General features: G+C 37.9%; 9 protein-coding genes across 9 annotated transcripts; 6 read left to right on the top strand and 3 right to left on the bottom strand.

The window, feature by feature from the left end:
* Positions 1 to 2,330: 2,330 nt before the first annotated feature.
* Positions 2,331 to 6,386, top strand: LOC104443730 (methylsterol monooxygenase 1-1). Its single transcript, XM_010057243.3, is given in 6 exon segments — positions 2,331 to 2,479; positions 2,482 to 2,768; positions 3,332 to 3,654; positions 5,399 to 5,546; positions 5,632 to 5,664; positions 5,924 to 6,386. Coding segments are annotated over 6 exon segments (915 nt in total). The 5' UTR covers positions 2,331 to 2,439; the 3' UTR covers positions 6,008 to 6,386.
* Positions 6,387 to 24,170: 17,784 nt separating this feature from the next.
* Positions 24,171 to 24,587, top strand: LOC104445977 (antifungal protein ginkbilobin-like protein). The gene has a single exon (XM_010059898.2). The coding sequence runs from the start codon at positions 24,171 to 24,173 to the stop codon at positions 24,585 to 24,587; it is 417 nt and encodes a 138-aa protein (XP_010058200.2).
* A 1,090-nt stretch (positions 24,588 to 25,677) lies between these two features.
* On the top strand, positions 25,678 to 26,052 carry LOC120293564 (antifungal protein ginkbilobin-like protein). The gene has a single exon (XM_039313241.1). The coding sequence runs from the start codon at positions 25,678 to 25,680 to the stop codon at positions 26,050 to 26,052; it is 375 nt and encodes a 124-aa protein (XP_039169175.1).
* Positions 26,053 to 28,223: 2,171 nt separating this feature from the next.
* On the top strand, positions 28,224 to 31,744 carry LOC104443729. The gene is made up of 7 exons (XM_010057242.3): positions 28,224 to 28,398; positions 29,659 to 30,087; positions 30,160 to 30,332; positions 30,413 to 30,493; positions 30,602 to 30,677; positions 30,758 to 30,850; positions 31,326 to 31,744. Exons 2-7 carry the CDS (start codon positions 29,676 to 29,678, stop codon positions 31,514 to 31,516), a joined length of 1,026 nt encoding a protein of 341 aa, XP_010055544.1. The 5' UTR covers positions 28,224 to 28,398; positions 29,659 to 29,675; the 3' UTR covers positions 31,517 to 31,744.
* An 882-nt stretch (positions 31,745 to 32,626) lies between these two features.
* On the top strand, positions 32,627 to 36,093 carry LOC104443727 (peptidyl-tRNA hydrolase ICT1, mitochondrial). The gene is made up of 7 exons (XM_010057240.3): positions 32,627 to 33,055; positions 34,388 to 34,447; positions 34,585 to 34,667; positions 35,040 to 35,104; positions 35,189 to 35,222; positions 35,447 to 35,517; positions 35,598 to 36,093. The coding sequence occupies exons 1-7, from the start codon at positions 32,779 to 32,781 to the stop codon at positions 35,686 to 35,688; spliced, it is 681 nt and encodes a 226-aa protein (XP_010055542.2). The 5' UTR covers positions 32,627 to 32,778; the 3' UTR covers positions 35,689 to 36,093.
* Positions 36,094 to 36,099: 6 nt separating this feature from the next.
* On the bottom strand, positions 36,100 to 37,158 carry LOC104443728. Its single transcript, XM_010057241.3, has 2 exons — positions 36,963 to 37,158; positions 36,100 to 36,877 (listed from the first exon to the last, which is right to left on the bottom strand). Exons 1-2 carry the CDS (start codon positions 37,020 to 37,022, stop codon positions 36,284 to 36,286), a joined length of 654 nt encoding a protein of 217 aa, XP_010055543.1. The 5' UTR covers positions 37,023 to 37,158; the 3' UTR covers positions 36,100 to 36,283.
* A 9,098-nt stretch (positions 37,159 to 46,256) lies between these two features.
* Positions 46,257 to 49,737, bottom strand: LOC104443726 (leucine-rich repeat receptor-like serine/threonine-protein kinase At1g17230). The gene is made up of 4 exons (XM_010057239.3): positions 48,918 to 49,737; positions 48,524 to 48,781; positions 47,584 to 48,393; positions 46,257 to 46,989 (listed from the first exon to the last, which is right to left on the bottom strand). The coding sequence occupies exons 1-4, from the start codon at positions 49,345 to 49,347 to the stop codon at positions 46,505 to 46,507; spliced, it is 1,983 nt and encodes a 660-aa protein (XP_010055541.2). The 5' UTR covers positions 49,348 to 49,737; the 3' UTR covers positions 46,257 to 46,504.
* Positions 49,738 to 56,947: 7,210 nt separating this feature from the next.
* On the top strand, positions 56,948 to 59,546 carry LOC104443725. The gene is made up of 2 exons (XM_010057237.3): positions 56,948 to 58,823; positions 59,238 to 59,546. Exon 1 carries the CDS (start codon positions 57,508 to 57,510, stop codon positions 58,654 to 58,656), a length of 1,149 nt encoding a protein of 382 aa, XP_010055539.2. The 5' UTR covers positions 56,948 to 57,507; the 3' UTR covers positions 58,657 to 58,823; positions 59,238 to 59,546.
* A 1,835-nt stretch (positions 59,547 to 61,381) lies between these two features.
* On the bottom strand, positions 61,382 to 63,620 carry LOC104443724 (UDP-glucuronate 4-epimerase 3). Its single transcript, XM_010057235.3, has one exon. It carries the CDS (start codon positions 63,117 to 63,119, stop codon positions 61,809 to 61,811), a length of 1,311 nt encoding a protein of 436 aa, XP_010055537.2. The 5' UTR covers positions 63,120 to 63,620; the 3' UTR covers positions 61,382 to 61,808.
* Between the last annotated feature and the right edge of the window lie 1,274 nt (positions 63,621 to 64,894).

The following is a 64,894-nucleotide window of genomic DNA, read 5'->3' as shown; positions in this document are numbered from 1 at the left end:
CATAGATTTATTTAAATAAAGTTGATTCTATTTTTTTGTTAGTCAATAGTTTTGTTCATAATTTTTGTTAAAATTAAAAACATGTTCCCAAATATGAGTACACATTAATTAGGAATATATCTTTTAAATTTTATATGAATAGTTTTATTAATATTATTAGTGTAAATTCATTGTAAACTCTTTTTATTTATTTATTTATGAATCAATCAAATTAATTAAAAATAAAAATATTTATTAATAATAACGTGTCTCAATGTGTCCGAATTCTCTATTTTTTAGAAATGACGTGTCGGCGTGTCGTGTCGTGTCGCATGTATGTGCTACTTAGGTTAGGAGTGGACCTAATGATGGGATTTTTAATTGGAAAAATAAATAAATGAAATTAAAAATTAATTTCAAAAAATAAAAATAATGAATGTTGAATGGTGATAAATTTTGGTCATTATAGAAGATCATGGATTTATTTAAATAAGTTGATTCTAATTTATTAGTTTCATTAATAACTTTTGTCAATTTATTAATATTATTAGTGTAAATTCATTGTAGGCTCTTTTTTTAATTAATTAATTATTTAGAAATTTGAATCAAATTAATTAAAAATAAAAATATTCATTTAATGAAACTAGGTTAATAGTGGTCCTATTGCTGATCAAGTCGAACTTCATTCACTGACACTCACATCTTAAGGCTCAATAGTTTCACTTTGTTTTGTTGTTGACATTTATTAGCCGCTTTGTCAACCGTCTATATTTGTCGATTAAGGGTCTGTTTGCTAACTTGCTCAATAGTGAATGATTCTATTTTTTTTGTTTTCTATAATAAAAAAAGAATAGAAGTCTATTTTGTAAAATTTTTGTTCCTGGAAATAAATTTGGATTAGAATCAAGAAGTAAAAAAATGTTTTTTTTTTTTTTTAAATTTTTGGGAACAATTCCAAAATCAAACCCAATCTATTATTCTTTTTTCTCTTTCCTTTTCTTATTTTCTCATTCTCTCTTCTTCTTCCTCCTAGCCGATCACTGACCATGGCCGACTACCGTTGGCAGTCACCAATGATTGACCAGGCAAGGTCTAGCGAGCTTGTCAAAAGCTCCCCAAGCTAGAGCGAGATCTAGTGAGCTTGATGGAGACTCACTTGGCCACCATAAACCTTCACCTTGCCTAGGCGTCTCGAGGTCAAGCCTTGCTACTTGAGCCTTGTTGGTGGCCTGGCGAGGCAAGGCCTGGCCTGGCCTAGATTTGGCAAGGTTGAGGCTCGTGGTGGCTAGGCGAGCCTCAGATAGCGAGCTCATCGAACCTCACCCAGTTGGTCGTCAACCACCGTTGTGGCTGGCAACCACCATAAAGAAGGAGGAACAAGAACATAAAAAGGAAAAAAAAAAGGAAAAATATACTAAAAGTATTACAAAAATTATAGAGATAAACAGTGGCAGGCCATAAAGAAGGAGAAAGAAGGAGAGAAAAGGAAAAGAAAAATGAGAAAAATATAATAAAAGCATAAAAAAATTAAAAGAAACAATAAAATATAAAAGTTTTACCAAACGCATTTTCATTCTAAGAATAAAAATTTTGGATAGCTATTAAATACCTTCAAATGCTCAGAAATTGTTCTTGAGAACAAAATAAGAAAAAGTCATTTTTAAGCTGAAATTATTATCGGAAATAAAATGATTACCAAACACATCCTAAGAGCTCTCGACACATAGTGAATTTTAATTCTATCATGACTTCTAATTTGAGTTGAGAACTCGAACAATTTTTTGGTGTCAACACCGTCATAGGAAAATGGATGCCAAAAAACCCTACAATTCATTGAGATTCTTATAATGAGGGTCCGTAATAACCAAAAATTAAAAAAAAAAAAAAATTGGAGATATTAATAATTGGATTAATATCACAAAAAACCAAACTATATCCACTGTGACACAAATACTCCGAGTTTTTTTTTTTTTTTTTTTGTGTCATAAGAAATTTTAAACTTGCTCACTATGACACAAATATTCTAATTTTTTTTGTGTCATAAAAAATCACAAATTTATATCTGTGCACAAATATAACTATGATGGAATTTAAATCGAGATATATATATATATATATATATATATATATATATCACACATGTATAAATTTAAGTGTATTTACATCGCGATGAATAAGTCTATGATTTTTGACGGCACAAAAAAAGGTTCCGGATATTTGTAACAAAATGACATAATTTGAAATTTATTGGGTGGTATTTGCCTTTAATAATTTATCAATGGATTTCAGTTCCATTGCGGGAAATACGAACCAGAGTCTATAAAAATCTGGAGGACCTGTCATCCTCTCTCTGCCTATTCGATTCGTCTGCAAGCTCTGCAGTTTTCTGACTCCATTTCGTCACTGCATACCTCCCCAATTCCCCGCCGCCCGCCGCCCACCGCCCGCCGCCGGCGACCAATGCTGCCGTACGCGACGATCGAGGAGGCGGAGGCCGCCGTGGGCGGGGCCTGACGCTGGCGGAGACGCTGTGGTTCCGGTACTCGGCGTCCAAGTCGGACTACTTCCTCTACTGCCACAACGTCCTCTTCCTCTTCCTCGTCTTCAACCTCGTCCCCATCCCGCTGGCCTTCGCGGAGCTCACGCGCTCCCTCGGCCTCGACCAGTACAAGATCCAGCCCAAGGTCCGCCTCTCGCTCGCCGAGATGCGGAAGTGCTACAAGGACGTCAACCGCGTGTTCTTCCTCGTCGTCGGGCCCCTGCAGCTCGTCTCCTATCCGTCCATCAAGGTAGGGACTTTGTGGGTTCCTTTGAAGTTTCTGCCGTTGTGGAGAAGTGGGTTCTGCTGTTTTGGTTGATCGGAGCGGCGGTTCGTGTCGTGTTGGATTTAGCATTTTTAGTTCTTTTGAATGATGAAATACCGAGCGATGCTACAGGAATTTTGACAGAACATGTCAAAATATGTTGAATTTCCTCTGTTTCTGATTTGTCTTGCTCTGAGAAATTTGTCTAATTTTTTGTGCATATGTTTGGACTGTGCCATTCTCGGTTAGATGGTGCCATTCGTGGTCTCTTCTCTATTGCTTGTTTTGTAGATACTCTGAGAACTTTGTCTAATTATTTGGGCATATGTTTGGACTGTGCCATTCATGGTTAGATGGTGACATTCGTGATCTCTTCTCTTCAGCTTGTTTTGTAGATACTCTGAATGATGATGCATTGCTCTGTTTCTTTTTGAGATGAAAAGGATGATGTTTTGCACTGTTATCTCGTGCCTTTCGGCGACGTGAATCTTCTTTTCTGAAACCAACTTGGAGTTATATAATTTAAGGGCTCTTCTTCCTATTTACAGATAATTGGTATTCGGACAGGATTGCCATTGCCCTCCAGATGGGAGATCCTGTCACAGTTGGTGGTGTATTTCCTCGTGGAGGATTACACCAACTACTGGATCCACAGGTTCCTGCACAGCAAGTGGGGATACGAGAAGATCCACTCCGTCCACCACGAGTTCACGGCGCCGGTCGGCTACACTGCGCCGTATGCTCACTGGGCGGAGGTTCTGATCCTGGGGATCCCGTCTTTTCTCGGACCGGCTTTGGCTCCTGGGCACATGGTCACTTTTTGGCTGTGGATAGCTTTACGGCAGATAGAGGCCATTGAGACTCACAGCGGGTACGCATGCGCTCAATAATCTACTATTCTTGCTTTAATCTTCATGCTTTTCACCTTTAGTCTGCTTGCTTTTCTTTTTTAATCATCTGTCTTGGCTGAGCACTTACTTTTTATAAGTTGGTAGTGACGAGATGATGCTATCGTGTTGGCATATTTACTTTTGTTTATGGCTGATCTCGGAACCCATTACATGTAAAGTACAGATTTTGTTAGGAACTTTGCACTTAATAATACTTTTTCTCCCCGTTCGTGGATGCAAACGACCATAAAGACCGGGTTTCCTTGTTTTTATGTGAGTGTATTATGAAACCTGTGTACAAGCATTTAACCTATATGAGCATGCATAGGTATGCATACGTGTTTCTCTTTGTTAAAAGGGGAAGATTCCTTGACACCTGGCGTGATCGAGTAGTTTTTCCTCGGGCTGGTGTTGGATTATTGCTGTTTTCATTAGTTTATTGCCTTCTAAAATCATGGCAATTGTTCATTTCTCTATGACTTCGTAGCTTCTCAGATTCTTGCCAACCATGATTTGCTGAATTATGTATTGTATCTTTCATGACTTTGTCTTGAGGGTCGAATCTCTCAGAAATGTTGTTGGCTTACTTATTTTAAAAGTTGATTACAAATTGCATGAATTGTTGGTGAAAAAAGAAAAGAAGCAGAACCAAGACAGGCTTTACACTCTTTCGGCTTTGAGGAGTATTTGCTGCTATTCATTCGTTTGGAGTTTTTCTGGCACACGTACAAATAGTCTAAGGGGCCACTATTAGTTGGGGAAAGGGGATAATAGTGAGGATGCTGAAGTTGGATTCACAGAATGACTAACTTGAAGGAGCTTTGATAGATTGTAAGAACAGCTTTTTGAAGTTTCAAATTTTAAGCACGTGATATAAATATGTGATTCTCAAAGTATTTGCTGCCTCATGCCTCATCACCTGGAAAGAATAGCAGATATTTCAATTCCTCACATAAACCCAATTTTAGGTTGTTCTTGTTGCCTTGTGCTCATCCCCAGACTTCATGTTTGGGCTGGAATATGCGAGAACCAACATTAGACATTTTACCCTGAAGCAAGTGAACGAAAAGCCACTTCATAGTTGCGGTTCTGTTCTGGAGTTTAGGGATTTCAACTATCAAATTGATCCTTAATGTTTCTTTTGGGGAAATCATTAAGAATCCTGCAGTTCTTGTCACTGTACTCTTCTTTCCCCTAAAAAATTTGTAGGCCCAGTCAGACTGAAACTGTGCATAACTTCCAGATACTCTTGTCTGCTGATGCTATCCAAATTTCTCTATTGATTTGAAACCTGCCAAAATCTGCATCAAGATAAGGACACATCTCTAAAAGATCAAATCTTTATTTTCAGCTTTTCATTTTGTTGGGTACGTGGAAAATAGAATACAATTATGTCTGAAAGGTCATGCCGAGCAACTTCACTGATGACCAGAATTGGCCCCATCGGTGCAGTTGCAAATCTCAGGAAGATCTGAAAGCAGCTTCTTGTATGACATTATTTAAATTTGTTGTACAGCAAAGCTGTCACCACTTTTGGATGCTCTTTGCATGCCGCGCGTGTAAATTTGCCATCTTTCCCTTGTATGCCAATGCTCTGCTTGTTTCTAGGAGACGCCAAGTGAAATTATCTCTTTATAGGGTAATGCTTTCTAGATGCACGACCTTGATCAAACCTCTTATGTTTTAGTGAGTGATCCTCGTGGCGTAATTTGCCTCTCCGTGCAGGTATGACTTACCATGGAGTCCAACCAAGTACATTCCATTCTATGGAGGTGCAGAGTACCATGATTACCATCATTATGTTGGAGGACAAAGCCAGAGCAACTTTGCATCTGTCTTTACTTATTGCGACTTCATCTATGGAACTGACAAGGTGAGCACACCTTTTGTCAGTGCTCTACAACTTTTGAGGTTTTATTGGTTTGAACATCACAAACTAATTTTTCTCTTTTTGCCAGGGCTATCAGTACCACAAGAAGGTTCTTGGTAAGGTAAGGTTTTAGCATCTCGGTTTGTTTGGCACCCTAGATTCTTAAACCAAAAGGAAGACCTAAGGCATCAACAAATTTTATAGCTAGAACCCACTTGACATTTTTGAAGTCCAGGAAGGCATATTCATGTTTTGAGTAGTGTTGATTTTTTTCACAACCTTTTGCCATTCCTTTCTGTGACAAGTTGAGGGTTTTTTATGATTATCTTCCCATTTTCTTTGTTCTTACGTCTATCTATCTGGTCCTTTTCAATCTTCAGTTGAAAGGCATGAACGGAGGCACTGGCACTGGGCTAAACAGAGGAAAATACGATTGCCCTAGCGACGAAGTGAAGAGTGATTAGCCGTGGCTGTGCACGGGGACTTCTCCAGATAGTTGTAGCATTACTAGCGACATCTCTCGGAAGCCTTTTTGACTCTAAGTTGACCATCGCCGCTCTAGTGTGGTAGCAGTGCTAGTAAATTATAGATGAAGGCTAGGAGATGGGGCTGGAGAGGGTTTCGAGTTGTGGCATTAGATTGTGGTAATTGTCGATGTAGAGTGTTGTTCTTTTGACGTTTGTTTCAGGGAGTCTGTTCGCTGCTGAAACTAGAACGCTCCTAAATACCATTCGCCTCGACAAACCATTTGTACAACCATTCAGTTCACGCGTCTGATTCTGTACCGTGGAATTTGCTGCGTCTCCCCTATAAAATGTTCAGCGGTTGACAGTTTGAAGCTTCCTTGTTTGAGCGGCTCTTTATATCGCCCTCTTTCCGTCGTCCGGGAACCCCGATATGCTCGTCCCTGAGCCGATTGCCGGACACTGCATGAACCGGAAACAACCATCCGAATCCATCTTGAATCAGGCAGCAGGTATGCTCGCGTACAGGAACTTGTGTATCTGTAAACGCCCCCACGTTAATTAGAAGACGTAACCGGGAAAATAAATTATAACAACACTAAATTTTTACCTCCCGCCATGTTTAGAATCACTGGGGAGATATATACTACTAGGAGAAAACCAACCGACGGCAGACGGTTCGTCACCATCGATTACTACAAAGCATAAAAAATGCCTGGGAAGAACATCCGATTATGTCAACGAGTACAAGGAGAATCAAGACACAGAGAGCTCAAGATATACTCCTTCAACGGCAAGAACAGCTTCAAGAAAGTTCAAGAATCGCCATTAACTTGTCGTTCCCTTTGTTCATTCTGTTCGCTAACCCTGCTCATTACATGCGTAGACATGTTCGTGCAAAAGCATATACAAAGACAAATGGAGCCAGCGAGAATTGCCTTCTCAATCCAGTAAGAGAGCTAAGCTGCAAAAACACACCGTAAGATCTCCGATTCTCCATAGTTAGGACCAAGAACACATATAATCAAGTACATAGATTTGCACACTTAACTTAGACTATCGTTTTTGACGAGGAATAGCAACAATCCGAACTTCATGGCTTCTCCTCTATTGCTCATAGGCTCAATGAAACTGAGCCTTACCCTGGTGTTAAGTAAACGCTTGTGTGTACTTAAGCATTATTTATAAAGTTTTTGACTGGACTCTCTCATTACTGATTGGGTTAAACACGACTCACATTAATTAATTCCGCATTAGATTAATTAAATTAGATTAATTAAGAAATTTTACATCTAATCTTATTAGATCAATCCGGATAAAATATGATAGCAATTAATGTAGTTAACATCAGAAAAATTCTTACAAGCTTCCCCTTCCTATATAAATCATATAAGTTTCTAAAAGATGATGCTTGCTTATAAGCTTATGTTCTTCATCGTGTCGGCTCTCCTCGCCGTTGTTTCCGTTGGGTTCTTCAGTGGAGACTTGATCGTGACAAATCTGCAATGTGACGGCCAGAGGCATGCCCGGGGAGCATCGTTCGGTGTCGCGTTCCTGAGGATATAGGAGTGAACACTTTGGTTAATAGTTATGATGATTACGCTCGGTGGACTCTCTACGATCAAACATGTTACGGGCATGTGCATGCAACGGGCTAGGCAGTAGGCACGGAGGATGGAGGATGGATGTGATGATTGCCTCGACTACGCTCAGCCGGTACTTACAGAATCGATGTACGAGATGCTATGGGGCTCAGGTCCAGCTTCAGGAATGTAGAATTAGATACGAACTATTATATCCATTTACCAAACGGGTTTCTAATGATTTTTGAGTTACTATGAGAATCACAACTTGTTATAAGTTATGAATTCTGAAATAAGTGAACCCACAAATCATTTGAAATTATTTATTATTTGATTTTTTATGGTTCAGAATAAATTGTTCTTCTCACAATAGATTAAAAACTGTCACTTAATCATTTCTTTTATTGAATAAGTGATCGGCTAGTGTGCGAAGATGTTGGATCTCCTCTTCCGAGCATAGTCGAGTCGAATAAAATGAATTGTTATGTCAATAAATGGTCAATGGCTAAAAAAAAGGGAGAGTTAACTTTCCGCCTGTTAGCCATATGCAACTTGTTTCATTTTGTTAGTACCTATTCATATATGAATCTAGAAAGAATTATACGTGGGTACTACTATTTACAATCCCTAATTACATTAAAAAATCTCAAGCTCATATGTTTATCTCTACGACGCATTTATCTCGAAACTAATTTTCGCCTTATAAAAAATCTCAAATTGGTAGGCTATGATCCATATATCCAAAAATAATTTTTGTTTTGCAAAAAATTCCAAACTGATATCCCTAAATCAAATCTACCCTCCATTAAAATGCATACGTGTCAGCACATGTGGATTTTCCATGTCGAATCTGTTATTCTCCACACATCAAATTAGTTTTGCGATTGTCTCTCGCATGTATTGACATGTACATGCGTTAGCCATGGTTTGGGATTTTTTGTTAATTAACAATTAGTTTGGAGTAAATGTGTTAAATAAAAATTAGTTCAAAATACATCTGTTATGGAGTACCGATTTGAGTTTTTAACAGTGGAATCCAACCTATTTGTGATTAATAACTTCTCCACGTTGACATTGGCTCTTTTATATATATATATATAACTTGGCTAGTAACTCTGTAAGTTTCACACAAGTGCAATAATTAAAGTTAATGGGTTGGACCGGTGGAGTAATTTCACTTTCTATCTGGATCATCTCTAAGATATCAAAGGTGAAAAACTCCAACATTTTGCCAATGAAGTGGTCTCTTACAGGGTATCAAACGATAAGTCTAGTTGTCAGATAGAATTAATGTACACTGATAATTTTTTTAAAAAGAAATGGAATTCTTTTCCATGCTAATAAATTTCAATTTCTTTTACCTGGAAGACCCAAAAAAATGTTCAGTTTGTTTTGGTTAATGACAAAAAGATATCGGCGGAATTTTTTTAATTAACTTAATAGTAAGTTACAAACACTTACGATTTTATCTTTTAGGAATATACCGGCACCAAAAAGAAAAAAACGTCTTCTTTAACAGAACAAAGAATCATTCTTTGGATTAATGGTCTGTTTAGGGATCATATAGTTCGATATAAATAATAACTTTTCCTAATGCGTGTGTGAGAGAGATATTATTCAACATTCACAATAAAAGATAAAATTAGGTGGGAAACAAGCGATAAATCTAGCTGAGAAGTCCATAAATGGATCCTCCCATAAAATTAAAATTTTACTTATCCTAACCTTCCAAATTCGTATCCATCTTCCATGTTAAAAATCACCCAAATCTGTCTTGAATTTGGGATGCGTTGTTCTTGTATACATGAACAATAAATTTTACCCCCATTGTATTAAAGTCATTGGTGGGATATCTACTATTAATAGAAAACGAACAACAGACAAGAAAACCACCGGCCGCGGTGGCTCCGCTGGATAAGGCCCTGCTAATCCTCAGCCCAGAGATGAAGGGTTCAAAACCCAGGGAAGGCGCTAGGTGTATTAAGTGTGACTCAGAGGTGGTGGGTCATCCTGCTTAAGTGTCACCTAGGGTTTACGGCGCGGCTGTCGCCTGCAAGCCGGCTCCTCCAGCACCAAAAAAAAAAAAAAAGACAAGAAACTATATAGAGATAATTACCAAAGAAAGTCTTGAACCTATTATACTTATACCAATTTAGTCCTGAACCGTTTAATTTGGCTAATTTAGTTTTAAATCTTTTGATAATTTGTCAATATAATCAATTCAACCAATTTTGGTAGGAAATCACCAATGGAGATAACCTTTTGAAATCACCAAATCTGTCTTGAATCTGGGATGCACTGTTCTTGTATACAGGAACAAGAAATTTTACCCCCACTATATTAAAGTCATTGGTGGGATATCTACTATTAATAGAAAACGAACAACAAACAAGAAACTATATAGAGATAGTTACCAAAGAAAGTCTTGAAAACTATTATACTTATACCAATTTAGTCCTGAACCTTTTAATTTGGCTAATTTAGTTTTAAATCTTTTGATAATTTGTCAATATAATCAATTCAACCAATTTTGATAGGAAATCGCCAATGGAGATAACTTTTTGAATTTCATATAATATAAGAATTTTTAATTAATTTTCTTTTCTTCCCCCCCCTTTTCATATAATATAAGAATTTTGAATTGATAATTTGTCAATATAATCAATTCAACCAATTTTGGTAGGAAATCACCAATGGAGATAACTTTTGAAATCACCAAATCCGTCTTGAATGGGATGCGCTGTTCTTATATACAAGAACAAGAAATTTTACCCCACCGTATTAAAGTCATTGGTGGGATATCTACTATTAATAGAAAACGAACAACAAAAAGAAACTATATAGATATAGTTACCAAAGAAACTCTTGAAAACTATTATACTTATACCAATTTAGTCCCGAACCTTTTAATTTGGCTAATTTAGTTTTAAATCTTTTGATAATTTGTCAATATAATCAATTCAACCAATTTTGATAGGAAATCGCCAATGGAGATAACTTTTTGAATTTCATATAATATAAGAATTTTTAATTAATTTTCTTTTCTTCCCCCCTTTTCATATAATATAAGAATTTTGAATTGATAATTTGTCAATATAATCAATTCAACCAGGTTTTGGTAGGAAATCACCAATGGAGATAACTTTTGAAATCACCAAATCCGTCTTGAATCTGGGATGCGCTGTTCTTGTATACGGGAACAAGAAATTTTACCCCACCGTATTAAAGTCATTGGTGGGATATCTACTATTAATAGAAAACGAACAACAAAAAAGAAACTATATAGATATAGTTACCAAAGAAAGTCTTGAAAACTATTATACTTATACCAATTTAGTCCTGAACCTTTTAATTTGGCTAATTTAGTTTTAAATCTTTGGATAATTTGTCAATATAACCAATTCAACCAATTTTGATAGGAAATCGCCAATGGAGGTAACTTTTTGAATTTCATATAATATAAGAATTTTTAATTAATTTTCTTTTCTTCCCCCCTTTCATATAATATAAGAATTTTGAATTGATAATTTGTCAATATAATCAATTCAACCGTTTTGGTAGGAAATCACCAATGGAGATAACTTTTGAAATCACCAAATCCGTCTTGAATGCTGGGATGCGCTTTGTTCTTGTATACAGGAACAAGAAATTTTACCCCACTATATTAAAGTCATTGGTGGGATATCTACTATTAATAGAAAACGAACAACAAAAAAGAAACTATATAGATATAGTTACCAAAGAAAGTCTTGAAAACTATTATACTTATACCAATTTAGTCCTGAACCTTTTAATTTGGCTAATTTAGTTTTAAATCTTTTGATAATTTGTCAATATAACCAATTCAACCAATTTTGATAGGAAATCGCCAATGGAGATAACTTTTTGAATTTCATATAATATAAGAATTTTTAATTAATTTTCTTTTCTTCCCCCCTTTCATATAATATAAGAATTTTGAATTGATAATTTGTCAATATAATCAATTCAACCAGTTTTGGTAGGAAATCACCAATGGAGATAACTTTTTGAAATCACCAAATCCGTCTTAAATGGGATGCGCCGTTCTTGTATACGGGAACAAGAAATTTTACCCCCACCGTATTAAAGTCATTGGTGGGATATCTACTATTAATAGAAAACGAACAAAAAACAAGAAACTATATAGATATAGTTACCAAAGAAAGTCTTGAAAACTATTATACTTATACCAATTTAGTCCCGAACCTTTTAATTTGGCTAATTTAGTTTTAAATCTTTTGATAATTTGTCAATATAATCAATTCAACCAATTTTGATAGGAAATCGCCAATGGAGATAACTTTTTGAATTTCATATAATATAAGAAATTTTAATTAATTTTCTTTTCTCCCCCCCCCCTTTTCATATAATATAAGAATTTTGAATTGATAATTTGTCAATATAATCAATTCAACCAATTTTGGTAGGAAATCACCAATGGAGATAACTTTTGAAATCACCAAATCCGTCTTGAATCGGGATGCGCTTGTTCTTGTATACGGAACAAGAAATTTTACCCCACCGTATTAAAGTCATTGGTGGGATATCTACTATTAATAGAAAACGAACAAAAAACAAGAAACTATATAGATATAGTTACCAAAGAAAGTCTTGAAAACTATTATACTTATACCAATTTAGTCCTGAACCTTTTAATTTGGCTAATTTAGTTTTAAATCTTTTGATAATTTGTCAATATAATCAATTCAACCAATTTTGATAGGAAATCGCCAATGGAGATAACTTTTTGAATTTCATATAATATAAGAAATTTTAATTAATTTTCTTTTCTCCCCCCTTTTCATATAATATAAGAATTTTGAATTGATAATTTGTCAATATAATCAATTCAACCAATTTTGGTAGGAAATCACCAATGGAGATAACTTTTTGAAATCACCAAATCCGTCTTGAATCTTGGATGCGCTTGTTCTTGTATACAGGAACAAGAAATTTTACCCCCACTGTATTAAAGTCATTGGTGGGATATCTATTATTAATAGAAAACGAACAACAAACAAGAAACTATATAGATATAGTTACCAAAGAAAGTTTTGAAAACTATTATACTTATACCAATTTAGTCCCGAACCTTTTAATTTGGCTAATTTAGTTTTAAATCTTTTGATAATTTGTCAATATAATCAATTCAACCAATTTTGATAGGAAATCGCCAATGGAGATAAATTTTTGAATTTCATATAATATAAGAATTTTTAATTAATTTTCTTTTCTCCCCCCTTTTCATATAATATAAGAATTTTGAATTGATAATTTGTCAATATAATCAATTCAACCAGTTTTGGTAGGAAATCACCAATGGAGATAACTTTTGAAATCACCAAATCCGTCTTGAATGCGGGATGCGCTTTGTTCTTGTATACGGAACAAGAAATTTTACCCCACTATATTAAAGTCATTGGTGGGATATCTACTATTAATAGAAAACGAACAACAAACAAGAAACTATATAGATATAGTTACCAAAGAAAGTCTTGAAAACTATTATACTTATACCAATTTAGTCCCGAACCTTTTAATTTGGCTAATTTAGTTTTAAATCTTTTGATAATTTGTCAATATAATCAATTCAACCAATTTTGATAGGAAATCACCAATGGAGATAACTTTTTGAATTTCATATAATATAAGAATTTTTAATTAATCTTCTTTTCTTCCCCCTTTCACATAATATAAGAATTTTGAATTGATAATTTGTCAATATAATCAATTCAACCAATTTTGGTAGGAAATCACCAATGGAGATAACTTTTTGAAATCACCAAATCCGTCTTGAATGCGGGATGCGCCGTTCTTGTATACGGGAACAAGAAATTTTACCCCACCGTATTAAAGTCATTGGTGGGATATCTACTATTAATAGAAAACGAACAACAAAAAAGAAACTATATAGATATAGTTACCAAAGAAAGTCTTGAAAACTATTATACTTATACCAATTTAGTCCTGAACCTTTTAATTTGGCTAATTTAGTTTTAAATCTTTTGATAATTTGTCAATATAATCAATTCAACCAATTTTGATAGGAAATCACCAATGGAGATAACTTTTTGAATTTCATATAATATAAGAATTTTTAATTAATTTTCTTTTCTCCCCCCTTTTTCACATAATATAAGAATTTTGAATTGATAATTTGTCAATATAATCAATTCAACCAGCTTTTGGTAGGAAATCACCAATGGAGATAACTTTTTGAAATCACCAAATCCGTCTTGAATGCAGGGATGCGCTTTTTGTTCTTGTATACGGGAACAAGAAATTTTACCCCACCGTATTAAAGTCATTGGTGGGATATCTACTATTAATAGAAAACGAACAACAAACAAGAAACTATATAGATATAGTTACCAAAGAAAGTCTTGAAAACTATTATACTTATACCAATTTAGTCTTGAACCTTTTAATTTGGCTAATTTAGTTTTAAATCTTTTGATAATTTGTCAATATAATTAACTCAACCAATTTTGATAGGAAATCACCAATGGAGATAACTTTTTGAATTTCATATAATATAAGAATTTTTAATTAATTTTCTTTTCTTCCCCCCCTTTTCATATAATATAAAATTTTGAATTGATAATTTGTCAATATAATCAATTCAACCAATTTTGGTAGGAAATCACCAATGGAGATAACTTTTGAAATCACCAAATCCGTCTTGAATCTTGGATGCGCTTGTTCTTGTATACGGGAACAAGAAATTTTACCCCACCGTATTAAAGTCATTGGTGGGATATCTATTATTAATAGAAAACGAACAACAAACAAGAAACTATATAGATATAGTTACCAAAGAAAGTTTTGAAAACTATTATACTTATACCAATTTAGTCCCGAACCTTTTAATTTGGCTAATTTAGTTTTAAATCTTTTGATAATTTGTCAATATAATCAATTCAACCAATTTTGATAGGAAATCGCCAATGGAGATAAATTTTTGAATTTCATATAATATAAGAATTTTTAATTAATTTTCTTTTCTTCCCCCCCTTTTCATATAATATAAGAATTTTGAATTGATAATTTGTCAATATAATCAATTCAACCCGGTTTTGGTAGGAAATCACCAATGGAGATAACTTTTGAAATCACCAAATCCGTCTTGAATGCAGGGATGCGCTTGTTCTTGTATACGGGAACAAGAAATTTTACCCCACCGTATTAAAGTCATTGGTGGGATATCTACTATTAATAGAAAACGAACAACAAACAAGAAACTATATAGATATAGTTACCAAAGAAAGTCTTGAAAACTATTATACTTATACCAATTTAGTCTTGAACCTTTTAATTTGGCTAATTTAGTTTTAAATCTTTTGATAATTTGTCAATATAATTAACTCAACCAATTTTGATAGGAAATCGCCAATGGAGATAACTTTTTGAATTTCATATAATATAAGAAATTTTAATTAATTTTCTTTTCTCCCCCCCTTTTCATATAATATAAGAATTTTGAATTGATAATTTGTCAATATAATCAATTCAACCAATTTTGGTAGGAAATCACCAATGGAGATAACTTTTTGAAATCACCAAATCCGTCTTGAATCTTGGATGCGCTGTTCTTGTATACAGGAACAAGAAATTTTACCCCACCGTATTAAAGTCATTGGTGGGATATCTATTATTAATAGAAAACGAACAACAAACAAGAAACTATATAGATATAGTTACCAAAGAAAGTTTTGAAAACTATTATACTTATACCAATTTAGTCCGAACCTTTTAATTTGGCTAATTTAGTTTTAAATCTTTTGATAATTTGTCAATATAATCAATTCAACCAATTTTGATAGGAAATCGCCAATGGAGATAAATTTTTGAATTTCATATAATATAAGAATTTTTAATTAATTGTCTTTTCTTCCCCCCCTTTTCATATAATATAAGAATTTTGAATTGATAATTTGTCAATATAATCAATTCAACCGGTTTTGGTAGGAAATCACCAATGGAGATAACTTTTGAAATCACCAAATCCGTCTTGAATGCAGGATGCGCCTGTTCACGTATACGGAACAAGAAATTTTACCCCCACCATATTAAAGTCATTGGTGGGATATCTACTATTAATAGAAAACGAACAACAAACAAGAAACTATATAGATATAGTTACCAAAGAAAGTCTTGAAAACTATTATACTTATACCAATTTAGTCCCGAACCTTTTAATTTGGCTAATTTAGTTTTAAATCTTTTGATAATTTGTCAATATAATCAATTCAACCAATTTTGATAGGAAATCACCAATGGAGATAACTTTTTGAATTTCATATAATATAAGAATTTTTAATTAATTTTCTTTTCTCCCCCTTTTTCACATAATATAAGAATTTTGAATTGATAATTTGTCAATATAATCAATTCAACCAGTTTTGGTAGGAAATCACCAATGGAGATAACTTTTTGAAATCACCAAATCCGTCTTGAATCTGGGATGCGCTGTTCTTGTATACAGGAACAAGAAATTTTACCCCCACTGTATTAAAGTCATTGGTGGGATATCTACTATTAATAGAAAACGAACAACAAACAAGAAACTATATAGATATAGTTACCAAAGAAAGTCTTGAAAACTATTATACTTATACCAATTTAGTCTTGAACCTTTTAATTTGGCTAATTTAGTTTTAAATCTTTTGATAATTTGTCAATATAATTAACTCAACCAATTTTGATAGGAAATCGCCAATGGAGATAACTTTTTGAATTTCATATAATATAAGAAATTTTAATTAATTTTCTTTTCTCCCCCCCTTTTCATATAATATAAGAATTTTGAATTGATAATTTGTCAATATAATCAATTCAACCAATTTTGGTAGGAAATCACCAATGGAGATAACTTTTTGAAATCACCAAATCCGTCTTGAATCTTGGATGCGCTTTGTTCTTGTATACGGGAACAAGAAATTTTACCCCCCACTTTGTATTAAAGTCATTGGTGGGATATCTATTATTAATAGAAAACGAACAACAAACAAGAAACTATATAGATATAGTTACCAAAGAAAGTTTTGAAAACTATTATACTTATACCAATTTAGTCTGAACCTTTTAATTTGGCTAATTTAGTTTTAAATCTTTTGATAATTTGTCAATATAATCAATTCAACCAATTTTGATAGGAAATCGCCAATGGAGATAAATTTTTGAATTTCATATAATATAAGAATTTTTAATTAATTTTCTTTTCTTCCCCCCCTTTTCATATAATATAAGAATTTTGAATTGATAATTTGTCAATATAATCAATTCAACCAGTTTTGGTAGGAAATCACCAATGGAGATAACTTTTGAAATCACCAAATCCGTCTTGAATGGGATGCGCTGTTCTTGTATACAGGAACAAGAAATTTTACCCCCACTGTATTAAAGTCATTGGTGGGATATCTACTATTAATAGAAAACGAACAACAAACAAGAAACTATATAGATATAGTTACCAAAGAAAGTCTTGAAAACTATTATACTTATACCAATTTAGTCTTGAACCTTTTAATTTGGCTAATTTAGTTTTAAATCTTTTGATAATTTGTCAATATAATTAACTCAACCAATTTTGATAGGAAATCGCCAATGGAGATAACTTTTTGAATTTCATATAATATAAGAAATTTTAATTAATTTTCTTTTCTCCCCCTTTTCATATAATATAAGAATTTTGAATTGATAATTTGTCAATATAATCAATTCAACCAATTTTGGTAGGAAATCACCAATGGAGATAACTTTTGAAATCACCAAATCCGTCTTGAATCTTGGATGCGCTTTTTGTTCTTGTATACGGGAACAAGAAATTTTACCCCACACGTATTAAAGTCATTGGTGGGATATCTATTATTAATAGAAAACGAACAACAAACAAGAAACTATATAGATATAGTTACCAAAGAAAGTTTTGAAAACTATTATACTTATACCAATTTAGTCCTGAACCTTTTAATTTGGCTAATTTAGTTTTAAATCTTTTGATAATTTGTCAATATAATCAATTCAACCAATTTTGATAGGAAATCGCCAATGGAGATAAATTTTTGAATTTCATATAATATAAGAATTTTTAATTAATTTTCTTTTCTTCCCCCTTTTCATATAATATAAGAATTTTGAATTGATAATTTGTCAATATAATCAATTCAACCAGTTTTGGTAGAAATCACCAATGGAGATAACTTTTGAAATCACCAAATCCGTTTGAATGGGATGCGCCTGTTCTGTATACGGAACAAGAAATTTACCCCACCGTATTAAAGTCATTGGTGGGATATCTACTATTAATAGAAAACGAACAACAAACAAGAAACTATATAGATATAGTTACCAAAGAAAGTCTTGAAAACTATTATACTTATACCAATTTAGTCCCGAACCTTTTAATTTGGCTAATTTAGTTTTAAATCTTTTGATAATTTGTCAATATAATCAATTCAACCAATTTTGATAGGAAATCACCAATGGAGATAACTTTTTGAATTTCATATAATATAAGAATTTTTAATTAATTTTCTTTTCTCCCCCTTTTTCACATAATATAAGAATTTTGAATTGATAATTTGTCAATATAATCAATTCAACCAGTTTTGGTAGGAAATCACCAATGGAGATAACTTTTTGAAATCACCAAATCCGTCTTGAATGGGATGCGCTGTTCTTGTATACGGGAACAAGAAATTTTACCCCACTGTATTAAAGTCATTGGTGGGATATCTACTATTAATAGAAAACGAACAACAAACAAGAAACTATATAGATATAGTTACCAAAGAAAGTCTTGAAAACTATTATACTTATACCAATTTAGTCTTGAACCTTTTAATTTGGCTAATTTAGTTTTAAATCTTTTGATAATTTGTCAATATAATTAACTCAACCAATTTTGATAGGAAATCACCAATGGAGATAACTTTTTGAATTTCATATAATATAAGAATTTTTAATTAATTTTCTTTTCTTCCCCCTTTTCATATAATATAAGAATTTTGAATTGATAATTTGTCAATATAATCAATTCAACCAATTTTGGTAGGAAATCACCAATGGAGATAACTTTTGAAATCACCAAATCCGTCTTGAATCTTGGATGCGCTGTTCTTGTATACGGGAACAAGAAATTTTACCCCACTTTGTATTAAAGTCATTGGTGGGATATCTATTATTAATAGAAAACGAACAACAAACAAGAAACTATATAGATATAGTTACCAAAGAAAGTTTTGAAAACTATTATACTTATACCAATTTAGTCTGAACCTTTTAATTTGGCTAATTTAGTTTTAAATCTTTTGATAATTTGTCAATATAATCAATTCAACCAATTTTGATAGGAAATCGCCAATGGAGATAAATTTTTGAATTTCATATAATATAAGAATTTTTAATTAATTTTCTTTTCTTCCCCCTTTTCATATAATATAAGAATTTTGAATTGATAATTTGTCAATATAATCAATTCAACCAGTTTTGGTAGGAAATCACCAATGGAGATAACTTTTTGAAATCACCAAATCCGTCTTGAATGGGATGCGCCGTTCTTGTATACGGGAACAAGAAATTTTACCCCCACCGTATTAAAGTCATTGGTGGGATATCTACTATTAATAGAAAACGAACAACAAACAAGAAACTATATAGATATAGTTACCAAAGAAAGTCTTGAAAACTATTATACTTATACCAATTTAGTCTTGAACCTTTTAATTTGGCTAATTTAGTTTTAAATCTTTTGATAATTTGTCAATATAATTAACTCAACCAATTTTGATAGGAAATCGCCAATGGAGATAACTTTTTGAATTTCATATAATATAAGAAATTTTAATTAATTTTCTTTTCTCCCCCTTTTCATATAATATAAGAATTTTGAATTGATAATTTGTCAATATAATCAATTCAACCAATTTTGGTAGGAAATCACCAATGGAGATAACTTTTGAAATCACCAAATCCGTCTTGAATCTTGGATGCGCTGTTCTTGTATACGGGAACAAGAAATTTTACCCCCCACCGTATTAAAGTCATTGGTGGGATATCTATTATTAATAGAAAACGAACAACAAACAAGAAACTATATAGATATAGTTACCAAAGAAAGTTTTGAAAACTATTATACTTATACCAATTTAGTCCCGAACCTTTTAATTTGGCTAATTTAGTTTTAAATCTTTTGATAATTTGTCAATATAATCAATTCAACCAATTTTGATAGGAAATCGCCAATGGAGATAAATTTTTGAATTTCATATAATATAAGAATTTTTAATTAATTTTCTTTTCTTCCCCCCTTTTCATATAATATAAGAATTTTGAATTGATAATTTGTCAATATAATCAATTCAACCAGTTTTGGTAGGAAATCACCAATGGAGATAACTTTTTGAAATCACCAAATCCGTCTTGAATGCTGGGATGCGCCGTTCGTATACGGAACAAGAAATTTTACCCCCACGTATTAAAGTCATTGGTGGGATATCTACTATTAATAGAAAACGAACAACAAACAAGAAACTATATAGATATAGTTACCAAAGAAAGTCTTGAAAACTATTATACTTATACCAATTTAGTCCGAACCTTTTAATTTGGCTAATTTAGTTTTAAATCTTTTGATAATTTGTCAATATAATCAATTCAACCAATTTTGATAGGAAATCACCAATGGAGATAACTTTTTGAATTTCATATAATATAAGAATTTTTAATTAATTTTCTTTTCTTCCCCCTTTTCATATAATATAAGAATTTTGAATTGATAATTTGTCAATATAATCAATTCAACCAGTTTTGGTAGGAAATCACCAATGGAGATAACTTTTTGAAATCACCAAATCCGTCTTGAATCGGGATGCGCTTTGTTCTTGTATACGGGAACAAGAAATTTTACCCCCACCGTATTAAAGTCATTGGTGGGATATCTACTATTAATAGAAAACGAACAAGAAACAAGAAACTATATAGATATAGTTACCAAAGAAAGTCTTGAAAACTATTATACTTATACCAATTTAGTCTTGAACCTTTTAATTTGGCTAATTTAGTTTTAAATCTTTTGATAATTTGTCAATATAATTAACTCAACCAATTTTGATAGGAAATCGCCAATGGAGATAACTTTTTGAATTTCATATAATATAAGAAATTTTAATTAATTTTCTTTTCTCCCCCTTTTCATATAATATAAGAATTTTGAATTGATAATTTGTCAATATAATCAATTCAACCAATTTTGGTAGGAAATCACCAATGGAGATAACTTTTTGAAATCACCAAATCCGTCTTGAATCTTGGATGCGCTGTTCTTGTATACAGGAACAAGAAATTTTACCCCCACTGTATTAAAGTCATTGGTGGGATATCTATTATTAATAGAAAACGAACAACAAACAAGAAACTATATAGATATAGTTACCAAAGAAAGTTTTGAAAACTATTATACTTATACCAATTTAGTCCTGAACCTTTTAATTTGGCTAATTTAGTTTTAAATCTTTTGATAATTTGTCAATATAATCAATTCAACCAATTTTGATAGGAAATCGCCAATGGAGATAAATTTTTGAATTTCATATAATATAAGAATTTTTAATTAATTTTCTTTTCTTCCCCCCCTTTTCATATAATATAAGAATTTTGAATTGATAATTTGTCAATATAATCAATTCAACCAGGTTTTTGGTAGGAAATCACCAATGGAGATAACTTTTTGAAATCACCAAATCCGTCTTGAATGCAGGATGCGCCGGTTCTCGTATACGGGAACAAGAAATTTTACCCCCACCGTATTAAAGTCATTGGTGGGATATCTACTATTAATAGAAAACGAACAACAAACAAGAAACTATATAGATATAGTTACCAAAGAAAGTCTTGAAAACTATTATACTTATACCAATTTAGTCCTGAACCTTTTAATTTGGCTAATTTAGTTTTAAATCTTTTGATAATTTGTCAATATAATCAATTCAACCAATTTTGATAGGAAATCACCAATGGAGATAACTTTTTGAATTTCATATAATATAAGAATTTTTAATTAATCTTCTTTTCTTCCCCCCTTTCACATAATATAAGAATTTTGAATTGATAATTTGTCAATATAATCAATTCAACCAATTTTGGTAGGAAATCACCAATGGAGATAACTTTTTGAAATCACCAAATCCGTCTTGAATGCAGGATGCGCCTGTTCTGTATACGGGGAACAAGAAATTTTACCCCCACCGTATTAAAGTCATTGGTGGGATATCTACTATTAATAGAAAACGAACAACAAAAAAGAAACTATATAGATATAGTTACCAAAGAAAGTCTTGAAAACTATTATACTTATACCAATTTAGTCCTGAACCTTTTAATTTGGCTAATTTAGTTTTAAATCTTTTGATAATTTGTCAATATAATCAATTCAACCAATTTTGATAGGAAATCACCAATGGAGATAACTTTTTGAATTTCATATAATATAAGAATTTTTAATTAATTTTCTTTTCTCCCCCCCTTTTTCACATAATATAAGAATTTTGAATTGATAATTTGTCAATATAATCAATTCAACCAGTTTTGGTAGGAAATCACCAATGGAGATAACTTTTTGAAATCACCAAATCCGTCTTGAATGGGATGCGCTGTTCTTGTATACAGGAACAAGAAATTTTACCCCCACTGTATTAAAGTCATTGGTGGGATATCTACTATTAATAGAAAACGAACAACAAACAAGAAACTATATAGATATAGTTACCAAAGAAAGTCTTGAAAACTATTATACTTATACCAATTTAGTCTTGAACCTTTTAATTTGGCTAATTTAGTTTTAAATCTTTTGATAATTTGTCAATATAATTAACTCAACCAATTTTGATAGGAAATCACCAATGGAGATAACTTTTTGAATTTCATATAATATAAGAATTTTTAATTAATTTTCTTTTCTTCCCCCCCTTCCTTTTTTTTTTTTAGAGTGGCGGCTAGCCAAAGCTTGCCATCCATTAGGCAAGGGCCATGAAGGGTGCATTTGGGAAGACTTTTGGGGAAAGTCCTTGAGAAAATGTAAAGGCCTTTGAGTCAAGGGTGTTTTTCAAAATGCAAAGTGTGTTTGGTAAATTTATTTGTGAAAGTCCATTGTGAAGTATACTTGCGCAAAATAGTGTTTGGGTAAATTAAATTTGTAAAATACTTTTATTATTAAAAAGAAGGAAAGTTGGCCGGCCAAAGCTTTGCCGGTGATTGCTAGCCAAGGCTTCGCCGGTTACCGCCGGCGAAGGGTAGGCGATTCGGTGAGGGTTGCGGTGACCCTTGCCGCACCGTCGCGCAACCCACCGCGCCGCGAAGGTCACCACGAGGTCGCGGAGGATTTGGGTCGCGGCGAGGTCCTGGGTCGCCTGGGTCGCCGCGACCTCTGACGACCTTCGTGACCCAGATTTGGGTCGCCTGGGTCGCCGCGACCTTCGGCGACCTCCGCGACCCGCATTTGGGTTGCGGCGAGGTCATGGGTCGTGGAGGTCGCCGGAGGTCGCGGCAACCGACCTCGCCGTGACCTAGGCAACCGACGCGACCCGGGATTTGGGTTGTGCGGCGGTCGGCGATGGTCGCCGGGGTGCGGCGACGGTTGCCGGCCTCTCTCCAACCCGTCGCCGACCCATCGCCACCTCGCCGGCCGAGTCGCCACCTTGGGTGTTGACATCCGAGAATTCCACGAAGAGGAAGATGAACAGCGCATCGGGCCTTCTGAAAATGTCAAAAGCCCAAGGCAGCCTAGGACCTGCCTTGGGCTTTCAGCCTTTGGAAGGCCGGCATTTCTTCAAGGCAGGTCTAAAATTTTTTCCCAAACACCCAATATTTGGGCAAATGGGCTTTGGGTACCCAAAGGTACTTGGCAAAGCTGGTGCCAAACGCACCCGAAGCCATCACCGGCATTGGTTTATTCTCGCCCAAATCTGGACAAGGTCATCAATTTTTGGCTATGATACCTAGAATAGATGGCATTTATGTCAATGATTTTTGACTAAAATGAGAGGATAGACTACATTGGCAAATTCTCAGAAGGTTCAAGACTAAATTGATCAAATTAAAAAATTTATGATTGAATTGATCTAAATACAATAGATTTAAGATTTTTTTTTTTTGGAAAATTTTTGCCAACTATGTATATCACTATCAATTCATATAAAGCAGCAAAATCACTTATGAAGAGAATTCGATTTACATCATTGGTGAGCTCAAACATGATTATCGATCGAAACATCGCATTCATCGTACTTGTCCTCTGCTTCTATGGTGAGCTCAAACGTGATTATTGATCTAAACATCGCGTTCATCGTACTTGTCCGCTGCTCTATCGATCTCGTTCATGTCCCAGCTTCCAATCGCGGTCGGCCCTTGACCCGTTTTCCTTGGAGCATCGACAAATATGAAGCGGCAGCATCTTAAAACATTTAGTGCCGGCAAAAATCGCGTAAACCTAACTTCATAAGAGCGCTTTCCCGTTATATACATCGCCAGAGCTTGAGCAAGAAGCCTTTAAAGATCTGAAGATGATACTTGCTTACAAGCTTATATTTCTGACCGTGTCGTCTCTCTCCGCCATCGTTTCTGTCGCAGCCGACGACACCGGCTTCGCTGTATTGAGTTATCAGTGCAGCAGTGATGCGTACAGCATGGGGGCGTTGTATGGAGACGCGGTGTCTGCTGTCATCAGGGCTTTAGTCGATTCCACGGCGGATTTCGGTTATGATTGCTCTGCCCAGTCGAGGCCGTCTGACCCTGGCGATCCAGTGTGTTTCAGTCATGTGACGTGCCACGTGGGGATCGTCGAATCGGAATGCGCGACCTGCATCCAGTACGCCGCCAACTTCTTGGGGAACAGGTGTCCGATGAGTTACGGGGCTCGGACTCAGGTTCAAAGTTGTAGAGTTAGATACGAGCGGTACCCGTTCACCGAGAGTAAGTGAGCGGCTGTCATGTCACGATAATCGGATCGCCTCTTCCGAGCATAGTCGTCATGCGGACGATGGACGGCATGAATTTCGTTGCTATGTAGGGACATTCCCAATCAATATTCTTGTAATCATCTTGCTGGGAATGCATTTGGTGATTGCTAGCGTGCTCATGATCGTAAAATTGTGTCTTCTACTGGGAATACACTGGAGCAGCAACTTTTTCACAATGAACAAAAAATTGTAATGTATCTACAACTTGATGCGCGGTTACAATTAGAAGATAACGAACGTGTTTGATGGAAATCGTTTGATAAGAGGTTGCAAGCGTCCGTAAAGTGCTGAAGATTCAGGCATATGGACTTGCTGGGTTTGTGAATCAGAGGCTAAAGGAAGTGTGTTTTGAATGAAAGAAAGGTTAAGATGGACGAAACGGAAATGTTTGCTGCCGAACGATAGGTAGCTTGGGGGTAGATCGAATCGAGATGTAAGGGCTAATGAAGTATGCTGAAAAGAAAAATGAATTTCGGAATAGATGAGTTCAAGATCAAGGCATAAAGGGGTATGGGATATACTAACAAGTATGCCAATGTTTGCAAATGGAGAGCTAAGATTGGATAGCAAACGATCTTTGCCAACCCAATTTGCACACGTACATCGGGACAACGAATTTCCTTGGCTGAAAAATTAAAGCAAATGCAAATTGGGGAGGAACCCTGAAAATATCGGTCCCTTAAATTACCATGGAAGGAGTTGTTTCTGCTTCAGCTAGGGTGAACTTGCCGTCGCTAGCTGCCCTCCTCCTTGTCGCCAGAAGCCTTTTCAGCATCTTATACAACGTTTCTGCTACAGCATGGAGACAAACCCCCAGTTTTCCCTGCTGAAGATTCAAGTCAACTTTAAGTTAATGAAAACTGCAATAATTGACAATACCAAGAAAAAATTTATGATAACCAAACGACAAATAGGACGAGTCAACTTCAGTTCTTACAACAATCAGTTAATTAAGGCAGAGAGCACAACCGGATCATCCAGCTATATTAGTATCGTAAATGAGTGGAAATGCATCGGCGTTCTGGGGAAATCCAACATGAAACTCGCTCCGATGGTCGTCTTTGGTCTTCTCTGCATTTGCAACCATGCGTCCGGCAAGCCGGACCTGGACGTGGTGAGCTTTATTTGCAGCGACACGCTCTTTTTGGGCACCGACGTGTATCGAGCGTCCGTGCTCGAAGTCGTTCTCCAGTTGCAGGTGGGTACGCCGGCTTGCGGCAACAATTACCACTTCCAGTCCACGTCGAACGGCGACACCTGCTACGGCCGTGGGGCGTGCGACGGGGCATTCGCGCCTTGGGACTGCGAGATGTGCCTGAACTTCGCCGGCAATTATTTGGGAGTCCGATGTCCGCAGAGCGTCGAGGTTACGCTTCAGCTTCAGGATTGCAGGATCCGATTCGAGAGCTACTCGTTTGTCGAGTGAACAGGCGATTATACATGCGAAGTCGAAACTACATCCAAAGAATGTCAAATGCAAGCTTGTGCATGAGCGAGTTGTTCAGTTCAACAATGAAAAAGGTCGCTAGTTACATGGTGATACGGACTATCTAATATAGAATCTCAATAATAATGTCATTTAGTGTTATAGTTAGTGACTTCGTGATTATTTTTGCAACGTGAGAAGTTACCAGTCTTGTGAAGAAATTACTTATAAGTGATAAATTGGGAATTGCATTTAGTATATAAAAAAGAGTTATAGAAGTAAAATTTTTAATTTATTAAGATTCTGTCTGATTCACGAAAAATGTGACATCTCTAAGAAATATTTTCCAGAAAGTCATTTTCTAGGAAAATGATAATAATTGCTAGTATTTAGCTGAAATTTGAAAATGAACTAAAATACATTTGTCATTGTTGGTATGTAAAATCTAATTTGATTTTTTCTGAAGAAAGTTACCAATATATTCGATTTTTTTAAATTTTCCTTCTTCCTTAGTCGGGCGCAAAGTGAGAGAACTAAAGCCGGCGAGGCTCCACCTCTCCATTTCTGACAAGTTGAAGCTTGCCAGAGGTCGATGAGGCTTAAGCCTTGCTAGAATCAGCTCGAATGTCACCAGAGGTCGATGAGATAAGCCTTGGTTGGGAAGTTAAAGAGTCTTATATTTAAGATCTCGAGGCCACTTGTTCGAATTACATTAGTTATGTATCAAGGCTAATTATGAGTCTCATGCCCATTTTCTTGGATTATGAAAAAAGAGAAATCCCGTCAAAATAGACGGATCCAACGTGCAATTCTAAACTGCAAAAAATTTAGAAATTTTGAAACTTGATCACACATAGCACAACAAAAAAAGATTTATAATTAAATTGATTTATGGTGCCTGCATAAGGGAAAAGACTGGGGCTGGGCATCTCGATTGTCTTCATTACACCCGACCCGAGTCCACAAGGACAAAGTCGATGTCCACCGTGGATCACTTGGGTCCAACACCGGTCTCACCTGCGCGGTCTATGCTATTGCTAGTGAAGACGGACCTAGTCCAACCCACTTGACCTGGGTCCGAGCGAGAGATCCCCCTTGCCACAGGCCCTACGCTGCACCAAGAGTGTCAAGCGCAAAGAAATATGTGTACTAAAAGTCCTCTAATTGGTCACGAAAGTGCAATTGAGTTATAAAACTTATAAAAAGTATAATCGAATTCTAAAAGTACAATTGAGTTATTCCATTAATTCCGTCTAGTTATATAGACGGAAAATGCTTATGCGGTTCTTTTAATATTTTCCATCTTTTACGTGATGATAAAGTGACTTAAATTCTAATTTATTTAACCAACGTATTAATTAAATAAATTTTAAAAATTTAAAAATACACAAAATGGAAAAAAATTAAGCTATAGGCAAGGGTGGCCAACCTTTGTCGCCGAAAGGGCCAGCGGTGGTCGGTCAGGGCCCACAACCCTCCACCTAGATATGGGTGAGGGTCGCGCGGGCCCTCGCTTGCCATCAACGAGGGTTGTCGGCCCAAGCGACCCCACCAATCATTGCCGAGCCCCCGCCCTTTCGACGACGGGTGGTTGGCGACAAGGGTCTCCGCTCTTGCCTTGGCTCTTTTTGTGTTTTTTAAAATATTTAATTAAGCTTCTGGTTAAAAAATTAGAATTAATTCCAAAACAATTTTATTTTAGTCTAGTGTTCCATATTTTAGCCACATCATTGCCACGTAAGTAGAGAAAATATTATAAAAAGCCACAAATCACATTTGATTGTGTTAATTTTAATATTTGGTTGCATCAACTTGGGGAGTTTTAGAATTTTATTACACTTTTTTTTTGTAAGTTTTAGGATTCAATTGCACTTTTTTGTAAGTTTTATGATTCAATTGCCCTTTTATTATAAGTTTTAAAACTTCGAGTGAATATACCAAGAAATCTATATTAATGATTAAAAAAAAGAACAAAAAGAAAGGGTAGTCGAAAGCTTGACAACTTGATTCCCGGGGACCGACCCGGAAAACCACAAAAATAAGGGGGACGAAAATTGCAACTTCCCACGAAAAGAGGAGAGTGAGGAGCAGCGAATCAACACCCCGTGGCGAAACGACACGTGTCCTCGCTTCCTACGAGTCCTATAAGTATTCCTCGGCCAAGCGTCTCGATTTTTCTTTTAACTCCGCGTACCTTCTCTTTCCCGTGAAAGCTCGAGCGGTGATTTCACGCGGTAAGCTTCCGATCAATCTGCAATAGCTGCGAAATCTCTCTCTCGCCATCAGAAGCGGCGCTGTTAGGGTTTCCAGTCTGCTGCGCAACTCCTCCGTCCCGAGGCAGTAAAGGTAAAAATCTCTCTCCTCCTCCGCGCCGGCGGCGGTTTAGGATTTCGCCGGCCGGCGATCGCTGTGAATTTCTAGGTCTTTCGTGCGATCGCTCGGGCTGATAGTGTGGCGGGCTTATCGGTCGGCGTTTGTCCGTTTCGTTGGGCGATCCTTCGGTGTGCCTCTTCACGCGGAGTGTTCTTGCTGGGACGATTTCTCGTCTGCGTGCGCGCGCGCGTGTTGATTTGAGGTTGAATGCGTTTGCGCTTCGTTTATGGATTGGATTGCGGAGTGCGGTGCTGCTGCCTTGGCGGTTTTGGATTGACATTACTTGCAAGCCATGGTTTGTGTCTTACTTGTAGGAGGGAGGGAGGTAGGGAGGGAGGGAGATTTTTTTGGTTATTCTGCTAGTTATATGTATCTTTCAAGTGCCAGAGATCGTTCTGATGTTGTTGATATTGAGATCGTGTTGTCACTACGACTATTGCGGCTCCTTTTCTGTTGATCGTTGTGTTGATTTCAGTTCTGCCTGTTTGAACATGTCGGCAACCGTTTCCATTTCAAAATTGCTTCCGTAACTTCCGTTACGGGCTTATGCGCCAATGATACTCACTGATCACCATAACTCACTTGCCTTTAAATGGTTGCCAGGCAAGTCGGCGAGGGTTTCGGCAAGTTATTGGAGAGAGCGACACGTGTTCTTGTCACTGTTAGCTATGTTTAAGCTTTGATATGAGTCTCGTGTATTTGAAAAGGCTTGTCTGGGTATTTCCTTGCAGAATGTTTCCCCTGATTGGCTTAACCTTCCTTTTCCTTTGATATGATAGTTGCTTCCCTCATGGCTTCATTCCTGTGGGGGATCTATATTTGTGGTTATACTTGTACCCTATTATTGGTACCCATGGGTAGTTGCTTCCCTCGTGGCTTCATTCCCGTGGGGAATCTATATTTGTGGTTATACTTGTACCCTATTATTGGTGCCCATGGGTAGTATTTGGAAGAATAACTGCACCTTTTTGTGTTGCAGAGAGTTTAGTATGAGCTGTTTGCTATTCTCCTTCATCATAACACTTTAATAATATAGTATCAAATTCACTGGTCCAGGAATTTGTCCTGACTAATGAGTGGTTCTGTTTTCTCTGTTTCTTTTGTTATCTTTTACTTTCTTTTTTTTTGGTTTTGCAAGAGCTCGTTTTAGTTAGGTGGCGTATGTGTTTCGTCATTATAGGATTTTGTTCTTGAAATGCTTGCCAAATTCTGGATTCTACTTGTTCGTTGCAGGGTCTAGCGCTTGCAAGATGCAGGGTAACGGAGGTGGTAGAAATCCTTTCTTCGGATTTGGTGACCCTTTTGCTGGTTTTGGAGGCTTCGGTGGTCAGAGAAGTTTAGCTTCTAGCTTCTTTGGAGGAAGAAACCCATTTGATGACCCTTTCTTTACACAACCATTTGGGGGCCTCTTTGACTCGAGCATCTTTCGTCCAACTGCAAGTCCTTTCATGAATATGGATCCTTTCATGAATATGCATCCTCCACCTACTATGATAGAGCATCGTCCTCCAGAACCGATAATGTCTAGAGGACCCATTATTGAAGAATTGAACTCTGATGATGAGAAGGAAGAAGCGGACAACGTGAAGAAGGACAACCCAAGAAAGCATGGGAGGTCAAGTGAGATGCCACATGTTGAGGGCCCTGATGATGAAGTCGAAGGTATGTCCATCTCTAAATTGCATGTTTGAAGTTTTTTGTGGCTCTAACTGATTACCCTGTTTGTTATGGCAGAGAGGAGAAGGAAGCAGCTACATTATTGGAATGGCTCCATAGAGAGGCCATCTGAGAGACAGGTGCAGCCACAGAATCACAGTTTCACCTTTCAGAGCTCTACTGTCAGTTATGGTGGTGCAAATGGTCCATATTATTCATCATCCACAACAAGAAGGACGGGCAGTGATGGGGTATGTATTTGTGCCTGTTATAGCTGCAAACTGAACTTATGGAATGGTCTAATTCTGTGGGTTGCCTTGTTACGAAACAGTTGACATTCGAGGAAAGGAAAGAAGCTGATAGTGCAACTATGAAAGCCACTCATAGAGTTTCTAGGGGACTCCATAATAAGGTATCACCGAATGCCTTAGTGTTGGTCTCGTTACCTTGTGTGCCATAAGCTAAGATGTCACATAATAAGATTTTAATTGAATGTCTTAATATTATGATTTTACTGCAGGGCCATTCTGTTATGAGGCAGCTTAATTCTGATGGTAAGGTGGATACCATGCAGACTCTGCACAACCTAAACGAAGGTATTTGAACATTTTCTTGTTTGTTGGATGCCGGATTCCTAATTCACATAACTCATATATGTAATGTCATGACTATCTAGATGAGCTGCCTCAATTTGAACAAGCCTGGAAAGGAAATGCTAGAAAGCATTTGCCTGGTTGGAGCGAGCATTCTGATGGTCATGGTAGACGAGGTGAGTGTTACTGTGAGATATTTTTTCGGCTGCATCTTTTGTGTTAATGACAATCTAAGAATCAATGTTTTAATTTCTTACTACTTATAAAAGGTGGACTATGGTTAAATGATTATTTTTACCTATTGTCATTTTTCTTTGGTTGGTGAGTTGCTTGATTGCTAATGGGGTATTTGCGCATAAATTATCTTACTGAACATTACAATAAGCTCTTTTAAGGAGGTTATCTTTGTTCTACAAGCACTGGAAATGAGTATGTGGCAGGTTTTAATGCACAATTCAAGTTATTAATGTTCATTTTTGTGCATGATGGTGCAGTTGCTTATGATTGCCATAGGTTTTACTGTTGTTTTTCGTGATACTTAGGCACTTGATGATGCTTTGTGACCGTGTATGTCTTGACTCTTGATTCATACCTTGCGTTCTCGCCAATACGGTCTTAAGTTGTTTATTGAAAAAACCAAATGTATTTTAGGAGTTGGTCAGATTGGACACCCAAGTCATGGAGGATGGGCGCTTCCGTCCACTCAGCAATCATTGCCTGCGCAGAGGGTCACATCTGATATGAGGGAACGAGCAGAGTCTTCTCAGAGGCAAAATGCTGGAAGAAGGAAAGCAAATGCTAGCGGAAAGGCCGGCCCCTCCCATGGTGAAGCGAGTGCATAAGGAAACTGAGTTGATTGTGGCCCTCATGTACCCTTTGCCCCGTAGATTCGCATATTCTGGACTAGGCCAGATAGAAATTCACATAATACAGAGATATATCTACCTTTTTTCTCATAATGTCTAATGGTAATACATGTGTGATGCAATATGCACAGTTGTAATGCCCAATGTTGTGGATGCTCTTTTTGGGATGTTAAAAGTTAAATCGATCGCCTTTCCTTCTATTAAGATTGGATGTTTGCCCGCAGAAACGGGCTGTGAGTGATGGATGACTTTCTTGGACTAGGATTAATTGGATAGCAGCTGGGCGAAATGGCTTTTGGTCTTTGTCTCTGGCTCTGACTCGGTCGGGCCCGTGGTCCATCGTGTATGAATGTGCGGGTATGGATGCTTTTTGTGGTTTGACGGATGCATGCAGTGCATCAGCCTTAGTCATTGTTGACGGATTTGTAATTGGAGCGATAGGTTAATTTGTTGTGACGAGAGCTGCAACTCTTCCTGTCTGAAGAGATGGCGCTTCCGAATGTTATCGAGAAAAAGAGGTCACATCTGGTTTTGGGTGATATACACTTACATTAGGCGGGAGATGAATTCGTCTGTTTCAGCATTAGCACTAATCTCTTTTCAATTAATTAAACATCACTTGAAATAGCTTCTTAATTTCTCAGACCAATCTCTTCTCCTTATCTTTAATTGTAAGGGCACGACATGACGCCTCTCAGATCCGTTTATCTTCGTGTGGTCGGAGGTTTTGAGCTCGCTATTTTTGCCGTCGATGAAGATTCGAACTGAAATTGAATGGAATCACGGATGAGAACAGTGGAAAGATGGTGTTGCACACAAAGTGATGAACTTCACTCAAGCGAGACGCCCTTTCTAAACGATATAAACACCGCCCGATATTGCGTCGGCAGAAGCGCAAGATACATTGTATGACTCGGGTCGGGTTGCTGGTGTAGAGTTTTGGACTACGTAAACGAGTTCAAGTTAACCTTATGAAGGCGTGATTTTTATTTTACAATAAGGATGGGTCAAAGTGGGCAATTACATTTTATAATTTTGCGGTCCTTGGGCTTGAGTCCTATTGAAAGTTCCAATTTTTCCTGACCACGAAGAACCGTAGCCGCGCCCAGCCATACCGAGCGACGCGTCTCCTTCTTCCCTCCCAGCGACACCGAAAACTCGGAAATCGCATTAACCCGGAGACACCGCCCGGCGCTTGCTCGTGCTCTGATCAGGGGGCCCCTCCGTCGGAGCCGGAGATGGCGGCCGTCAGGACGACGACGGCCATGGTCCTCCGGGAAATGTTCGCCCCGTTGCCGGCCATCTGGAGGATTCGCCCTCCCCTGCCGCGCCTCGGCGCCGCGCCGCCGCCCGCGCAGCGAGGGATCAGCTTCACCCCGATACGATGCGCCGCGCAGGGAGGCGCCGGGGAGAAGAAGGCCCCGTCGCGGCTCGCGCAGGTCCAGCAGCTCCTGCAGGAGGCCGAGGAGCGAGCTCTCTCCGCCGCCGGCGAGTCGACCCCGAAGATAACGCTCGGTGCGTGTGGCTGCGTTTCTGTTGCTCCTTCCGGTTTCGTCTGAGCTCCTGTTTTGGTTGCGATTGCTGATGAATGGTTTAGGAGCGTTGAGGCGGGCCACTGGCTGGCTCAGCAGCTCGGCGAGTTCTTCGATTTCGTGCCTGTTCTCTTTGTGTTCGTACGATTGTACAACTTTGGGGACAGTTTATCTTTCTAGTTCCTCGCGGCAATGTCAAAAGTTCTTCATTTTAGTCAAATTGGCTGAATGATCATCGAATGGAGTGTTTTCCGCTGCCGAAGAGTTTATTTGCCTGTGCGGCTGATAGCTGATTGGTGTTTTAAGTTCATTTGGTGTTCTTCGAATGCTCATAATGAGAGGACACATTGCCTGTCGCCTTTTGCTTCGTTTTCAGCTTACTGCCTATACATAGAGCATGCATATGTTGTTTGTAGTTGGTGTCGATGCATCGCGGATAGATGAGTGAATCTCTCGCATATTACCTACCTTGATGCAGACCCTCTGCGTTTAATCCATTGAGTACTCCCCAAGTTGTGTTTTTGTTCATTGTTAATTTATGTTGGTGCATGGTTTTGAGAGTCGATATGGCGTATGGAATTGATCTATGGTTTCCCCTGTTTGATTAAGAAAGAACTGATGACGGATTTCTAGCCCTTTTTATCTGTAATCTTTCTCAAGAAGTCCTATGCAAATGTTATGCGTGTGCAAATGTTTTTCAAGCCGCTTCATTGGCTTCTTTCTTGGGTCAGCTGTTAAAGGAGTACATACGAACAGCATTCATACAATTTACTGTGCTAATTTAATTTCGTGTTATCTATGAATGAAGTAGTAGCGGCTTGGCTGTTTTCATAAAGTTGTATGACTCTTCATTTAGACAGTGAGTTGGGCTTTCAGCTCCCAGTGCATGTTCGGCCAGTGGGCAGGTTTTCTTTGGCTAGGTTTAACGAGGGGAGCACCTTATCCGGCAGTTTATGTTGTGTTGTGAAGAAGCCTTCTCGGAAAATAGTTTTAATTTTTTTTTCTTTGCCTGATTGTGATTTCTTGGATTACATAGTGGGCTTGTGTTTTTTCTCGGGCTTCCCTGCAGCCATTTCTCCTGCCACTGAAGGGAAGAAATACATGAGGAACACTGCACTTGCATATGTAGTTTGCTTTTCACATACTGCTACAGAAGTGTAAACATATAAGAATAAGTGCTCGCTAAAGTTGTAGAAAGTAGCATCTTGATGAAGTTATTGCTAGATATGAAGAATTTTCGTGATTAACTAATGCTAGATTTCTTAATCGATCAAAGAACCTTAAGGCTATTAGTTTCTTTCTTGTTTCTTGCCAGACCATGTCACTGTGAGTTTTGCAAGAAGTGGTGGTCCAGGAGGTCAAAATGTGAACAAAGGTCTGATCTTTTCTTTCCTTTTCTTTCCTTTTCTTTCCTCCCTTCTCTGTCATGTGTCATTTCCTAGTACCACTCTCACGCTCTCACTCTCTCACAGGTAATAACTTCTACTAACATTTTCTTGATGCCATTTACAGTGAACACTAAGGTAGACATGCGCTTCAATGTGAATAATGCATATTGGCTAAGTGACAGGATCAGGGAGAGGATAATGCAAATGGTTTGTTGCTTTAATATTCTCTTAAGCTTTATGTAACAGATTTTTCTTAGGAATCTCGCATGTTGAACTATAATCCCTCCCAATACAGCAGCAAAGGGGATATCATGGGCAAGATATTTATCCATATAGATTTTCCTTTTATTTGGTGGAGTAAGGAGTTGTCCCTGCGGTGTCTGTTTCTATGGTTGTGTGGGTGCTCCTGTTTCTGGTTAGGTGATTTTGTGCAGGATGTATATAACAATATTGCTACGATTTGCATTTTCAGTCTATAGAATGATAAACACTGGGAAATGTGTAATTTTTTTATGATTTAATTAAAAACTATTCTTCCTAACTGTTCTATCTTCTTTCTGCATATTGTCTGCTGAACAGGAAAAGAATCGGATCAATAAGGATGGTGAAATTGTGATCTCTTCAACGAAAACTAGAACTCAGAAGTCACTTTCTTCCCTCGTTTGTCTAAATTTTTTGGGTTTTGCTGCTTAGTGCAGCAGCCAGTTGACAATTTTATTTCTGTGCAGGGGGAACATTGATGACGCACTAGGAAAGCTACAGGTACGATAAATTGAGGCTAATTTCATATTCTTGTGTGGTGATGATACACTACTTGCTGTTGTCTTCTGATTGGGACATTCAATCCACATTTTTCACGATTGAAAACACTGGGTCTGGGTTTGCCGTCAACTGTTATTTGTTTTTCCTCTTAAATATATCCAGTTGTTGGATTCTTAGATCACCTTTTGGTTTGATTTTGTTTCATATTTGGATGTTGCTATCAGGCAATTATTGATGCTGCTTCATACGTCCCACCACCTCCTTCAGAAGAGCAGAAGAAAAAGATTGCCAAGATGTGAGTCATTTCACTAGTATGATTTCTCACTTAAATGTCTCAATTCCATTGCAAATTGATAAAGTTGTTCTGCATAAAAGGGCTGCTATTGGAGAGCAGAAACGCTTGAAGAGTAAGAAGGCGCTCTCAGATAAAAAGGCATTTCGCAGAAGTAGAGACGGCTGGGATTGACACAAAAAGTCCCCGATGTAGCTGTTAGTCTAAAATTGATGGACAGAATCCCCCTTTGATTCATCAACATTCTTATTGACCATCCGAGAATAGAAGCAATGAATATTTCATGCAGCATTGACTAGCAAGTACCATATATGGTAACTTCTTGGAGATAAAGAATCAGAGCTGCAGATCATTCAACTAGGTCATGCTTACACCTTCGATGATCAAGCTGCTGGAAGAAGTCTTACTTCTCATAGACATACACATTTCTTCGTTGTTGCGTGTGAAATTTCGATGGGGCTACTTCATATACATAGTCAGCAGAGATTACTCGAGACTTTATGTTGAAACTTCTGTTCGGGTGATCAATGTATAATTCAGTCTGGATCTTTCCATTTTATCAGTATGATGCTCGGGCTAGACAGCGGGTAAAAGCATCTCTTATCATTTGTTAATATGTGGAGAAAATATCTGTACAGGTTTCAGTAATCTTCTGAACAATAAAGTGTATCAGCAAAATCTATAATAAGTTAGACTACAAACACAAAAATTAGACTACAAACACAAAAAAGCCTAGGGCAAAAAACCAAAATCACTGCCGATTTCAAATTCACTTCCTTATGACAATCTCCTCCCCTGATTGCCGATCAACATGCTTGATCCACCGGCTCTTGCCTTTGCCAGTGCTTGAGCTCCCGCTGATGCTCGCCACATAGGCAATATCCAGCCCTCTGCCCACGGGAAGAAACGCCGACCGCGCAAGGCGGCGCGACCCTGCATCGAGGACGCTCCGCCATCGGAAGTTCAAACTCATCCTCGAGCTCGCGTTCTTGCACACCAAAACTGCCCCTCGAGAACCCAACTTAGCCGACCTCAGGATCTTCTCGAAATCCTTGCTCCTGCAGTCTACCACCATGAAATCGATGCCCGTTAACACCTCTACCACCTCCTCCGGTTCTCCGACCACCACTTCCACGTTCTCGCCGGTTTCTCCCAGGGCTCCCATGTATTCAGACTTTGATTTCTGATCGGGGACTATGCACACGTGCCTTCCTCCGGTGTGGTGGCTCGCCACTGCAAGGCCGATGCTCGTGGCGGTGGCTCCGCCGCTCGACCACGTCTCTACTACAAGACGCGCATTCCAGCCCGCGGCCATGGCCGAAACCAGCTCGGCGACACCCGATTCTTTGTGCAGCTTTTTGCACTGTCAAAACACAGGATCAGAAAACAAATCAACCAAAGAGACGACACGAACTCTCTGCAATATGTGGCAAGAGAGAAACACTCACAGATGTGACGGTTTCGATGTAGGCCTTCGACGCCGTCTCTGGAGACCAGGTTAGCTTCATCTCTTCTTCTTCCTCTTCTTCTTCTTCTTCTTCCTCTTCCTCTTCCTCTTCTTCTTCTTCTTCTTCTTCTTCTTCTTGGAATAAATTTTGAGCTTGTGGTTGCTTCAAGACCAAGCAAAAAGGGTGGTAATGGGAAAAGAAGTGCCAGTTTGGGCTTTATATTTCAGACAGGAAGAGTCTCAGAAAGGGTTTTTGGTGGACCGTTGACATTTGACATTGCTCCTCGAATATCAACGTGTGGATTGCTATTACATTTATTGCTATTGTATGTTTTGTTTTTGATTTTTTGCAGGTGTCACGCTGCACAACTTGGTTTTAAAAACTTCATTAAAATCTCCCTGCAATTGTGGCCCAACGGCGGGCAAAATCTACGCGAACCAAATGCCCTCGTCTTACGAAATTATCACTAGAATGGCATTCCACTAAATGATTTTGTGCTTGTGTCGTTTGCATCATTTTACCAATCATCAACGTCAGCGACCTAATTTATCTTGGTAACCAATCGGGCAACCATCGAATTTTCAATACATGCTTCGATGTTCTAATACGGTATTGAAAAACAACGAGCTAGTCTTGAGCTTGAAAATAAAGGGTAGATGTGCAGGCAAGATTTTGTGCACTGATCTTTACCACTTTGTTATCGCTATCATCGTGTTATGACAGCAACAAGAGTATTTAATTTTTGGGTGTCCATACACGCAAACACTGCTCGTCCCTTGTTGCTAGCATTTTTAAATAAACCCTGGCTTCATATCGGAAAAAGAAACACTCTCAAACACAAGCCAACATCATTTCTTACAAGAAAACGAAACTTTCTAAATTGGTCTTGAGGGGCCAGTAGCAGTAGAGAAGAAGGCTCTCGCAACGAGCAAACCCTAAACTGAAGGGTGTTGCTTGAAAGATAGACGAATTGAGCTCAGAGGGCTAAGAATTTCCATTGTTTCTCTTTGCCAACCATAGTTTCTAATCTCTTTTTTTTTTGGTAACCCAGGAAATCCCAAAAACCGACAGTCGGCGGGAAGAACCTGGGGCTGACGCAAGCTGGCCACCACACTCACGTCAGCGGTTAAATCACCAAGTAACGCCGCTAAGATTCGAACTTGGCACCTTTCGTGGGAGGCACAAAGCTCAAGCCAACTGCGCCACCGCAGTCGCAGTGAGTGGTTAGTTTCTAATCTCTTTATGGTTCTTTCTTTGCACCTTCTCCTTTTTTTTCCGGACACCAAACTTAACCGTAAAACCTGTTGGGTTACCCACGTCATTGCTGACGAGAAAAAGGTTGCAGCTTTTGTTGACCTCATTCAATTGTTTTCAGGCGTGGAAATGATGGGTGCACGGACTAGACAATTTGTACGAAGGTACTTGGGTCATAAAGTGTCCACTATCCATGGCTTTCCACAACCTGATGGAAGATTATTTAGTGGAATTGTGATAAGATAATAGAAAATTGGCCTCGCCGCATTCCCTGATTTTCTACCATTTCATGAAACATGTTCTATTTAGAGGATTTCATTTTTTTTTCTTACAATATCTATATGTATAACAAGACAAACTCGAATGACTATTTCAACCTCAACTTTTTCCCTGAGGAGATAAGTATAAACGATGGACAAAAATCGAAATTAAAAAATAATAAGAATCTCTAACTTATCAAATGATGATTCCGTAAATCCCTCTTCCTCTTTCTAAATTAAAAATGTAAATTTTCTCATCTTTATTAAGTTAAATCTATCTTATCTTACGAAACTCTAAATTTTATCTTTAAATAGACTGAATTTTTAATAACTGGCATTTTGTTCTTACCATGTCTTTTCAACATAAAGGGTGTGTGTGTGTGTGTTTTTTTTTTTTTGCTTGTATGAAGAAAATGAAATTCGCGAGAAATACCGCAAAGTCCCTTTCGAGAGTTGAGGCTCGAGGGTCATTATTAATCCCTAGGGCTAGAAAGAAATTCTTATCTTAAAGCAACCTTTTTCTACACCAAAGAGCGAGCATAATGTGAAGCAAGTGCGGCCACCGCCGTAAGCACCAAATGTTGACCTATCGTCGAGATCTTTGTGGGTTCAATGCATGCCGAGACACTGGTTTTTCCGCCTTATCAAGCCAATAGATTTTGATTGCTCTTCTTATCCTTTCTATTAGTTTAAATGGATGATGCTAATGATCTCTATGTGGAAACTACTGTTACGCAATGAGGAATGGCTCCATCGTGGTTCCGTGAGGAAACTAGGGCTATTTCAGCGAAGCAGATGAAGGAGGACCGAAGCAACACGGCATGACGAAGGTCCAGAAGGTGAAGAGGTCAAACAACTGAAGAGAGAGAGAGAGAGAGAGAGAGAGGACTTTTCAAATGGAAGATGATGTCGTCGCGTCCGTATTTGGGAGAACGCTACCGCAGTACGAAACAAACATCAGTCGAAATTAAGATAGATGTTTTGTTTTGTTTTGTTTTCTATTATCAATCGCATTTTAGTCCAAGCGAGAGTAGGCCTCCACGTTGGTTGACCAGTAAGATTGCCACAACGTATCTACGTAATCGCTGACGATGCAGGTTTATATTGTTCCATCTTCTCTCTTTTGCCCTTTCCTGTGTCTTTCAGTATTAGAGGATGAGAAGAAAAATCAAATACGTCGAGAACAAAGAACAGAGAAAATATTGGGTACGGATAGATCTGTACGCGCGAGCCAAGGCGGCATAACATTATAATTATGTTTTCATGAATATTAGAATTGAAACTCTAAAGGGGTTTTCCTTTTTATTTATTTGTAGATATCTAAAGATAATGTAAGGGTTGACCGATAAAGTTCGTAAGCCCTCCCCCTTCACGTTACATACTGTGAGGTTTTCACATGCCTCTCGTTGGGAATGCTCACTTGTCTTCAACCTCATGTGAAAGACTGCAGAGGGGAGACTCACCTAGACGAAACCCTACAGTATTCCCTTTTATACGTCGAATGAAGGCAGTATTTTCCCCCACAACTAGGGCAACTTGTTCAATTTGATTTTTTTACCGATATTCATCTTTCTTATGTCCCTTTCATTTCAAATACTCGCCTCACTTATTTAATAGAGATTTTGGTTGACCTATATATACATATTTCCATCAACTTGTCGGTCCACTCGCTGTTCGTTGTCTTGTACATTTAATGGTTTACTTTGCATTCTTGCTCGGTGGTTCTCTTTGAAAGCTCAAGACTATCTACTACATGAATTTCTGAAACTCTTGCAAATTTTCACATTGTAGCTTACTCAACAATGATCTCTATTGAGAATATGTCTCTAATTTGATAAGGTGTCCTAATAAGAGTATGTTTCCTAAAAAAAGTTCATATCTTGGATAGGAATATGATATTCAGCCATGATATTAGATACTATTGAGAAAACATTCCACAAGTAATTTTGAAGATTAATAAAACTTATCCAGAGTAACTTTTTTTTTATTCTAATGATAAGTATTTTTCAGGTGGAAAACCTAATAAAACGTGATCGGATGTTATTAATCATAACCAAAGTTGTGACTTAATTATTTCCTTCTATATATGTATTGTCAAATGGCTAGGAATGAGACAATATACATGTAACGGCTAGTGGCAATTGATTGGATTTCTTGCCTTATATACAAGAAGTTTCAAAGAAAGGTTTTCCAAAATATCTCTAGATTTGAATTTCCTACATAGTTAGACTTGAGGCGAAGAATTCTTTCCAAGTTGAAGTACCCGATTTATGAAAATTGAAACTGATGTTGGGCCATATAATTTACCAGAAGCTTCATCATCGGCAACCTTAAAGCGATTAGATCTTAAAAGCAAGATCTAGGCCAATTGGTAGATTGGTTAGATAATCCTCTTGAAGATATGTCAAACGGTCAGCTTGGATAAGGAGGAGTCTAAAAGGAGGTCTTGAAGCTTAAAGGATTATGGTAATACGAGAGAATCAAAGCTTAGAGTGTTTCCGATCAAATATATTAATCTTTGTGAGCAATATTGTGTAATTGTATAGATATTGAAAGAGTGTGAGGATTTGTTCACATGAGCTTGAGTTTTAATTGCTTAGATCTTGCAATCTTTGATTGGTTCATATAGTGGAATCCAACCAATAAGTTGTCAATGTGGGAAAGTGGACATAGACTTATAAAAGTCGAACCACTATAATCTTTTATATATAATTTTTTATCCCTTACTATCTTTATTTTATTTGCAATAAATTTAATTGCACACTGATAAGATTGGACCTCTACATACTCTATCATCAGAAGTTGCACCTTAGCAATATTAGTTTAAATTTTTAATTTCTGTAATACCTATTCATCCCTCCTGTAGGTGATAGATCTAGCCATGATAGATACATTGAGAAGAATAAGAGGAGTATTTGGTTTTCTCTCTATGAATTCTTTGTGAAACACTATGAGATAATAGATATGTTTTGTCAAATGGCTAGGAATGAGACAATATACATGTAACGGCTAGTGGCAATTGATTGGATTTCTTGCCTTATATACAAGAAGTTTCAAAGAAAGGTTTTCCAAAATATCTCTAGATTTCCTTTACCAAAAAAAAAAAAAAAAAAAAAAAAACACTATGAGATAATACTTATGGGTTTTATTTGGGCTTAATCTAGGTTTGGAAAATATTCGAGCGTGTAAATGATTGTAGTTCTATAATTCTTTTATTGATTAGTTGATTATTTATTGCTGGCTCTCCCCATAGAGTAGGTATAGACACTCGGACCAAACTGTATATATATTTCATGTTCTTTATTATTCTTCATAGGAGTGGCAAAAGAAGTCACGAGAAAATAACTTAGTGCAATATATGATGCAAGGTTTGGTTATTTGAGGTAGAGACGAATGAAGAGAGTTTAGAGGTAGCAGATGGAAGAGCTATTCTAAATCGAGGTCCAATGTTTGGAATCGTCAATTTTATCATTGTAATGAAGTAGGTCATTACAGGAGAGATCGTCCGAAGTACAAGGGTGAAGGAGTTAGGGTGAAGTTTACATGTGATTATAATACTTTTACCACTACAGATAATAGTTTTATTGATATTGATGTTATATTAATAGTCACGGCGAGTTCATCAGGTGATGATTGGGGTGTTTGATTTCAAATGTTTTTATCATGGGACTTCTCATAGACACTGGTTTACTACCCATCAGTGCGCAAAGAGTAGGTGCTTATGGAAACCATGCTGCTTATGAAGTAGTAGGGATTGGAACAATCGAATTAAGAGACACGGCAGAGTGGTGAGAACACTGACTAAAGTAAGGCATGTACCTAGAGTTGAAATATAATCTTATCTCATTGAGTGCTCTCAACAAGTTCGAATACAAGAATCTCCATTGAAGTTGGAATTTTAAAGGTCTCTTGAGGTGTGCTTACTATGATGCAAGGGAAGAAAAACTGCAAGTTGTATGTCCTTTAAGGAATGACAGTTTTTGGCTCATTTACTAGATTCTTTAATGCTTCAAGTCAAGACACAACACGGTTCTAGCATGTAAAACTTGGACACATGAATGAGAGGGAGATGATTTGTTCTAAGTTAGAGGAGTTTATTGGGTGGCCCTTGAATTGAGAAGTTGGACTTCTTTGAGAACGGCGACATGGTTAGTCAACAGAGAGTGCTGCTCCATATGGCAATTCACCGTAACTCAGAGATTGTAGACTATGTGCATTTAGACTTATGGGGACCTTCTCAAGTTTTGTCCAAGGGTGGTGCCAAGTACGCATGGCAAACACATCACAACCGAACGAAATTGCATAACAAATGAATAGAATTATATTGAATAGAGATCACTCTTTAGTATCAAATGCTAGACTAGGCTGAAGTAGTAAATACCGCTTGTTGGTTAGTGAATAGATCATCATTACCAACAATTGATTGAAAAACTCTTGAGGATATGTGGTCAGGATAGTTTGTTTATTAAACTGAGTGGGAATGTTCAATTGCATTGCTAATGCTCATGTGAGTGATGACGCACTAGAGCCAAGACAAGGAAGTGTGCATTTCTAGGTTATGCATGTGGGGTGAAGGGATACATATTATGTTGCACTAAAGAAGATTCACCTAGTTTTATGTATAATAGAGAGGTTACCTTTGATAAATCTGCTTGTTTCAAAAGAGGAGTGAGGGATCAATTCCAAAGAAAGATCTGGACAGCGTTTGAAAACAAGTTGAGCTTCAAGGAGAGGTTAAAGATGTTTAGAGTACGATAGATGTAACAATGTCTGCAAAATCGCTATTCCATACTAGCTAATAATTGTTCCAAGGTCATAGTTGATGGAGCTTCAAGGCGTTCAGTGGAGGTGGATGATATAAAGCGAAATTGTATGCAAATATTGAAATAGATAATTTGGTTGCAGCAAAGACAACTACAGGTTGGGAGATGCATAGAGTGCAGACCGCTGGAGTATTATGAATGGTCTAGAGGAGTTATGTTGGAAAAGTGTCGAGGCAATACGACTAATCTAGGCATGCATGATGATGTTGTGAAGTGGATCCTCCTAATTTTATTGGGGATGACTGATGTTGGGGTATGTTTCAGTGGATGTTGCTAAGGTAACATGGAAATAATTGGGTTTGTGAACCCTAGTCATGCAAAGAACCAATAAAGATGATTGATTAATGAGAAGTTATGCTTCACTTCTATTTGTTATGTTGTGTTTTGGAATACGTCATTAAGAGACATGGTGACTAACAAAGGAGTTGAAGAGGTGGTGTGGTCCAATGACTTGGTTATTGATGTTGGCGTTGGACATTCGGTCGATGTGATGTTCGATAGGGATTAGAGATATCACCGGAGAATTAATTATTGGTGATCGAAATTTCTATGTTAGAATTAACACATCAAAAGAAGATGCAATTGTAAAGAAGTTTCTTATGGTGAAGAATCCTACAGAGCAACTTCATTCCTCTGGACAAGTTCAAACTTTACTTGGGCTTGATAAATGTTTGTGATAGTTAAGCATTAAGAGAGTATAGATGGATAATGACCATTATGACTTGGCTCTAACATCGAGCTAAGGTGGAGATTGTTGAGAATATGTCTCTACTTTGAGCTAGTTTTCTAATTAAAGTAGATTTCCTAAAAAAAAGTTCCTCTTTTGAATACAAAAAATACACGCGCGCACACACATATACACACATATATACATATTCTTCTTTTATATATATTCTACTATGATATCATATACAACAAGACAAACAAGAGGAGTATTAGATTTTCTCTCTGTGAGTTTTTTGAGTGAGTTCTCTATGAGAGACTATAATATTATAATTGTGGGTTCTCTCTAAGCTTAATCTGGATTTGAAAAACACTCGAGTATATGAATGATTATAACTATGTGATTCTCCTAGTGATTAGTGAATTATTTATTATTAACTCTCCCCATGAAGTAGGTTTTGACCCTTGGATCAAATCATGTAAATCTCTCATATCTTTTGATTGTTCTTTGTTTATTTCCTTGGTTATTTCGTGCTAATTTAATTACAAGATCCGGATAGCTTCCACATCATGTTGTAACGATCAAATATGCTTGCACAAGAATGAAACTTGAAAAAGAGAAGGTGCCGACCATACAATTAAAGAAAGATGTATATATTTCTTTAGACCAAATTATATGTTGATATCTGGTGATGGAATCTGCTGAACTTATCATGAATACGACAATTTGGATATGTTTATATTGCTGAGCTTATAAAATTCTTCTTTAAGGCGCACCATCGTTAGCTGCTTGGTTTACCTGATAAGGGTTTGACTTTGCTTATCGAGTATTGAGATTTGCTTGAACGGGCGATGATAAACAATCCCAAAAGCGGTGATAATGCAGACATAAGCTCCACTAATCTTTCATGCCTTGCGTCGAAAAAAAGCTGGTGCATCTTTTTATATTTTCCCTCGAATACATTAGTCTGTACCAGCCGAAAGTGACTGCTTCCTTCCTTTTCTTTATTTTCGCGTGATGCATTTTATTAAAATAACGTGCGTATACATACGTATCGTATACTTATGCGTGTACGCGGTGATGGTCAATTGGTCATTATATTCCAATTAGTGTTCTTGGCGACCGACAGACAGCTAAGGGAGTGAGGCAGTGAATTGTGAAGATGACTGACGTATGTGTTGGAACGTACGTTAACATTTTGTCACTTGATGTAAGTAACCCTTGCTCCTGAAGCAGCATAATAAGTGAAAAAAATGAAAGCTAGATTAAGGGAGCAAGATTAAAAAAGAATTGGTCGATCTTGATCTTGAGGATAAGATCAAAATATTATACATGAAATTCTATAAGGGGGATTAATATACATATAATTAAACAATGTAACAAGCACCTAACAGCCAAAGGTAGCAGGAGCGCTATTGGGTTAGGTGTTGTGGATCAAACACAGTATGAATCAAAAGCAGGCGTTGAAAACATGGTTGATGAACAAGGATCGATTTAAAGTAAAAATATAACCGAATATGCTCCTTATTAATGACGTGATAGATAGAACTAATAATAACACAAAAAATTTACTTTGTGCAAGGTATTTTGGAAAACTTTTGTTTCTGGGTGACACCAAATAGGGATCTCGATATATGTTAGTATACATGCAAATGTCATTTCTGATCTCTTTCATTCTGCTCAGCCCAATCCTCCATGTCTATGGCCCCATACAAACAAATTTCATGAAACGGGGGGAAGAAAAGCAGAACAAGAGCAATTGCCCATTTGCTCACTTCGGCATTTCACTTGAGATCGCGAATTAACAAAATGCAATGCTACTAGCAGCAGTAGTAATCGTTGTGATCGAGTGCAGAAGCTCGCATCAGCTTAGGACGGTTCAGAATCGCCGACATGGCAGTGTATTTGATGCAAGAATGCTTTAGTTCTGATGACCGTGAAGATCTCACGGTCTCAAAGCTGACGCTCATCAGACCTTACCTGAACGTGCAAATCCCAAGTTCGAGTGTACTTCAGCCCGAGATGGTTGCGAAACCTGTGAACCAGGGAGGACTATATGGATCTGACTGAATCGCTGTCGACAGATGTGACCTTCCAGGACTGGACTTCCGCAGTGCCGCTGTCGACAGATGTGACTTTCCAGGTCAGAAACTTCTTCGATATGGATACTGCCTGTGACTGAACTTTCGGTGTTGGCTGTTATAGTCGAGAGCAGAAGTGTCTGCTGTTTGTCGACATTGCAGAGAATGGGATGGTTCTGCTCTACCAGGTTTGAATTCAGGATACCAACTCAAATAGTAACGACTTACAAGTAAATCATATCATTATATGGCAAAGGGAAAACGAAAATGATAATGATTCAAGTGAACAGACAAAGTACAAATGAGCTAAAGCTAATCTGTTATACAATAGGACAAGATTACTCTGTTAATTCTTCAGGGATCATCATACATCGTTGCACTGTCGCCGCTGAGCTTGATAGCTCATTGAGTTAAATTGGTGCTTCCATGGATGCAACTTCGGACAATTCGCTATGTACAATCATTGACGTTTGACGGACCAATCGTTTAGTTCCTCAATCACTCTGAAAATAGTGGGTCTATTATCGGGCAATTCACTGGTGCAACGTAATGCGATCTTCCCAAGAATAGCCGCCTCAGGTTCAGTGAAATTTCCTTTCAGATTGCTATCGATAAAGTTCTCGAAACTGCAACACTCTGCTGCTGACCGCATTGAGCTGGAAAGTAGTCGCTTACCCGAGAGGATCTGGAAGATGATTACTCCAAATGCGAAAACATCACTTTTCTCGGTAAAACGACCTGTTGTAATGTACTCTGGTGCCATATAACCCATGGCAGCACTAGTCTTGAGAGCTGAGTATATGACATCATCGGCGAGAAGCTTTGGAAGCCCGGAATCCATTATGAGTGGGTTGAGCTGCTGATCAATGAGAATCTTCTCAACGGAAATGTTTTGGTGAACAACTGCAGGCTTGCTGCCTTCACCGTTGTGCAAGTATCCAATGCCTGCTCGAATAAAAATTGAATAATAATCAGAGTAGACAGAACTAATCTTAATGGGAACTCTTGTTTTAGCGTCCAGGTTAATTTTTGAGGAAGAGTACACTCACAAGCACAAAACAATGATGTTCGAGCAATATACTATGCAAATGCCAGTAAAACTGGTTCTATGAAAATGAAACTGGCGGAACCTATCTGTATTCAGCATCAAGCTCAAAGGAAGTTCAAACTGTAAAGCACAGGCATTTGGAAAATGAGCACAGGAAACGAATTCAAGAAGAGAGTTCTTTGCCCAGAAATGGCCAACCATTTCATCCCACTGATGTTTCAAGAACTTTTCCTGCTGTAGAATTATAAACCAAGTGCAAATTATAGGCTTCAGAAGAACTTAAGCTACCCATGAAGCTAGAAGGCCAGAAGTAAATGTTCAAAACTTAAAGTGCACTTGATGAACTGCATGAATGCACTTGATAATTGGTACTTCTCAAATTTAAAGGCTTAGAAGCACTAAGCTAGAGAAAAAAGTTCCAACAACTAATTCAGAGAGTAAGGGAAAACCAGAAATATCTCTTTTAAGATCTGAAAGAAAGTAAGACTTACCCTCAGCAATTCCTTTGATGATAGAAACCCTTGTGGACCAATCAAGAACCTGGATGCTTCCATCTTCTAAATCAAGATATTGCGATAAGGTACCCTTGGGAGCGAAATCATACGCAAGAAAGCATTCACCCCTGCCCTTGGAGCAACAAACACCTCTCAATCTAATGAGGTTTTCATGTCTTAGCGAAGTTACCAAATTCAGTCCATTCACAAAGTCGACTTCCTCTGATTTGCAGCTCGTCACGTTGATGCTCCTGATAGCCACAAGAGTCCCATCCCTTAGTATGCCTTTGTAGACCGATGAAAAAGTGCTTCTTCCCAACAAATTAACCTCCGAAAAGTATTGGGTCGCTGACTCAACTTCTTCCAACGTGTACCTAGGCGCCTGCAGGGATAATCCATTTCCACAGCGGCCATCATCCAGAGGATCCCATCCACTAGAATACTCGAGGCAGACAAGGGGAGATGCACTTCTGCTGTATAAGTCTTTTGACTGGTCGGTACTAAGCCTACCATCAGAAGCATCAGCTGTACTACCAATCTTTTGTTTCCCTCTACGATATCGATAGAATGTTATTAGTCCTGCGCCAACCAATGTGACGGTGACAGAGACAATCCCAGCAACAAGAGCTGCTTGTGGGAGTTTCGATGGTTCTGAGCAATGGCTTTGGTTGCAATGTTTCTTCACGTCTGCTGTCTTTGGGATCAAATTCTGACCGAAATTGTTGCAATTTCTAAGAGAATGAAATCCGGATCCGCATAGACCTGGGTTATTCTGATAGTTAAATCTCTCCCCCAAATTCTTCAGAGCTTCAACATACATGAACAAACTTCAGTTAATTCTAGGAAACGAGCTAAATGAGGAAAATTCATCATTAAAGGTCAAAGCAATAGTTTGAAAGAGGAAAAGAAAAAACACTGACTGGGGAACTGAACTCACCAGGAGGGACAAATCCAGAAAGAGAATTGTTTTGTACATCCAGAGTCTGCAGTTGTGGAATCTTAGCTATTTCCACCGGGAACGTACCGCTAAACCGATTAAAGGCCAAGTCGAGACTCTTTAAGCTCTGCAGATTGGCCAAGCCAATTATCTCACCGGAAAAATTGTTATGCTGCAAGGCAAGAACGCTCAGCTTCTTCAATGATTTTATTTGCAGGGGAATAGTACCATTGAGCTGATTACAACATAGCTGTAGCACTGAAAAGGAAAAGAACGAGAAATCAAAGCCAGATTATCAAAAGATTAGATGCCAAAGAAAAGTGTCTCAACCATCTCATCTGCTAAAAGACAAAGCACGCATGTTCAAAACACTTGAAGCAAAAACAAAACTCACCTTCAAGGCTAGCCATGCTTCCAATTTCAGAAGGTATACTCCCAGTTAAATTATTCACGTCGAGGTAGAGATCTGTCAGCTCGGTCAGACTAGAGATTTCTCTTGGAATCTCTCCGGTCAAGGAATTGTAGTGCAGGTACAAGCCCGATAAGCACTTCAGCTGAGCCACTGCGGGAGGGACCTTCCCCGACAGGCGCTTCCCTTGCAGCGAGATGGTCGCCACTTTCTGATGCTCGTTGCACGCCACCCCGTCAAACGAGCCGCCGCAGGGGTCGCCATTGCTGGTCCACGAAGTGAGGACCTTGTTCTCCGGGTCCAAGGAGGCCTTGATCTCCATGAGCGCCTCCAGCTCCGCATTCCCGCACACGAGCGCTCTCGAGCCAAGCGCGAGCAGGACGAAGCCAACCAGGAGCAAACGTGCGAGCCCCATTACACTTCCCGTCCCTCCAAAACACCGCAAAAGGATCCGGTTCTCACTCAAAAGTGTCGGTTTTCAGACCGGAGCAGGGACTGGAAAAGGCCGCGCCTTGCTATCTGGGTTTGTGGAGTAAATGAACTGCGAGTCTGAAACCGCTTTCCCTTGTCTATGTCTTGGGTCTTTTCGTTGGCATCTTCTGGGATCCCACGATGGCGGTGAAGGAGAGCAGACAGCGAGAGAGAGACAGCGAGAGAGAGAGAGAGAGAGAGACAGAGAGAGTGGAGGGTACGTAGAAACTTCAAAAGGAGAAGGACATCTGCATTGAATGGCCGCTTTTTTTTCACCCCTTCTGACACGATTCACACCTGCACTCGGGATTAGATTCCGAGGGAATTTCGGTTTATTACAGCAACGTTGGATATCGATCTCTTGGAATTTAAATTTCTAGGAAAGGGTGATCAGATACGGTGGTCCTAAATTGGCTAACTTTTTGAAGCTAAAGAAAGAGCTCTTTTCGGGAAAAGGAGATGTCGGATTTCTTGCGGTAATCAGCTCATTTTCTCGCAAAGATTGATCTTTTTCCCTTTTCCCTCTTCCCATTAAAATGAAAAAAATATTTTGGCCAAACATGATGAAGAGAAAGTATTAAATACCGTTGGTGAAAATTATTTTTGAGACATGCGTGCTCTTTAATTATTTTATGTTGGAGTTGGCCGCGGTAGAATTTAATATCTTAAAAAAGATATTAACTGGTCTTGGAAATTATTTTTGAAATAATCAAAGAGAAGTCCTATGCAAAGTTCCAAATTACTGCACTGTCGAAAATTCTGCTAATCACACCTTAATATCTCAATTATCGAGTTTGAAAGTAGTAAATGAAGCAGGATTTCTTCGTACTGGGGGCAGGATAGTTTAAAGCAACACTCAATTCATAGTTGGGTAATGTGATTCCTCTTCATGCAGCAAATAAAACTCCTGTAAATGGAAAACTGAGGAAGACGTTGAAACTAATGTAGTTTCTATTTGGTAATGAATACCGTATCAGGCGAAGTGATTGTGTCGTGCCTCTCATGTTAAAGATCAGGGCTTGAATCTCAGTTATGCGACTTAATTTTTTTTACCCCAAGTGATTAACTGAGTGATTAAGTGCTCGATTAGAATTAAAAAAAAAAAAGATCTTGCATTCAACTCATGGAATTACCCACTTGTACTACCTTGGGGACCACATTCGTCGTCCCATGGATAGAGCCTTATTTGACATATATGAAGGGGACCATTTGAGTATATCTGTGAAGATTAGTCGAGTCGAAAGGTTCGGATGCCCGTGTTAAAAGAAAAACCAAATTATCACTTGCTAAATATTTGATTTTCTTGCATCAATGAATATAGATTAAGCTCTTCAACCTGTGGCCCCATGATCTTTTTAAAGAAGGCATTGAGATAAATAGAATTTTGAAATAATTATGGCGCAACCGAAACTAAAGAAATATCATGATAGGATATTCAGTGACGGAGCCATGATTTTGAGCGAGGGGGTAAAAATTTAACAATGATGCAGCTATTTATTTTATTAATTTTCGTTACTGAAGGATATGTCAAATGAAATCGACTCAACACATTAATAAAACATACATTAAAATTTAAAAAAAAATCACTAAAAGTGAATTGAATTTGATTTATTAGCTTCTAAACTTTAAGAGTCCAGTTTCTCGAAGAAGGATTTTGTAGTCCTACGTTGTCCCATAATCAATTAAACGGCAAGTTCCTTGATATAATTTAAAAAAAAAATCTTCCTTTAAGAAATCACAACTAAATAATGAAAAAATTGCAAAAAGAGTTCACAAATTGCTCAAAATAGATTTAAAAAAAAAAAAACATCATCTAGAATTAGTAAGTGTGAAAAATAGTACTGAACATACCTTGATTCGTTTATGAGGGTTGAAGGATTGAGAAGTGTAATTTATAGAAGTGATGAACAAAATCATAAGGCGATCAAAAGGTATGGATAAAAGCTAGTCATTCGGAATTCGTGAATCTTACTTTCTAAAGTTTCCTCTTTTTGAAAGACATTTAAATAAGTTACTTTAATAGCATCTAATGCAAAAATTTACTTTTGATCATAACTTTTCTTTTATAAAAAGATAAGACCCTTACAAAAAAAGAAAAAGAAAAAAAGGATTAAAATTGATAAGACACTCCTTTTTATGCAAAAGGTGATTAGACCCTTTTATTTTTGGGGGGAAGAAAGTAATAATAAGGCTTAATTCCTGATCTGTATCAATAGGCCATAACCCACCCTCCAAATATCCCGTGTCTCTATAGTTGCTTTTGTCAAGTAGAACTTCATAAGATTTCTGTGGATATTTCAAAATAAACTATTGAAATGAATGGGTGGTAACATATTTGAATTATTCAGCATGATCGACCAGAATGGTCGATAGGTGGACATGGGAAATTGGCCCTTCTAAGAAATTTGACCATATTGTTTGACTCAAAACCAACTCCAAGACTTTCTGTGAATTTATTTATGGATGAGCTCAAGTAGCCAAGTTAAACCAAAAGACCCTCAATCCGGTTTGTCTACTCATTCTATCAATTTGCTTTCAAGAGATAAGCCTTGAAGAGCTTAATTACCCTTGAAGAGCTTAATTAAGTGTTCTCCTTCCACCTATAAATACCTACCTAACATCAATCAATTGAATCCAATCGAGCATTATTTCATTATTTATGAGGGTTTTCATATCACTTTCGGCGCAATGGTATGAAAGATAAAGGACCGAGGCGGGGTTACACTTTCAAATTAGGTGTGAAACTCTCCACAGTCGCCTCCATCCCTTTTTAAAAGTATTTCTGCGCCAACGGTTCACAGAGGGGAAACTACTTTTCTATTATTACTGGTTATATCCATCCTGCAATCTTGACTCTTCGACAAGATCCTTAACGCTCGCCCTTCTTTTATCTTTCTCTGGTGGAGAAATCAGAGGATTGATTGGTGGGAAGACCTAACTTTGGCGGTCTCGACGGGGAGTTGTGTGGCAACCCCACATGGCAAGTTTTGACTATAGTCCATTTTATATGTACCAATTATGGGGAGATTTTTCGAGAACTTTTGCTGACCTAAAATTTGAAATTCAAGACACCGTTCGATATAGAAATGAACGGGGATAATATTGGGAATGCCGAATCTAAACATGCACCACGGAAAAGTAAAGTTGTAGCAATGGATGAAAATCTCACTGTAAATTCGTTATTAAAGACGGATTCGATGATCGACCAACAATTTTGGATATGCTCTTTAAGCATATTACTCTCGACTTTATTCTAGTAATTCATCTTCCGATTTAGAGTTTGTTTTGTTTTGAATTTGTCTAAAATTTATCTTGATGTGTAATTAGATCGTGTTTCTCTCTTATATATTCGTAAAATGAATACAATATTTCTTGGACAACAACAAAGAAAGCCTAAATGAAGTCCAAACATTAGTCTTTTCTAGAAAACGAAGTACGTGAGCTGTGAATTTTTTTGCTTCTCATGGACAGCGCAGCCTCCGCTCCCCGGTCAAGAAGCTAGACCAGGTCATGAACGTTAGCCGTGCACGCGAGGGAATACAGTACAATGGAAAACCACATAAATGCTTCATCAGCCATCTTCCGTATTGAAGGTGGATTAGGGTTTGGGGAATGCCTAACTCAACTGGTCCCCCAAGAGACCACCCCCGATTCCGATTCCGCTTCCGACACAGAACGGACCAGTAACACGACGACTTCGAATGCTCTCCCGAACAAGCTAGACGCATCCCTCCGTCGCACATGTTCTTCCTCGGACAACAAGACAAAACTGTCCGAAAGCTGACTTCACGTACGCGACCTTTGACGCGACGGCGCCCTTGCGTTGATCGTCCAGTTTCCTAACTCGCGAACGTGGACAACCTTGACGGTTCTTTAGCAGCCTTGGATTCTCTTTCTGTTAACTATTGCATTTAGAGAAAAATACTAATATGATAATCATATAGTATTGAAGGAAGAGGAAACATCAGTCTTTTTATGCCAATTGAAAAGTGGGGTTGGTGGTACTCCTTCTTGGGTGGCTCCAACTATCATACTGCTACGACACAGCTTTCTGCCCATGTAATGTTTGTGTTTTGACAATGGCCCGAGGACGAAATTCAAATTGAGCAGCCTCATTTTTTTAAGCTTGTCGAATGATAATAATTGAACGGGGAATTCAGAAACAGGTAAATCACCTCATTTAAGAATGCATTATATCTGAAACATGGTAGCAAACATTAAAATCGTCTTTCATCGTTTTCTGTTCATTCTGTTGTGTTCTATATTATATTTGCTCCTTCGAGATTCCACGCAGAAGTTCCATACACTGTGCATAATGGTGGCCCAAGCGACTGATTAATCTAGGAAATGAAAGAAAACCACAAACTAGTGGGGGCATTCCTCCCTTCTTGTCAATCTTGTCCCCAAGCTTTAAGATAGAGAATCCCAAATGTCTAGTCATGTAATTATTTGGTAGATGGAAGTTTTGATGTTTTTCTTCAAACCAAGATTTGATTAATGCTGAACACGCCGGTGTCACTAAATTTGCGAAACTATTAGGTTTTTACATAGAATTAATCTTATTAATTGTTGCTTTGTGAACTATACGAAGTTCCATACTAATCTCTATCATTTGAATTGAATAAATTATTTTGTTGGGTAGGTTTTTCTTGCATAATGATTTCCACCAAGAAAGTGGACCTTAGAAGTTGGATTCCTCCATCGAATAAGGCACAAGGGAAAAGTAGTAGGTTTGCCAACTTTCAAATTTTGGAGCACACATAGCATTTGGGGTGGTCCCCTGGACCCTATTTACGTGGCCATCCTTTTCAATGCACACGAAGAAAAAGGGGCTGTGGTTGCAAAACTAACCATCCTCTACTCCCCTAGAAACGTAGGATATAGTGTATTTATTCATCTATTCTTATCAAAGTACAAGGAATAGCAAATAATGTCAAGGAAAAGAGGTGGAAAATTGTCATCACCATGACAAGAAATGACGTAATTTGATTTTGATTGAGACATTACGGGGGTTGATGTGATGCGTAATCTCTCCACCATTCTCGTCATGATTGAGATGGAAAAAAGAAAAGGGGAAGGAGGGAAGTCATGCGGGTGCTTTTCAAAGGCGAAAAGGAGTTGAGATGGAAAAGTTGGCACTTGCCACTATCGTCAATTCGAAATGCATTAAATTCATATGAAGAGAGCGTGGGAGACCGACCTCAAATAGTAGAGAGAAGTTCAGGGGATGAGACAGACAAAATATGAACGCGTATCACTTTTTCTAAATAAAGAGAAAAAGCTACTTTAATTAGCTCCATAAACTTTGCCATATAAATGCATCGAACTAGTTAATCCATTGAATATGCGACATTTCGCTTACGAGAAGTGTGTCCGGATTAACACTAGTCAAAAAGTGAGGAGAAAAGTCAGATTTGGAGATCTATAAATTGGTTTTAACTTTCACATGATCGTGCTGGCTTGAGCAAAGTAAAAAAGGGGGAAATCAAAATCTTTCCTTTAAAAGTCTTCACTTTACCTTAGGGTTTACTTCAATGTCGTGATGATCTTTCTTATACCATTTTCCCGGTGCTTTATTCAAATTGCTCTTTGCTTTTTCAAGGTGGCCCATTTGCTCCATCAAAGGTTTTATTTTCTAGGCTTTGACGTCTTGCTCGGATCACCTCAGATCCAATTCGACTGTTGATACCTTTTATGTCCTTGTAATTGTGATTCAGCATGAGCTATTACTTGTATCCGCATCTATATGATTGAGTCTAAAATGATTTTTGTCTCATTTCTATATTTTCCGTTTAGCCCTCATGTCCATATTACTTTGTAATCCGTGGAAAGTCCTCATTTTAGCCATTTTTAGTTTTTATTTCATAGATGAACACTTCATTGAGTGCTTTGTTTAACAGAAAATCTTGTCTCCTCGGTAATTAACATGCAATTCGTAGATTTGTCATTTTGCTAGTTTAAATATTTAATGAACACTTGTTCAATTTGAATTGGATTGTTTCACTTTGAATTTTTAAATTTGAATATTGTTCTTGTTGTTTTGTTTTTAGTTTGTCTTTATTCATTAGGGTAGATTCCTCAATCGCAAGTGTCAGAAAAATGAAGAAACAACATGCCACTTGCCTTCGCTTGTAAAGCTTAGTATAGGTGACTAATTCCCCTCAGCTTATCTCAATCTCAATCTTGCGAATTGCACTGTTCTAAGGTGGCAAATTTCCCTTAACTTCTCTTAATCTTCAAATCACTTTATTTTATATATGGGATCTCTAATAAGAGTTACAGTATAATTAATTTCTCTTTACACTAAGCGAGCTCGTTTGATGTAGTTGTGACTAATCGTTCTCTTGTTGTACTCTAGGGGTGCATGTTTTTATATTTCACGTTTCAAAACTGTAGCGCCTTAAAATTGAGTTAATTTCTCAAAAACTATAGTAAGTTACTGCCTTTTTTTAAGATGGTACAATTATAAAATCCCGGGAAACATCGTTTTCTTTTTTTAGTAATTGAAACTGTTGGAGACAAGTTATATAAAACAATCTTTTACACAATTAATGTCATCGTTAGTCACTAGTGTGAAAGCACTAGGTCCCGAAGAAGTCGTTATAGGAAAACCAAAATAGAGATGCACTTTGACTGTCCATTTCGAAACTTTTGTTTTCAGTTTCCATTGTATTTTTTCAACAATCTAAAAATTTATGATGGTTTAGTTGAAAAAGAGAGGGAGTTAGACCAAAATGTCTTTCGCAATGATTTCTTGTTTTGTGGAAAAAAAGTCTATCTTAGTTAGGTACGTTAGGACTCATGAAAACTCAGAAATCTAATTTGACCCGACATGAAATTTGGGGTTTTAGCGAATAAGTTGTTACTCAACATGAGCATCACTTATAAATTCTATTAAAAATGAAAAATGGAAGTAAAGTTAATTTTGGAAAACCTATTAGCAAAAAAAACCATCAATAAAATGATTTTATTGGATTATTTTTCCATGTCAAGAACACTTAAAAATAAGGGAAAATGACACAAATGCTCGATGAACTTTAACTCAATATGCAATATCATTTCTGATTTTTTAATTTATTTGATGTGGTCTTTGAACTTTTGTTCAATGTGTATTGTTATTCTTGGAACTTATATTTATTCAATATGATCTCTAAACATTTAGTACGTGTTTAATTTAATCTGCACTATATAAAAATGCTTTATATTATCTTAGAACTTGAATTAATAAAAGACAATATTAGATATTTTAACGTAATTGAGGGAATATATTGAACATGTACCAAAAGATCAAGAATCGCATTGAACAAATTAAAAATTTAGGGACATTATTGCACAGTGGACTAAATTACGTGATGACATTAAACAAATCGCAAGTTTGAGGATCAGATTGTATAATAAGTCAATTTATGGATTATTTGTGTAATTATCCGTAGAACGAAAGACGAGATTTTTAGGATGGATTCTCGTTATTGTAGACCCTTGTTGGGCCCAGTCACGAGTAAGCCTGCCAAGAACCTCGTCGGATGGACTTTGAAATGGCCTGGACTCTCGATCGCCATGAAAACAGCTTCATCTCTCGCTCTCTCTCACGCCCAGAGACGCATATGTACGCACACATAAGATAGCTGTGGGTCGTGATAATGCAGCGGAAGGCTTGTTTGAAGAGAACCCAGAAAGTAAACCTCGAACGAGCGTTCTGTTGTCCGGCAAGAAAGACAGCCAGATAGCTATACGCTCGTTTGGTCATATGTTTTTCAAGATTGCATAACGCCTGTTTGATGAAATGCTTCAGTGGAACATAGGAGCTGGCAATGTGGTTTTTACAGTTGATGGGAGGATAGTGCGTGGGAGATGATTGTGCGGAAGTGGTGTATTCATGGTTCACGAAAAACTAAGCTTTACCCATCAATCGAATTGGGATCCGTTTCTAGATCCCCGACCTTGAACCAGACAACGTCCTAGTCTCTGCTTCGGGAATCGTGAAGGTACGAATCCATATGTAAACAGGGTTGTGTGCGATTAAGCTTCAGATATTCGGTTTTGTCCACATTGGAGATTTTGATTTCTGAAGCATAAGTTGGTGGCTTTTAGCTTGTTATTTGTCATGGTTGTTCATATGAAGATTCGAGGCATTTGCTGTTTTGCTAATTTCGGAAAACTCGACGCTCTCAAGTGCACGTACACTGCCTTTGCTAGATATTGTCACTCTGAACCGCTTGGTGTCACTTCTACTTATTTGGAGCCATTACCTTCATCAAGTAACAAGAATAGTGTGGCCATCTTTTGGGATTTAGACAACAAGCCTCCTAATTCGTTCCCTCCATTCGATGCTGCTATCAAGCTAAAAGCGTCAGCTTCTTCATTCGGTGTGGTCCAGTACATGGTGGCTTATGCTAATCGTCACGCATTCAGCTACGTCCCTCCAGATGTTAGGGAGCAAAGGAAAGAGAGGAAGGTGTTGAACAAGTTGGAAAATAAGGGTGTGATCAGGCCGATGGAGCCATACTTGTGTCGTGTCTGTGGGAGGAAATTCTATACGAATGAAAAACTCATTAATCATTTCAAGCAAATCCATGAGCGTGAACATACGAAGAGGGTGAGTCAAATAGAGTCCGCGAGGGGGAAGAGGAGGGTGAACTTGGTTGCCAAGTACTCGATGAAAATGGAGAAGTACAAGAATTCCGCGAGGGATGTTTTGACCCCCAAAGTCGGGTATGGTTTAGCAGGTGAGTTGAAACGAGCAGGGTTTTTTGTGAATATGGTCTCAGATAAGCCTCAAGCGGCAGATATTGCATTGAGGAATAATATAGTTGATGTGATGGATAAGAGGAAGGCTGATTGTTTGGTCCTGGTCTCGGATGATTCAGATTTTGTGGATATTTTAAAGGAAGCAAAAATGAGGTGTCTTAGGACAGTTGTTGTGGGAGATATAAACGACGGACCTTTGAAGAGAACAGCAGATGTTGGGTTCTCGTGGAGGGATATTCTGATGGGAAAGGCTAAGAAAGAAGCTGCATCAGTTGTAGGCCGTTGGAATGACCGTGACATTTTGAAGAGGCTGGAGTGGACTTACAACCCAGAGGTGGATAGAAAAATGTCTGATTATTTTGATGAGAGTGAAGGCCAGGATTTTGAAGACAGTGATAGCGGGGTAGATGGTGACTTTATAGAAAAAGATAATACAAGAGCTTGGTGGGATCTGGACTCAGATGATGAAGTTGCTTCTTCTCAGGCATCTCACCAATCTTCATGATCGTTGATGAAGGCAATTGATTTGGCACATATATCTGTAGATGCAGAATCAGTTAAGTCATCGATGTTTGACGCTGCATCCTTCAGGCTGAGCTAATTGGGGATGATGATGCGGCAATGCGATCAAGCTTAAAGGCTTTAAGTTAAGTTGAACTCCTACCTGAGCAGGTACTAATCAGAATGTAGTAGCATTACTTGACATACGCGATAGCTTTTCCCAAGTATTATTAGTCATGTTCAAAAATAAAACTTTTTTGGGCTAAAAATCTGCGTGTCATCCTTAGTGATGCTTTTGACATGACTCTTGAAATTGGTTTGTTGCGCAACAGCTACTTCTGCAATTTGATCCTACTAATCAATGTTATATTATGTTCAGTTTGTTCTCTGCACTTGAAAGTGGTGAGTGGTGACTATTAATGACTTCTACCTCTAAGCTGATCTCATTTAGGACACTCAGCTGATCCTTTTACTCAAATGACAAATAGTTCTTTGCTCAATTGTTTGAACGCTTTAGAGTTCAGCATTTGGTTGTCATCAAGTCCCTTAAAACCTGATTCTGATAACAGTTGCTCATTGTTCCAGATCCAGTACTATTTTCATGTGGCGGAAAATGAGCAATAAGTTTGGGCTGAACCATCAATGGATTATCCTCTTGCATGATCTGTCATGGGTTACTTCAACGGCCTTAGGATGCTCAAAATTAAGATTCAAGTGTTTTAATTGAATGTGAACTCTGAGAATTTTAAATCTTAAGGCATTTTACATTCTCTCTGCTGAAGCTTTTCTTCGGGGATTTTGAGCTCTGTTTCTATATAGCTCGATACATGAGTTTTTAATATATATATTTCCGATTAAACAGAAGAGGAATATTAAACATTACATTTTACTGGACTTGTGATTGCTTAGGATCTAATTTATCTTGTTGAAATTGGTGTGGATGTGAATATTATGGAATTGAAAGTTAGCTATCCATCTGGAAGACATGGACACATCAGTTTGATGATATTAATTGAGATTGTCTATCCCATATTTCTGCATCTAATTGGTGAAGGGATGGGCACGACACCATAGAATTGCGATCCAGTTTTATGAGGGAGCGGTCTGATCAGGATCAGACCAGATGCTTCACAGTAAAAGACCAAAACCAAAATTCAATTAGAATTAGGCTTCCCGGTAGATGATGTTAATTTCAGGATCCATTTGATACTTTGACTTAACAGAGGAGGACCCTCCCATGCTGAGTAACAAACAAGACTAAAACTAAAATCTCACGGCTTATAAGCCGCCCCGTTGTAACTGTTATGGAGTTAATCGAACCAAAGGGTTTGCATTGGATCATGTAACGATTGCTTTATATAGGATCAGATGAAGGGAAGTTATAGTCTGACAGGATCAGAGGCTTGCAGGGACTCGACTTAAAAAGCTCAAATCTTCCAGTTCAGCATCACTATGCAGATTGTCATCAGGCTTCTTCCACGTGGCGGTTAGCAAGTGAAATGCTCCACGACCGAATGCTTAATACGAGAATCTTTTCTTTTTTTTTGGTCGGATTAATACGAGAATCTGAATTTGTCATAAAGTGCTACTTTTCCGTCAAAAAATAGCTGTAATACGATGCTTCTGGTAAAGCAGATTCTTTGTAATACCCTGGCGTTTTGCCAATATTTTAACAATGGTGCAGGCATCTGTGTAAAAAGTATACTCATGTTCCCTGAAAACGGTTCTGGCATTTGAGTACCAAGCATGCTCAAGTTCCCTCAGACTAGACATTCTCGAGTATAGACTGTCTGTCTAAATGGATGCAGCTATCTGGAATAAAATGTACTTGCTCGATCGTTGGTTTCATATTTCTTCAATTCGATTATCTGTTTAAGAACCGCCTCGGATTTATGAACAAGGTTTTATAGTATTGGAGGAGAGTGATCTGTCATCTATGTAATCATCTTGCGCCTACTACTTCAGAGGACCATGCTTCGACTTAAAGGCCACCACAGTGTTTAAAGCAACTTCATCAATGTCACCTGTTATCAATTCTCATCATCGAGGAAAAAAATAAAGGCCTCCTTTATGCTCCTCTGACTTAACATTTCAATCACCAGTTCGAGCCTAATCACCCTTAAAAAGACTAACTAATTACGTGGTATCCACAAAAAAATCTCATGGACTCATCAATATATTGAAATCAGCAACATAAACTAAGCAACTACATTATACTCGCGCAAAACAGCCACATTCTTGTCCCACTCCGGAGCATAACCCTGAAAACGGATTTTCGTTTTGTATACCTAGCAGAACATCAATACAATCAAAGTAGACCTTAGGATGGATATATAATCATACCAATTGCAACTATAATGTCCATGTAACCCTACAAAATTGAGGGGAATCGTAAACATTTATGAAATATTTGCAAATTGTTAACAATGCGCATTGGACGGGGCATTGATTGTTAACAAACTGCAAAATCTAAATAAAAGCTTCTGAACTTGATCAGATTCACTGCTGCACAACGAACCTTTAAGAGTCATGCCCATCGAATGACAACAATTTCCTGAGATTCTCTAAACAATAAAATCAATTAATGGTGACAAAAGGTGATTGACAATGCTCAAGTGGGCACAGGAAAACACGAGCAAAGACAAACGCATAACAATGTCAACTCCAGCTGGAAGAACTAAAACTACTTTAGACAGAAGTAAGTGATCTTGTGGAATGAGACAAAGATGTAATAGAGGCAACCTCATCAAACACTTCAGGAACAAGACAAACGAAAAACTCATTGCAGCAAATTGAAATCTTATTCCCATCCATCAGAAAAGAAAAAGTTCCAACAATCAACATATGATTGTAATCTCTACAGTCATGGACTGTACAATATTTCAGATCTAAAATAATCATAGAGTGCAGAAAGGAACCTATATTTGGGAAAAATTGGTGCGATGCTCCCAATTACCATAGCACATACAGTTCAGAATGCCCTGCAAAAGAATGCTTCATCCTGCTGAATTCTGGACGGTACAGGACTCAGTTCCTTTTCTATGATGATACCAATCGAATGAGCGTAGATAGAATCGAATTTAAGGATCACAGGGACACCAAGTCAATGTCGAGATCAATTATCATTTTTGTAAACTAGCACTGGCATATAGAATTTCACCAGGAACTCCTTTTCGACCCTTTATTGTAACTAATGTACCACTTCACAAATTTCTTCAACCCTGTCTCCAAGTCAGTGGTTGGCTTATATCCAAGCTCGCGCTGAGCCAAACTTATGTTTGCATGTGTAAATTTCACATCGCCGTTCCTCGGCAAAGGCAAGAACTTCTTCCTAGCCTTAACCTTCAAAAGCTTTTCCAATATGTTCACAAGCTTTGTCACGGGCACCGGGGATGTATTCCCCAAATTGAAAATTCGGAACTGCGCAGACCCCTTCTTCTTCCCACCGCTCCCGGTACTTTTCTTGGCAGTATCCAAGGCAGACACACAGCCCTTCACAATATCATCAATGAAGGTAAAATCCCTAGCAACAGAGATATGATCAGGCCCTTCGTATATTGTAATCTCCTTCCCTTTCAAGATATCCTCGGTGAAAAAGAAGTACGCCATGTCCGGCCTACCCCACGGTCCATACACCGTGAAAAACCGCAATCCAGTGATAGATAACCCATAAATATGATTATAAGTGTGTGCGATTTCCTCACCAGCCTTCTTCGTGGCAGCATACAGACTCGCAGGCTGATCCGTCCGGTCCTTCTCTGAAAAGGGCACCTTGGAATTGAGCCCGTAGACCGAACTGGAAGAAGCCCACACGATCGCTGGCTGCGGATTCGCGGATTTGCACACCTCCAGAAGGTTCACAAACCCGGCGATGTTGCTATGGACATAAGATGCCGGGTTCTGCATCGCATAGCGCACCCCGGCCTGCGCCGCGAGATGCATTACATGAGTGAACGGCACCACATCGAACAGCTTATTCAGGAGATCCTTATCATTGATATCTCCTTCGACGACGAAAACCCCCGCTTGATCCAGCATCTCTTGCCGGGCCCTCTTGAGCCTGGTGTCGTAGTACGCATTGAAATTGTCGAGCCCGATCACGCCGTCGCCGCGGCGCTTGAGGGCGAGCGAGACGTGGGTGCCGACGAACCCGGCCGCCCCGGTGACCAGGACCGTGAAGCTGGACCGCGATCGGACCCGGGCCGACGTCCGGATCCGCTTCTCCCAGCGCGACCCGCCCCAGGAGCCGAGGGACCGCCGCGGCGGCGGGGACGCGGCGGGCGGGGAGAGGAAGAAGAAGAAGACGAGGAGGCCGAGGAAGAGGGCCAGCCAGAGGGTGAGCTTGGACACGGAGGAGTGCAGCCGCAGGCGGTGGATGTAGGTCAACGACTTGTCGGGCTTGAACTTCCCCGGCGAGGATGGTACATTGTCCAGGTGGGAGAGCGAGATCGTCTTCAGCTGTGACATCGACGGAACGACGATTGCCCCCGGAAAATCACGATCAGCTCCGCCCGGGGGAGATCTAGGGTTAGGGTTTGGTGGGTACCAGACCGATCTTGATCTTGATCTTGATCTTGACGGCGACGGAACCCTACAGATTGCGAAAAAGCTCGGAATTTTCCGGCCGCTCCGGCGATTCCTGGCAAATGGGTGTGGAGGGGAAGGTCTCTTATCCACACCTGGATCGTTGGTTGGAAGAATTCCTAGGGTTTATATGGTGGGTCTGCGATCAAGATCAGGGGGAAGTTGATGAGGAAGAGGAAAGTCTGACCCAAAAAAAAAACAAATCTTGGAGAGAGAGTACCAAGAAACAAACGAGGGAGAAAGAGACTATAAAAAACACCCCAACAAGCAATAGTACAGTAGAGAGAGAGAGAGAGAGAGGAGAGAGAGAGAGAGAGAGAGGGAGATTTTGAGCAATTTCTGCAGGCCTCTTTGGAAATTTCTGATTTGGTGTTTGACACCGAAGAAGTAGATTTCGGGCTGATCTCGTTTTAAATGAGTTCCCTTTCCAAGATCCCAATTCTATTTTGTGCCAGCTTTTAAAAAAGATAAAATAAAGTAACCCAATCCAGAATCTAGGAACAAAAAAATTATATTATCAAGATTTATTTATTTATTTATTTATTGTTATATGAAATGGTTTTCGTAACTCATTGATGGGCACTTGCTAACGACACTCATTTTTGTACACTTTTTTCCTGATTATAAAGATATGGATGGTCGCCACGATTTTATTTATTTTAGTTTCATCTGTCCATTGTTGCTACTCTAGTTAGATAGACATCAGAATTTAAATGATCCGGTGCATTCAATTGGGAGCATTGGAGTTTGTTGAATATTTGGTCAAATAATAAATAAACAATCTGATAAATAAATAAATAAATAATCCAATTCAGGCTTTAAATGATCCTATATATTCCTATTCTTTTTAGTCGCATCCAACTAGCTACAGCTCATGCTTAGTAATTACAATTTCCCTTGTTGTGAACTTTCTTGCACGTGGAACATCATCCTCTACAAATTGCCAAGCTTGACCCTGTACTGGAAATTCACCCTTTGCTAATTAAGGGCTACAAAATTCAATGTGGCCCCACAAATAAGGAAAGGTGAAAATTATGATTTCTGTACGTATGACTTTCCAGTATTTAACAAGACTCAATGAAATGAAAAATCGATGCATTTTTAGGTATGAGATTTTGTACATTTTGTCATGACACATCATATGATGTATTGATGCCATTTTTTACATGTGGCACTATTTATTGATAATTTTTATATATGTACCGAGAGTAACATCACGTAATGTAATTGTGGACTCCATATCAATAAATTAAGACATTTTTGATTCAATGTGCACCACATAAGCAAATGAAGTGATGAAGAACCAAGTCTTTCAAGAGACGGAAACAAGAAAAGGTGTGAAAAACTTGTGATGATGGCAAGAGGTGTGAAAAGAGAGGCTTGTGACGAAGGCAAAGAATATTTAAGCCACGTTCACGTTGACTTTCAATTAGCATTCACCGAACCAAGCCACACCAAATACCATTTACCCAAAAATCATCATGAGAATTAGAGCTGAAGAAACGTGTGCATCCTATATGGCTTTATATAGCATGTTCTTGGGTTCCATTCCCAATGAGTGCATTCAAAAGATGTTTCCTTACTTTACCCTTCATCAATAGTGCATCACTTCCAATTGCGACTTTTGGTATATCCAGCGGCATGAGCACATTAATCCA

Source organism: Eucalyptus grandis, chromosome 5, assembly GCF_016545825.1.
Source record: "Eucalyptus grandis isolate ANBG69807.140 chromosome 5, ASM1654582v1, whole genome shotgun sequence".
Lineage (NCBI taxonomy): Eukaryota > Viridiplantae > Streptophyta > Magnoliopsida > Myrtales > Myrtaceae > Eucalyptus > Eucalyptus grandis.
This window is presented reverse-complemented; position numbering and strand designations above follow the sequence as displayed.

Coding starts and splice junctions, on each gene's coding strand:
- LOC104443727 (XM_010057240.3), top strand. CDS start 32,779: ATGGCGGCCGTCAGGACGACGACGGCCATGGTCCTCCGGGAAATGTTC. Junction 33,056..34,387: donor GACCCCGAAGATAACGCTCG/GTGCGTGTGGCT, acceptor GTTTCTTGCCAG/ACCATGTCACTGTGAGTTTT. Junction 35,518..35,597: donor AAGAAAAAGATTGCCAAGAT/GTGAGTCATTTC, acceptor TCTGCATAAAAG/GGCTGCTATTGGAGAGCAGA.
- LOC104443725 (XM_010057237.3), top strand. CDS start 57,508: ATGGTTGTTCATATGAAGATTCGAGGCATTTGCTGTTTTGCTAATTTC.
- LOC120293564 (XM_039313241.1), top strand. CDS start 25,678: ATGGTCGTCTTTGGTCTTCTCTGCATTTGCAACCATGCGTCCGGCAAG.
- LOC104443728 (XM_010057241.3), bottom strand. CDS start 37,022: ATGAAGCTAACCTGGTCTCCAGAGACGGCGTCGAAGGCCTACATCGAA. Junction 36,878..36,962: donor ACATCGAAACCGTCACATCT/GTGAGTGTTTCT, acceptor GTGTTTTGACAG/TGCAAAAAGCTGCACAAAGA.
- LOC104443724 (XM_010057235.3), bottom strand. CDS start 63,119: ATGTCACAGCTGAAGACGATCTCGCTCTCCCACCTGGACAATGTACCA.
- LOC104443729 (XM_010057242.3), top strand. CDS start 29,676: ATGCAGGGTAACGGAGGTGGTAGAAATCCTTTCTTCGGATTTGGTGAC. Junction 30,088..30,159: donor CCCTGATGATGAAGTCGAAG/GTATGTCCATCT, acceptor TTGTTATGGCAG/AGAGGAGAAGGAAGCAGCTA. Junction 30,851..31,325: donor TGATGGTCATGGTAGACGAG/GTGAGTGTTACT, acceptor AATGTATTTTAG/GAGTTGGTCAGATTGGACAC.
- LOC104443726 (XM_010057239.3), bottom strand. CDS start 49,347: ATGGGGCTCGCACGTTTGCTCCTGGTTGGCTTCGTCCTGCTCGCGCTT. Junction 48,782..48,917: donor AAGCATGGCTAGCCTTGAAG/GTGAGTTTTGTT, acceptor TTTCCTTTTCAG/TGCTACAGCTATGTTGTAAT. Junction 48,394..48,523: donor TTCTGGATTTGTCCCTCCTG/GTGAGTTCAGTT, acceptor TGTATGTTGAAG/CTCTGAAGAATTTGGGGGAG.
- LOC104445977 (XM_010059898.2), top strand. CDS start 24,171: ATGATACTTGCTTACAAGCTTATATTTCTGACCGTGTCGTCTCTCTCC.